This window comes from Hippocampus zosterae, chromosome 4 (assembly GCF_025434085.1).
Source record: "Hippocampus zosterae strain Florida chromosome 4, ASM2543408v3, whole genome shotgun sequence".
NCBI classification, from domain to species: domain Eukaryota; kingdom Metazoa; phylum Chordata; class Actinopteri; order Syngnathiformes; family Syngnathidae; genus Hippocampus; species Hippocampus zosterae.
In genome coordinates, this window is record NC_067454.1 from 3,275,140 (window position 1) to 3,345,166 (window position 70,027).

Below are 70,027 nucleotides of genomic sequence, written 5' to 3' on the forward strand. Positions count from 1 at the left end.
GTGCGAGTATCGTCATCGCTGATTTCCTTTACTCCCCAGATCAAATGTTAAAGTCATCTTGAAAATATGATGAGATTAACAACCGATGCAAGAACCTAGCATACGAATCTTAGGTTTACTCGAGTGCCGATTTTCTTTGACTTGAATGTCCTTCGCGGAAGAACAATTACTGATCGTGATTACCTCACAGTCGTGAAGTTTCCTCTGATATAGCCTGGATCTACTCCGCGTGGGTTTTTCTCCACCGGTGACCAGTCCAGGGTGCACCCCGCCTCCAACCAGACCTGACCTCAAATGGTCAGCTGATCAGCAAGCTCCGCAGGAGCCTAAGAAACAATCCTGATCATCCGACTCAGGTGTGTTGGAAGAGGCGGACATCTAAAAGAGGCTGGAAAGGGGCTCCGGGCGTTCAGGGGCGCAGGGTTCAGTTCACAGCTCGGCAACTATTGACAGTAGAATACCGTCAATGTTTATACAGTAGATGATGTTTCCTGTGGCTCCGGCGTGTTTATTTCGGGCGGTGTGTGTGACCGTACATGCCTCTGACAGGAGTCCTAGTAAGGAGTTTTCCTCGGTCGTCGGTCTCTTCTCCTCAGGGTGCATGGCCTGAAAATGTATGTTATGGGTCTGGAGTGCTGAGTGCACTTGTGAGTTTCACAAGAACATCAAAACACAATCAAGTCGCGCGGGTCCCCGAGGCTCGCAGCCGGGAGTCGGCACTTAGGGTAAGAGGGGCTCGAGAAGGGAGGAAAAGGGAGGGAAAGAAGTTGAAGGTATTTGGGCAAACAGGGAGGGGGAATGAATTTTGAAAAGGAATGAATGAAAAATGCAGTGCGAGAGAGATGGCTTTGTTGCGCCGTTTCAAAAATACATCAAAAAAGTCACTTTGCTGTTTGTTTTACCTCAACGGTCACCTTGCAACGTTTTTTTTTTTCCTTTTGACCCCGAAATGTTGACTCGGCTGCTTGTATTTTCCAATTTGACAACGGGCCTGATTCTTGGGGGCGCAAATGTTCATCTTCTGTACCGCTTGATCCTCACTAGGGTCGCGGGGGGTGCTGGAGCCCATCCCAGCCGTCTCCGGGCAGTAGGCGGGGTACACCCTGAATCGGTTGCCAACCAATCGCAGGGCACACATAGACGAACAACCATCCACGCTCACACTCACACCTAGGGACAATTTAGAGTGTTCAATCAGCCTGCCATGCATATTTTTGGAATGTGGGAGGAAACCGGAGCACCCGGAGAAAACCCACGCAGGCCCGGGGAGAACATGCAAACTCCACACAGGGAGGCCGGAGCCGGAATCGAACCCGGTATCTCTGCACTGTGAAGCCGACGTGCTAACCACTGGACTACCGGGCCGCCCGCAAATGTTCATCTGACATGAATTATTGGAAAACATCTGGGTGTTCACAACTAAGCGAATAACTAGCCAGTAGGAATCTATATTTTAATAAAACCTTTTTTTAAAATCATTAATTATTGTTTTAACTTTTCAGAGCTAGTACTTTCAAAATTACGCAATTAATTGTGGAGTGGGGGGGGGGGGATACAACTTGCATCCTTTAAAGGCCAAGTGTGACGTAAACTTGGCCAACCATGTTTTTAAGTAATATCAATGGCTGAGCAATTGTAAGCATTTATAGAACAGCAAATTACCCATGTCACACGTTTCACCGTTTTTCTTTTTTAGAGTGAGACCAAGACTGAGACTAAACTGACTCCTAAAAACACCTTTCCGTATGATGCGTCAGGGAAACAAAATGGCAGCGCGAAACTTGAGTGTTAGTGTTTCTGATTCTGGGAAAGTTTCGAGATGAGATGAGATGAGATGAGATGAGATGAGATGAGATGAGATGAGATGAGATGAGATGAGATGAGATGAGATGAGATGAGATGAGATGAGATGAGATGAGATGAGATGAGATGAGATGAGATGAGATGAGATGAGATGAGATGAGATGAGATGAGATGAGATGAGATGAGATGAGATGAGATGAGATGAGATGAGATGAGATGAGATGAGATGAGATGAGATGAGATGAGATGAGATGAGATGAGATGAGATGAGATGAGATGAGATGAGATGAGATGAGATGAGATGAGATGAGATGAGATGAGATGAGATGAGATGAGATGAGATGAGATGAGATGAGATGAGATGAGATGAGATGAGATGAGATGAGATGAGATGAGATGAGATGAGATGAGATGAGATGAGATGAGATGAGATGAGATGAGATGAGATGAGATGAGATGAGATGAGATGAGATGAGATGAGATGAGATGAGATGAGATGAGATGAGATGAGATGAGATGAGATGAGATGAGATGAGATGAGATGAGATGAGATGAGATGAGATGAGATGAGATGAGATGAGATGAGATGAGATGAGATGAGATGAGATGAGATGAGATTGAGATTGAGATTGAGATTGAGATTGAGATGAGAATGAGATGAGAATGAGATGAGAATGAGATGAGATGAGATGAGATATCCTTTATTTGTCCCACACTGGGGAAATTTACATCCGGCCCATATGAGATTTCTTGAGTTTGGAGATGGCCACGCTTGTCATTAGAGAGCGCTGCATGGGGGGCTGGGGGGTGATGTCTTAGTCGAAAATGTGCCGCATAGCCCGGGTAAGACTTAAAGACATTAATGGGCAGAGAAAAGCCAGGAAACATCAACGTCAGCCTCTCGGCGAGGCCCAGGCGAGATCAGAGACTTTGTCGGAGCCAGACAGGGAGGGCTAGAGGTGCTCGGAGATACAGACAGAAGAAGGAAAAAGGGAAAAAGTTACCTAGTGACAAGCAGACAGAGGGGAAGGGAAAGCACAGAAGGGGCCAGGGAGAAAACACTGACAGGGAGGGAGGATAAAGAGAAGACATGTTCCTTCTGCCACTTGCCTTTGCTGACTCCAGATTATGCGCTTCATTGGCCGCGTGTCACCTTGTGTACGCCTTGTGAGAAACATAGCAAGAGCCGAGCCGGTGAATGCATATGGCCACAGCACGCTGACAACTCAGTCGGACAAAACTTTCTATAGAGTATATTTAGGGTTGTTCGACTGTGGAAAGAGAAAGCGAAATGGATGACGGATGCCATCAACTTGAGCTGTAACCGTAAAGGCCGGAAAAGACTGGCGGTCGTGCGAATAAAGGCCATGCGACGTGACGGAGGGACTACGTGGCTCTCTAGATGCCTGGTGGAATGAGTTGAAAGCAAAAGGTTTCAAGTTTCAAAAGAGAATTCCTTCCTGGAACTGCTTCGGATTGCGATTGAAGTCACCGAGAAGCTAAATGGCGCTTATGTTGAATTAGGAAGCTTGCTCTGTCGTCGCATTTCCCTGACGGTGTTTTTGCCACGCGTCATTTAGTACAAAAAGCCCCCCCCCCAGCATATAATCTGACACTGTCAGAGAAGGAATCATTGTAGAAATAATGGATTCCTAATGGAATTTTGGAGCGTCCAAAAGACATCCGTTTATTTATTTGAATGGTGTTCACACATTTTTTTGTGTAATAGTTCAAGATCTCATCTGCGTCGCAAATGGTCTCGTGTCGTCCAAATCTAATGACAGCTGTATGAGAACACATTAAACTGAAAGGCTCCTCCAATTTTTAAAATTTTTTTTTGGTTCCCTCCTCATTATTTTTTGGTTGTTTGTTTTGCACGGCGGGTGAATTCAAGTTAAATTGCACCATGCACATGCTTGAAGCCCCTGATGAAATCCTTTGTTGCTTTGGCAATGTCCATCCATCCATTTTCTCGACCGCTTATTGTTAGCAAGGGTCGCAGGTAACCTGGAGTCTAGCCCCGTTGACTCGGCATCAAAAAAATATATATATATATATATGTATATATATATTCGAGGGCGGCCCGGTAGTCCAGTGGTTAGCACGTCGGCTTCACAGTGCAGAGGTACTGGGTTCGATTCCAGCTGCGGCCTCCCTGTGTGGAGTTTGCATGTTCTCCCCGGGCCTGCGTGGGTTTTCTCCGGGTGCTCCGGTTTCCTCCCGCATTCCAAAACTAGCATGGCAGGCTGATTGAACACTCAAAATTGTCCCTAGATGTCAGCGTGGATGTTTGTTCATCTCTGTGTGCCCCGCGATAGGCTTGCAACCGGTTTGCATGTTCTCCCCGGGCCTGCGTGGGTTTTCTCCGGGTGCTCCGGTTTCCTCCCACATTCCAAAAACATGCGTGGCAGGCTGATTGGACGCTCTAAATTGTCCCTAGGTGTGAGTGTGAGTGCGAATGGTTGTTCGTTTCTGTGTGCCCTGCGATTGGCTGGCAACCGATTCAGGGTGTCCCCCGCCTACTGCCCGGAGACAGCTGGGATAGGCTCCAGCACCCCCCGCGACCCTAGTGAGGATCAAGCGGCTCGGAAGATGATGAATGAATATATATATTCGCAACACACCTCCTTTTTTTTTTACGTTTCCAGAGACTTTCATACTTAGAAATTGTAAAGTTGTGTATTCAGTCCAGATGTAACCGACTGATAATAGAAATTCAAAATGCCGACATCACATCTCGGCTCCATCTTTTGACGTCAAACGAAAATACTTTCAGCCTAACATGAAAATAAAAGGATTGGCCAAATTGATCGCGCAGTTTAGAGAGGGGTGTGCATGCGTGCGGGGGTGTGAAATCGCGCCAAAAGAATGTATTTATTTTTTCTAAATTGCGTGTACCTATTTATGGGTTCAGGCTAAATGATCAATAAAACATTACATATAGCATATAGAATCAATTAGGGAAGGGAAACGGTGCTTATTTCAGCAACTACATCCCACCCTAACATTTAACTTTCAACTGAAAGTTGCCGTCTATAAACGAGTCCCTTTTGACTTTCTTTCCGCCTTTTCCCTTTGGGGCTAAGAATCTATTATTCATCCTTTCTCTTCACACCAGGAGGGCCCAGTCCAAGACTGTTTGAAGCTTGCAAGGATGACATAAATGAAATAAAAAGTCAGATGCAAGAACTCCATCATCTGACATCTTTTTTTTTTTTTGGCGGGGGATGCATACGTTATTTGTAGGTCAAACTACACTGGAGCTAATGTCTTACAAACATGACTCCTTATGGGGGTCCAGAAATTGTTCAAAAGGACTTCAAAAGTACCTTTATATTGCCGACTATTTCAGTGATATAAAAGGAAAATGGCCGAAACTCACACAAGGCACACTTAATAATCTGGTTCCCATTTTTACAATATGTATTTGACATCATTAGGGGTGGCCTTTGGTTCTAAGTGGCCATTATTAAGTTTTGAGATCGTCACAAGTCAAGCGCCCAGCCTTCCTGCTTGCAATGAAAACGACATTAAATGTGAACTTTCATTTCGGACTCGTGTTATTCTTACAAAAACTTTGAGAATTGGAAATCAAGGTGTGAGGCCATACAAGATTTACATCATTTTTCAGTGGGTAGGGAGGAGGTCCCAAGAAAAGCAAAAAAAAAATAACCTAGCAGTCAATATATGTGTCATGTTCTGTCTTGAGTGAAGGGCGTTTCCCTCCAGCAGGCGCACCCGCGTTTTTTTTTTTTAAGACCTCTCATTTTGTTCATACATCCTCATTTGTCAGTATTTTTGGTTTTCAATTATTGCTCTTGATCATGGTTTTTGTGTTATTAAATTTTGCCTTTGCAAGCGCTTTTTGCTTCATACATTGTTTTTCCACTACTCCTTGTGACCGGCAATTTCAGTTTTCACTTTGTTAGCGAGATTTTCTTTCATAAATTCATTCATTCATCTTCCGTACCGCTTCATCCTCACTAGGGTCGCGGGGGGTGCTGGAGCCCATCCCAGCCGTCTCCGGGCAGTAGGCGGGGGACACCCTGAATCGGTTGCCAGCCAATCGCAGGGCACACAGAGACAAACAACCATTCGCACTCACACTCACACCTAGGGACAATTTAGAGTGTTCAATCAGCCTGCCACGCATGTTTTTGGAATGTGGGAGGAAAACGGAGCACCCGGAGAAAACCCAAGCAGGCCCGGGGAGAACACGCAAACTCCACACAGGGAGGCCGGAGCTGGAATCGAACCCGGTACCTCTGCACTGTGAAGCCGACGCGCTAACCACTGGACTACCGGGCCGCCTTCTTTCATAAATATTTTTCTTCATTTTTTTTAATCACGGTTTGTCTGATGCTGCCTTTTTGGAATCCCAAATCATTTTTCGGTTCAGTCTGAACCTGGCAACGCGTGCCCCTTGTCGGACTCAAAGGTAATGAAAAAGCTCTGTTTGTGCGCTTGTGTTTTCACTTCACTTCAACAAATATCAACAGAAAACAACTCACCTGATTACGGGGGGGGGGGGGGGTTACTGTAGTGTCGTACTTGACATTATGTGCTCACAGATTTATGTTGTACTGAGAGAGAGAGAGAGAAAGAGAAAACGCATCCATAAAAGCTGCATGAGAAGACAAAGCGCAGACTCTGCAGACTAAAGGTAGGACAGATTACCTCGGTCCAGACTTCCATCCATCTACTGAGGTATCAAAATTGATTGGGGGGGGGGTAGGGGGGTAATCATACTAAGCTCTTCCGCAGCAAGTAAAAAAAAAAAAAAGGAATTTCCCTGGATTCTTTTTCAGTGCAGATTGAAGAGCAGGCGGCCATCTTCTCCCTACAATGAAATGCAAAGTGGAGCAGAGGAGGAGGAAAAGTAGGCCTGAATTATGCTAATTAAGGAGGCAGGCTCACACTCGAAAGCACTCCAGCGATTCTGTGTTGATTCTGATTGAAACATTTTGCTGGTCAGGATCCTTTTTTTTTGGGGGGTTTTTTTTCCTTGGTGTGAGTCTGTTCAACTTATAAACAAAGAAAAGTCACGGTGGCCGTTCGACATAAACGAGACGGGCAAAATGAAGAATCTATTTTGTGCACTCGTGTGCGTGCGTGCGTGCGCGTCTCGGATGTGACAGACACCAACCGAGGGGGGGGGGGGGGGGTTTGTCTGTTCAGTTCCTAGAACTTGAAGTTGCATCAGTAACTTTCTCGCTCCTCGCCATTAATTTTCCTCTGGCGTTGCCTGTCAGCGCTGACGTTGACGTTACCTGATGTCTCAATAATAAAACACAAGAGGAATGTTTGCTTCCAAGGGAAGAAGAGAGCAAAACAGTGCTCGGTGTTGTCCTGAAACCGAAACCCTATTGTGCCCCCCCCCACCCCCCCAGCACTAAATTAAAAATGATCCAGCATCCTCGGATGTGATGGTGTCACACCGCTAATTCATCATATGTCTGTCTAAGCTTGTGGCGTTCGTATGACGGTAACCCCCCCCCCCCCCTCCCAAGGTGGTCTTTGACGACGAAATGGCACGGAAAGCTAAAGCGTCCTTTATTGGCAATTAACATGGCCTCATGAATAACTCTGCTCGGTGTTTTTACAGTCAGAAATCAAATGCGGCGCGAATCGAGTCCTATCGTTATTGATTCTTTGCTGTTTTCTCCCCTCCGAGGTTCGCCGTGTAAGAATCAATCACCGGAAGCGAGCTCCGTCTCTCACACCCACTGATGGAATATTGACAAATGACGACATTTGAAAAGAATGATGGGTGCCCTGAAATGTTGTAAATCTATGAGGCCACTTGTTAACTGTCCAGCACATCCACTGACTCCAATACTTAAGAGTCAAGCATTACTCACTGACTGAGGGGAGTGGAGGGAGGGAGGGGGTCGGAGGGGTGGGGGGCTTTGGGATTGACAGACAAACAACAACGCTTTTGAAACTTTATCACCCATATCGTGTTCGTCGCAGAGACAAGTATAAACCGTGAACCGGAGCCCAAGTGTGTCTGATCAGCTTGCGTCACTCGTTAACTTCCGTTTGATTTCTTTTAATTTCCCTGTGTGGAGTTTGCATGTTCTCCCCGGGCCTGCGTGGGTTTTCTCCGGGTGCTCCGGTTTCCTCCCACATTCCAAAAACATGCACGGTCAGTTTAGGGAACACTCGAAATTGTCCCGAGGTTTGATTGTGAGTGTGAGTATGAATTTTTGTTCATATAAGTGTGCCCTGGGGCGGCCCGTTAGTCCAGTGGTTAGCACGTGGGCTTCACAGTGCGGAGGTACCGGGTTCGATTCCAGCTCCGGCCTCCCTGTGTGGAGTTTGCATGTTCTCCCCGGGCCTGCGTGGGCTTTCTCCGGGTGCTCCGGTTTCCTCCCACGTTCCAAAAAAATATGCATGGCAGGCTGATTGAACACTCTAAATTGTCCCTAGGTGTGAGTGTGAGTGCGAATGGTTGTTCCGTCTCTGTGTGCCCTGCGATTGGTTGGCAACCGATTCAGGGTGTCCCCCGCCTACTGCCCGAAAACAGCTGGGATAGGCTCCAGCAACCCCCGCGACCTTTGTGAGGATCAAGCGGCTCGGAAGATGAATGAATGAATAATACAAAATATATATATATTTTTTTCCTGGACGGGATCCACACCAACGCTCAACCTCCCTTTCAAATCATCCAAAGTATGTCAAGGAAATGGTTAGAAAAAGAAAGTATAACCGTAGGCTTATATAATAACACACAAGCAAAAAAAAAAAAACAATCTGAAGGAATAAGAGCAATACAAATTAACTTCATCTGCAGCGTTCAATTGATTGTGAGCAGCGTTCTCCTGAACCCAAACTACATTTCCTGCTCTAATTTCCCCTCCTCCTCTCGTTATTGTCGATGACTAGGGTGTTAATGATTGCATCTGGCGGTGCCACAAATTAATTCCTGCCTCTCTGGCAAAAAGCTGTTCCCCACCTGATTATGCAAAGCAGGCCTATATTCTCTCGCTTTGAAGTGGAGGAAAAGCTGCTTAGAGATTCCCCCTCGAGGAACCGCGGCAACATGGGGAACATCAACAAAACCCGAGTTCACGCAGAGGTCAGCAAGATGGCTGAACTCTTTTGTACCCTCGCTTTTCGCCTCAGATCATCTCCGCATCTTTTGCCTTTGCGTCGATAAGATCCGGCGGTTGCATTTCAACGGGTGTCAGCAAAAACGACCAATAAAAATAACCATGGAAACGTACTCAGTGGTGTGCGTTCACCCATTGAAGGGAGCTGGAACAGGTGCGGGGGATATTGTAGCCGCCATGTTTCCTTAGTCGGCTCTGCTTTATCTCCAGGGTCCAAAAATGCAATAAAGTAAATGGCTGGGGCACCATCCACTTAGGTAGGCGACATAACAGGAGGCGGGGAGGGGGGGGGGGGGGACCACTGCCCAGACAACTCAAATCAACCAAACTTGAAAAAGCTAACCTGGGAAAGCAAGTCGCTAATGCTAATTAGTATCCTAGTAAACACTGGAACTTCTTCCTGTATTTTTTTTTCTCACCAAGTCCAATTAGTTTAGTTGCCAGGCAGATTTTATAGTGGGGGGGGGGGGGGGGGGGGAACACTGCCCAGACAACTCAAATCAACCAAACTTGAAAAAGCTAACCTGGGAAAGCAAGTCGCTAATGCTAATTAGCCTCCTAGTAAACACTGCAACTTCTTCCTATATTTTTTTTCTCACCAAGTCCAATTAGTTTAGTTGCCAGGCCGATTTTATAGTGGGAGGAGGGGGAGGGGGGGGCAACACTGCCCAGACAACTCAAATCAACCAAACTTGAAAAAGCTAACCTGGGAAAACAAGTCGCTAATGCTAATTAGCATCCTAGTAAACACTGCAACTTCTTCCTGTATTTTTTTTCTCACCAAGTCCAATTAGTTTAGTTGCCAGGCAGATTTTATAGTGGGAGGAGGGGGAGGGGGGGCAACACTGCCCAGACAACTCAAATCAACCAAACTTGAAAAAGCTAACCTGGGAAAGCGAGTCGCTAATGCTAATTAGCATCCTAGTAAACACTGCAACTTCTTCCTGTATTTTTTTTTCTCACCAAGTCCAATTAGTTTAGTTGCCAGGCAGATTTTATAGTGGGAGGAGGGGGATCGTGGTGGTGGGGGGGGGGGGGGGGGGTATGCCAGCCATGCTCGGCTGCTCAGATTGGGGATTCCAGATAACCGCCACGTTTTCCCAAACTCATTCTCAATCCCTCTGGGCTATCGTGCGTGAAATCTGAACGGCGTGACTCAACCACACGCAGGGGGGGTGCGCATCCATCAACACGTCGTATTGGTCGCGTATCCAAAGTGGGACCGCTTGGCCTCGTCCACGCTGCTCGGCGCCACTTTAGTGTTGAGAAGATAAAAACGCCGGCGGTTGTACGGCCGCATTCAAGGACATTTAAGGTCTGAGCATTTTCATCCGGCTAAAGAGTTGTACTGACCGCTCTGGCATGACAGCATTCAGGTAATGAGCTTCTGGGGGATGATAGAACTTGATGACTTGTTGAAGGGTGTATAATTTGATGTAGTGGTACTTAAAAAGTGCCGCTAATTTCGTGTAGGACAGCGCAGGGGAGCTTTAATTTCATGACATGATTACCGCTCTTACATTTCCTCCTTAGAATGAAAGGACATGTTGAGAGAAAAAAAAAAAAACACGAACAGCTTCACATATTTGCCAAAGTACCGTTTCCACTTTATTTGGGTAAAAGTGGACCTCAGTTTGCTGCCTGAGGGCTCACCCCCCCCCAAGAATGATCACCTAAATTTAGTTAAATGAGCCGTGAACAAAAAGAAACTGCAATTGAGGCTCACCTGTAATTGAGAGTCGAGGGAATACTTGCAACAGCGTCCCGATATGAGTGATTTCCCGTCAAATTTTGATGCACTGCAATGTGTGTGGGGAGGGGGGGGGGATTGGAACTCTGTTAAAGGTCAATGAGTGAACTTTCGAATTACAAGTCGGATGTCAGTGTTTTGCTTTTCGAAAAGCAGGCAAAAAAATAATAAAAATAATGTCATCAGGGCGGTCCGGTAGTCCAGTGGTTAGCACGTCGGCTTCACAGTGCAGAGGTACCGGGTTCGATACCAGCTCTGGCCTCCCTGTGTGGAGTTTGCATGTTCTCCCCGGGCCTGCGTGGGTTTTCTCCGGGTGCTCCGGTTTCCTCCCACATTCCAAAAATATGCATGGCAGGCTGATTGAACACTCTAAATTGTCCCTAGGTGTGAGTGTGGGCGTGGATGGTTGTTTGTTTCTGTGTGCCCTGCGATTGGCTGGCAACCGATTCAGGGTGTCCCCCGCCTACTGCCCGGAGACAGCTGGGATAGGCTCCAGCACCCCCCGCGACCCTAGTGAGGATCAAGCGGTTAGGAAGATGAATGAATGAATGAATGTCATCAGATAAGGCCCTCTCTCTGCAAAAGACACATTATTTCCTCTTCCTAAGCCGAGCCAAAAACATCGGCCCCCAGGTTTTACAAGGCTGGGGAACCACTAGCATGCCCAGACGGCGGTCATATGAGGACACGGATCGAGTGTTAGGTACCAGTCCACGGTGAGCGGGGCTAAATGTGAAGTAGCTCGATAAGGGAAGAGCAATCTCCTCCCAGAGGTCCTCGGGTTCAGCTTCGGGGCAGTCTTTGAGCACGGCCTCAACCACGTTAAAGTTCTCCCAGCTGGACATGGTGCATGTTGAATAGACCACGATGCCCCCCGGACGCACCGCCGACAGCGCAGAGCTGCGGGGGAGAAGATCGACGGCGCACTTTAAGACAAATAGTCTTGACGGCAAACTTTTTTTTTTGATAACATTTTTATCCGACGCTTAAAAACCGTAGCGTCACGTGCGTCTCGCGGGAGGGCGATACGAGTGATTTTCTCTCATTGCGGTTTGTTGCGGTGCGATTGCCACGCATCATGGCTGAGAGCGGTTTTGGAATATTCTCACTCGTGCGGATGAATATTTTAAAAACCCCTCAGCATGATGCAGTGCCGCCAAATTCAACTTCGATAATAAACACATTACGTTTAAATTATTACCTCTCTGACGTGTTTCTAATTATTTTGATTAACCTCGTGGCCGGTGATTACAATTGAGTGGCTCGAATGTGATTTCACTCAGTTACTCACCCCCCCCCCCCCTCACCCAAAAAAATAAATAAAAGCGTCCTCCCTTCCTATGGGATTCCCATGCGCACAGGAAAATGATTTAGCATTCGGACCGAAACAAACCAAGTAGTTGGAAAAGTACAACCCTTGTCTGGGAAATCAAACGTTAGAAGACTCGGGAGACGTCGCCAACTTGCCGTAGAAGTTGAACCTGGATCCGCGGCAGGCTGCCTCTCGCTTTTAACCTCCGTTCCACCTGCTGGCCAGCAGACGAGAACAGCCAGCTCCTGTCATTGGAGCAAGGAGCGTCAACCAGGACCTGTCACACACACGGCGACATATGCAAGTGAGATGTTGTTCATGCTCTGCTGCTAATCCTTGCTTTTTCCATTGCTGGAAAAAGGCGATGGAAAAGCCGCGCTGCGCTTCCAGACATGGAAAACGGATGACACCTCGTACCCGATCGGAACCCACCCAGCGCATTTGGTCCCGTCGCCTTTTTTTTTTTTTTTAACTCAGATCTGTATCCTCAGTAAATGCAATCGCATGCAACATTTTGATGATACAAGACCTCTGCAATCAATATACCTGCGAAATAGAATATGGTCCAATCCAGGAACCCCAAAAAAATAAATAAGATATCCTTTATTCGTCCCACACTGGGGAAATTTACAGCCTCCAGCAGCAAGAATGTATGTAGAAAGAAGAAAGAGAAAAAAAAAACAACAAACATCTTTCAATTAAATGCAATATGAACACAAAATGGATAAATCGCAGTGCTATTTACAATTTTCATTCACATCATTTAATTATTCATTCATTCATTCATCTTCCTAACTGCTTGATCCTCACTAGGGTCGCGGGGGGTGCTGGAGCCTATCCCAGCTGTCTCCGGGCAGTAGGCGGGGGACACCCTGAATCGGTTGCCAGCCAATCGCAGGGCACACAGAGACGAACAACCATTCGCACTCACACTCACACCTAGGGAAAATTTAGAGCGTCCAATCAGCCTGCCACGCATGTTTTTGGAATGTGGGAGGAAACCGGAGCACCCGGAGAAAACCCACGCAGGCCCGGGGAGAACATGCAAACTCCACACAGGGAGGCCGGAGCTGGAATCGAACCCGGTACCTCTGCACTGTGAAGCCCACGTGCTAACCACTGGACTACCGGGCCGCCCTTCATTTAATTATTATTATTATTATTATTATGATTATTATTCAGCATGACAGCAGTTAAAATAAAGCAAAGTAGTTTCCGGTGACACTTTTGAGAGAGGTAATCAATTCACAATTTGTATTACTGCCGTTGTACTTTGTGCGGGTTTAAAAGTGGAAATTATTGTTGAAGAACGTCTCCCGAGTTCAAAACAAAATTAAAATGAAGCTGATTAAGGTCGTGAAAACATCAGAATACAATAACACGAATGCTTTCTTTTGCATGTTAGGTCTGATCCTCCGTGTTGCCGTGGAGCAAAAATATGCAGCTGAGTAAAAATTGAATTCTGAATTGAGCTTGACAAGACACATGAGCACTATATCAAATGAAAAAAAAACAAATATAGTAAACGCTAAAAGACTACATCTGATCTTAATTATTAGTCTCAGCGTACAAATCGTTTTCATTTCAAATTGCTAACTAAGCTAAAAGCTATGATGGCCAGTCCCTCCCACCCCCTCCAGCCCGCCCTGACAGCACTTGGTAGCTCCTTCAGCCAGAGACTGTTACATCCGCGCTGCAAGAAGGAGAGATACCGACGCTCGTTCCTACCGACTGCTGTCAGGCTGATGAATAAAAAATAACAATCATAATAATAATTAAATGATGTGAAGGAAAATTGTAAATAGTACTGCGATTTATCCATTTTGTGTTCATATTGCATTTAATTGAAAGATGTTTGTTGTTTTTTTTCTCTTTCTCCTTTCTACATACATTCTTGCTGCTGGAGGCTGTAAATTTCCCCAGTGTGGGACGAATAAAGGATATCTTATCTTATCTTATTTGTTCAACTGACTTTAACGTTGGTGGCTATTATTTGTGCAATCACAACGGTAGCGCTTTGCTTACTTTGTCATACATCCCCGCCTCACTTTGCCCAAAGGACCGTCCATCTTGGGCCGAGACAACCACCCGGCTGCTCACCGAGCGCGGCAGGAAAGACTCCAAGGTTTTAGTCAGCCGGTCGCGTCTATGACGATCGGGTTCATTGCAGCAAAGGAAGGCTGGGAAGCAATTAGAGGGGAAAAAAAAAAGATGAATGTGGAAATTTGGTGGGAATTTTTTTTTTTTCACTTTTTAAATGAAGCTACTTCGTTGCTGCAAGATTCTCATTTTCTGAGGCACAGCACAACTGTATATATTTCATCTTCATCTTCTTCTTCATCTTCCGTACCGCTTGATCCTCACTAGGGTCGCGGGGGGTGCTGGAGCCCATTCCAGCCGTCTCCGGGCAGTAAGCGGGGGACACCCTGAATCGGTTGCCAGCCAATCACAGGGCACACATAGACGAACAAGCATCCACGCTCACACTCACACCTAGGGACAATTTAGAGTGTTCAATCAGCCTGCCACGCATATTTTTGGAATGTGGGAGGAAACCGGAGCACCCGGAGAAAACCCACCCAGGCCCGGGGAGAACATGCAAACTCCACACAGGGAGGCCGGAGCTGGAATCGAACCCGGTCCCTCTGCACTGTGAAGCCCACGTGCTAACCACTGGACTACCGGGCCGCCCTGTATATATTTCACGTTATAGAAAATGTAACCCTCACATTTCTTATGTTTTTTTTTTTCCCTGAGGTGGGCCTTTCCTTAAGTGAACCAACTGTGCTGCACTAGAGTCGCGCGGCTCCGTTTGAGGATTAATTCTTTAAAAGGCTGCTTAAGTAAAAGCAGAGTCACCTGGGGTAGCGCACTGCATTATAGCAAAAGCTTTGCCCCCGGGAGCAGCGCAAAGATCCAAAACCTTCTCTCCATCTTGGACCTGCAGAGCGAGCACCGGGAGCAAGGAAGCGGCGTTGAGGAGGTAGTACTGCTTCAGCTGGCCGGCCCTGTGAGCCTGCGATGGGAAACGCAGCGGAAAGGGGTGGACGTAACACTGCAGTGGCGAGGGGGGCGGACCCGAGCGAGCTTCTGATTGAGCCTGCTGAATGGGAGCTGGAGAACCGTTGTCAAGTCGGAGATGCGAGTTATCGCTTGGACACTTGGAGAGAGACCCTTTGGATGTTTGGCAGTCGGCATCGAACACGGTGCGCAACGCACCAGGCAATGTCAGGGCTTCTTTCTGAGGCAGTAGAGTGGAAAAGCCTTTTGACAAGAGGACACGCTTGACGTCTGTCGCGACGGTAAAGCGGTTGAGCAAAATCCCGTACTGCCAAGAGGGAGGGTCGAGCAGCACAGATCTGTCAAACAGAAACCGAAGCAGTAAGCAAACGTTGAGGGCAATAAAAACAGCGCACTAATATCGACAACTATACTAACCTCACAGATGGCCACAAGTCCCCGAGCTCTTCGCTGTACTGATGGTCAAAATGCTCCAAAATGAGCTGGCATGGGGATCGCTCTTTTTTACTTGTTCTGATTACCTGTTGCAAAGAGAACGCCAAGAGTTTCTTATTTAGATGCACTCGACAAGCAGCATTTTACAAGGAAAGCACTCCGGATGTTTGTACAGGGATGAGTCATCCATCCTCGGAACCTGATTTGATTCCCAAACGGGAGGAGACAAATCAATATTTTGACATTCTCAAGCACAGTAAATTTTTTATTGGGATTTAATTTCTTTGCCTAAACTGATCTCAAAGTTTGGAACCACTAGTGGTCAGCGGGCGCCCTCTAGCGGTATGTAATAGATTCTCTGCCGAAGTAGTATCAGCATTTAATCTTGATAATTATTAAAACGTCATCTATCTATTTTATAATCCACTTATCCTCACCAGCTGCCTTCGTGCAGGAGAGGGGGGTCGGGGGGGGGGGGGGGGGGGGATTCACCCTAAACTGCTTGCCAGCCAATCGCAAGGCACGCTTAGAGGAGCAACCATTTGTGCTTTCAGTCACACCGAAGGAAAATTTAAGGTTTTCCATTAACTGTGGATACTGTTACAGCGGCTTACAGTTACATCATTATGTACTTTTTAGAAATAAAGCCTTTTATGCTTTTTTTAAATGAAGACGTTGGTCTCCAACGCCATATTTTAATGTTGATCATGATAGAGGCTGTCAAATAGTTTGTGTAAAATGTTTGAGAACCACAGACCTAAAGAACTTATGAAATGACTTTTGTCAAAAATGTCTGCAACGATAGAAATATTTGTAACTGTATTGTGTGTGATAGAGTGCACTCCCAACAAAAACAAATAAAAACGTGTGCCATGTGTAAAACATGATACGATTAAGTACTTGATGGATTAGCAGGTGTGACAATCACCAGCAATCATTTTCTGTCTTATTTATCTGGGTATTTATTGATTTTGTTTACTCCACTTTGAATATTTCTCAATTATTAACCGGGCTATTGCTTACGTCAGTTCGTTTTACGTTTACAGTTGTCAAGGTGTAATGCAGTGGCGACATCTGCGGGACAAAGTTTGAAACAAAGGATTGCAGAAACTGCATGCGTTTTGAAAACCTATTTTGTGATCACGCTTACGCGCTTTAAATTAACAAATGTGTTCTTCTCTGTTGTATAAATGGCGTGATAAATGAGTAGCGAGTACCAACCGTCGGTTTGTCAAATAATAACAGCGACACGTGTAGAGAGACGATAAGCATCTCCAGGAACAGACGAGAAGTGATGGTGATTTGTTTACCTGTGGGCTAGAGGCTTGTTTCTTCTTACTGTGTTTTCGAACAACATCGTGGTCAGCTGACGAACACAGAAGCCTGGGCGTTAGAATCCAACTTGTGTCTTGTAATATCCTCCGTAGGTACGCTGGATACGGAAACATTTGATTCCTCCATGAAGACCCCAGAAACTCTCAGGGTGAATTTAAACAAGACAGTTTTATATTAACCACCGGAAATGTCACCGTTTCTTATTCTACACCAAAAGTTGACTGTCAGTGTGCCCTTTTACAGTAGACAGCGTCACCACGTGGACGGGATAATAAAGTGGCGCAACTCACATTGTCGCAACCAAGTATAACAGTACGTTACAAGTACACGCACACACACATACACACATACACACACACACGCACTAAAATATAAGAAAAAGTGGTCCACATTCGGCCGAAAATCCATGACCCTAACGAGGGCAGCCAGTCAAGAAAATGGTTGGATGAAATTGTTTGATGAATTACAATTATGCATGAATACAGCACTACGATTCAAAATTTGATTTATCAATACACTATCAATATTCATGTGATGTCTGCCTCATTAATTCGGCCGTTTGTTATATATTTGGTTCATTTAATTGCATTTATTATTTTTTATTATTTTATCTTATTTTATCAATTGGTTTATTGATGTTTTTGTAAATGAAATCATAAAAAGTCAAATAAACAAGTTGCATATTTACCCATTGTTAATTTATTGTATTAAATGCTTGATTGGACTTCAATATACAGTATGTAACCCAATTAAAATGAGAATACGTTATTTCATCAAAATTATTTTATTATTGTGCATATTCTACTGAGCCCCAACCGTGTCGAAATCGGCGACGATTTCGATGTTTTATGATGATTTTATTTGAGCCAAAAACAGGAAATTCCCGGTTCAAGATGGTGGCTAAAGTTGCATGCGCTCAACCTGCCGTGATATTCACTTGTGGTTTCTCAATGGGTTGTCAACCGCTTCCTGAAGAGGGCTTGTTGACACGCATGCGCACACGCAAGAGAACGCCAATAACACCGAAAGTAGATAATATGGCTTTTTGTTATTATTAGTTATTTTTATTATTATTTGTATTAATTATTATTATTATTATTGGTTGCGTGTATTTTGATACTATTGACAGATTATTAAATAAAGAATTACTGTATTAAACACGCGCACACGCTCACAAACCGGAAGTCAACCCAACACAGGGACATTGCGCATGTGCAGTCCTCTCGTGCTTTCGACCTCCACTCGTCACTGGTAAGGGCTAATCTCTCCTGTCACACCGCGTTTTATATTACTCTTTAAAAAGTACGTGTCGCCTCTGCGCTATGTATTAATTTCAAACAAGCGACATTGTTCAGTTGTGTTCCACTAGCTTGTTTGTTGGCAGCCACACCTTTCCGATTGCACCCTACGCTGACCTTACTCGTGTGTGGCCGCTCTGCACTTATATTCATATCCCGTTGCAAGTTACCTTCGCCGTCCCAAGAATGTGCACCTTGAGATGTTTTCAATGGATTTCGTTTGTCTTTGCGCAGATCTTAATCACCTCCGGCTCCAGTGCTTGACCCGACGAGGACGTCCTGTCGTGATGTATGCCTGTGCTAAATTCGTCTCAATGCCCTCTCTGGTGAGACTCGACAAAGTGGATGGGAATGACAACCTGTACGCGTGAATGTGGCATTTTTTTGGGAGCCAATCCATTAGTTTGATGTATTTAGCACTTGCTCTAACAACTTGCTAGGGTCTGTCAATGACCCTTGGCAAAAATGGACGAGGAAGACTGACCAGCTATCAAAACAAATTTCGGCAAACATTTTTGCTCAAGGGGGCGTATTTGATTTTTAAAATGGGGAGTCTAAAACGTTTTATGGAAGAAAAAACATATTTACATCACTTCAGACCCGAAAACCCTGATCAGTCATCACTAAAATTCACGTGCACGTCACTACTTTAGTCAGACTTGTTGCGCAACTCGGGTTTAATGTATAGACAATTATGAAGGCTTCTATTAGATGAGTCATGATTTTACTTTGACACTAATTTAATAAACCATACCATTCTCTCTCCCCCTTTATGTAGGTCCGTGCAGGATCCCAGGCTCTGTACAGGCCACTGTCAGCAGCTGTAGTGTCAGATGCCAAGAGGGCAGAGGTGAGCAGCAGCCAATACGGAAAGTTTGTTGTGTTCATGTCATGTCTATCAGATGGAATTTGGTGTACAAAATTCAATGTAACAGCATTGGTGTAATTTCCAAGACTGAACCCTGGTAACAACATAACATTGTGTGCGTGTGTGCGTGCGTGTCTTCGAATTATGGAAAAGCTAACAGGATAAGAATGGATTTTAGCCAACACAAATGACACTAGTTTTGTATTTTTGAAAGCTTTACATTTATCTTATCTTATTATCTATTATCTTCAAGACCGCCGCACTCCTCCTACCCCGGGGAAACGTCGCTTCCCAGCAGCAGGTGGCACTGCGTGGATTTCAGACCAGCACGGTGAGCCGTGACATCGACACTGCTGCCAAGTTCATTGGAGCTGGAGCTGCCACTGTGGGAGTGGCGGGATCTGGAGCCGGGATTGGGACAGTGTTCGGTAGCCTCATTATTGGCTATGCCAGGTAAACCGTCTTCATTTGTAGGTTGGTGTGTAAATAAAAACGCGGGATGCTTTCCCCCCCCCCCCCCCCTTATCCTTCATACACGAATGCTGTTTACTTTTTTTTCGGCAGAAACCCTTCTCTGAAGCAGCAGCTGTTCTCCTACGCCATCCTGGGCTTTGCTCTTTCCGAAGCCATGGGTCTCTTCTGTCTGATGGTTGCGTTTCTCATTCTGTTTGCCATGTAACCCATTTTAAGCAATTTACAACCGGGGACGTGTCGCAATGTTACCAAGAATGAGCAGTCTGCACTTCCAGTAATGGTACAAGAACACAATCATGGTGCTTAGTCCTCATTGGCTGTAATTATTGTGAGCAATTGGCAAAGCAACCGTTTGTAATGGTGTTTGCTATTACATTGTATATTTAGTCAAATTTTTTTTTGTTAAATATCTCATAAAAGAATCTGTTAACTCTGTGTGGGCATTTTAATTGCTGTGTTGTGAGAAATTTCAAGAACTGAGAATAGATGTCACCCTCAACTTGGAAATCCTGTAGTTTTTAGGGGGGGGGGGTTCAACGAGCAGGCAATACTAAGTGCATTAAATAAACCCTCAAGAGACTAGATGAAAACTAAGGCGGAGAGAGACAAAGAATGACACAAAAGAAAGTCATACCTCGGTTTTCGACAATAATCCGTTCCTGGAGGCTGGTCGAAAAGCGATTTGTTCGAAATCCAAAAATGTTTTTTGATTAGGGGCGAATACACTAAGCAGAAATAACGTAAAAACAGTGAGATTTGCGTAAATCACAAGATGCACGTCTGCTCACAATGAACGCTACGCTACACGAGGACGCGTCACTTTCTCATGTGAGGAAGGCGAGAGGAGTCAAGTGGCGTTTTCGGGTTTGCATAATTTGGGCGAAACCGGTTTTCGGTCGTAATCAGAGGAATTTTGTGGTCTGAAACCGATTTGTTGGAGAACAGAGAAGTTCTAAAACCGAGATATGACTGACAAAGCATGTGTAGGGTTCGGATTCTAACTCAGTAATTTTTTTTTCAAGCTAATTGATGCATTTAAAATCTTTTCTTTTCACAATGTCAATGAAGTTATTCTTTGCTGTAAAGAGAACGATACTTCATTCTTTTTTCTTTTTTTAATGCTAATAAGGATACACTCTAATGCAGACGTGTTCTTATAACCATTTTTATCGATAAATGATAATTGTCGTGGCGACAGAGAGTGATGGAAGGGGCACGAATTGTTTTCTTCTTGTTGGAGCGGCGGAATAGAAAATAATTGAGAAGCACTGAGGGAAAGAAGGGTTTTAATGTCAGTGTAATTCTAGATTGGCCTTCGCTCCTTCTGAAAAACGTATCTACCATAAACTTACTTATCAGTTTATGGTAGGTCATGGCAGCAACGCGGGGTGAATCTGATTATACAGTGTAGCTGCTATCTTCTTTGCTGTGTGCGTGATCTATCTTCACCAAAAATCTACATTTAAATTAGTTCGAGATGTGCTCTATTATTCTCACTTAATTCCATTGTGTTTAAAAAAAAAGTCTCCTGTAGTGCACCATGCTTCCACAAGAGGGAGGCAACGGCTCACCCACGATAGCAAGCTATTCTCCATCCACCGCTCAGTGCTCTGATGTTAGTTGTAGAAAACGATGGCGTATCTTACTGGCCAAGACGTGCGGTAAACCAAATGGAGCTCCCTCAAATGTTATGTCTTCGATTTCACGATGCCCGCTTTTTCTTGGCATCGCCAGGAATTGCACTCGTCTTGGATTACTGATGAACAGATTTTGACCCTCCTCACGCAATAAACGAATGTGTTCATACAGCTGTTAGTGTCGATCTAAACTCATTGATATTTTTTTGGGAAGATATAGTCTTTTGATTGCAGTATTTTATGCCGCTGTACCTAACGTCGTTGTCGTTGCGATGGAATGAGACTCGCCGGCCTGACGTAACATTTGGCAAAAAAAAAAAACGGCAGATGTTACGATTTGCCGCTGTCTTCGGGTATACGTTGCACAGTCATTCTATTCTCGACCAGAGCCAATAAAGCTCCGATTTTGTTGTCATTGTACATGCGCTGACGGTGCGCGTGGATGTTTTATGGATCTTTCGATGCGAGGAGATGCCGCTCGGCCTCTCGCAAATGTACCCCGCGAATTAAATATTTATATCCTCTTGCTTTTAGTGGGCTTTCCCTCTCGCAAATACCCTCGTAGGAGTTGGATGCTCCATTTGGCTTGTCGGAAGGGAAATTCCTCCGCTCTTCCAGTCACCCCCCCCCCACCCCGCCCCCCTCCGCTCTGTGATGCTGCCATGACGCACCACTATAATAAGCATGGGCAGCGATTCCCTCTGACGTCACACTCGCTTCTGTATAAATGCAGTGAGCGGTGGCCACTGAGAGAAAGACACAACAGCAGGATTACTCGACCTAGACGCCGTCGGATTTATTGGCACCACCTCGTAAGTGATTTGATACACTTTTTTTAGTGTCGCTGTTTTTAATATGAGATACAATTTCGACGCTTGTGCAAACGTAGCGGATGACTCCAATAAGACTCGGTCCGTGTGTCTACAGGTCCTCGGTGTATTGAGAGCAATGACTTTGAACAAGAGCGACAAATTGCGGAGCATGGACAAGAGGAGATGTAGCACCCCCTTCCCCGTGAACATGACCCACCTGCACCGGAGAAGCATGCCCGTGGACGACAGGGACCTGCGCGCCACCACCGCCGTCCACGCGAACGGACAAAGCGAGGAGCTGTCCAAGCTGCTGCGCTGCACCTCGCACTCCCAGAGCGACCAACACCGGGGCAGCTGCGCCTCCGATTCCTCCGACTCGGTCATTTCCACTGGCAGTGAGACCGACTCGCAGGTGCACAAGGTGGTTCTCCTCGGGGAGCACGGCGTGGGCAAGTCGAGCCTGGCGCGCGTCTTTGGCGGAGTTGAGGATGCTGGTCACGACTGCGATGAAGCAGGTAAATGATGGCGGCGCGGAGGATGACTCACCATCCATTCCACAGCGTGTTTATTGTGCCCTTTGACCTCACCAGAGGTCACTTCATATACTGACCAATCCAGCGTTTAGTCGTACCGCTGCTGTTCTTCATTTTTGCTTTGGATTTGTGACATGAGAAAGAGCCCATATCCATTTAAAGACAGATTACACTTTCCGATAGATACAAGTTGTACTGGTTGCAGGGAGTGTGGGTGCAGCTTACACTTTAGTGAAAGTGTGATTTAAGGTTTTGTCTTTTGACAGAACAGGGGGTTGGGGGGGGGGGTGCAGTTAATTTTGTTGTATAGTATCAGAGTTCAAAAAAATAATTCAACGAGCGATCATTTTATCAATTGGAACATTTGCATAAAAAGAAAATTGGTTTTAAAAAAAAAATAGTTCTCAATTTTTCCCCCAATATGCCCCGTCTGATTGGCCGCTGCCTTTCAGCTGAAATCAACTCCTCGCTCTCCTTTAAACAAGACAAGCGATAGAGAAAATGGCCGCCTAGAGGCATCTATCAATCGTGCGAGTGCGTGATGGCAAATTTGCTCTGATGGATTGGTTTCTTATTTCTGCACGCAATAGTGGACACTTATCGATTTATTGCTATTTCCATCTGCAGCCAGGCACCAGAGCTGCACTCAGATGTCACAAATATATGACAGTAGTGGACAACAAACCAGCAAAAATGAGTTGTCGAATGACAGCCCATACACAACCAGCTGGTCTAACACATGATTTCTCCTCTTTTTCAGGAAACACTTATGACAGATGTATTGTGGTGGATGAAGAAGAATCAGCCATTGTGCTCTATGACATGTGGGAACAGGTGAGGTTCATGAAAATTCCACCCCGATCACAAATTCATATCCATCGCCAACGTGTAAGGCTGAAAAGTGCAACTTTGTTTTCCACGATGAAGGACAACAGCCAGTGGCTCAAGGAGCAGTGCATGAGGATGGGCGACGCCTACATCATCGTGTACTCGGTGACGGACAAATCCAGCTTCGAGAAGGCGTCGGAGCTGCGGATTCAGCTGCGCAGGGCCAGACAGTCTGAAGATATTCCCATCATCCTCGTGGGCAATAAGAGTGACCTGGTGAGGTCCAGAGAAGTCTCAGTCGATGGTGAGTCGCTAACATTAACCCGAGAGCAAAACGGATAGGGTGTCAAAGTCGAGGCCCGGGGGCCAGATCTGGCCCAGCGTATCGTTTTGTTTGGCCCGTGAGAGCAAATCAAGCATGTCAACTTTTCAATGATGTTTGCTAAATTCTGAACCAAAATGTAAAATTGTCATATGCAATTTATCATTCCATGGAGATATTGCCGCAAGCATGATGTTATTACATCAACGGCAACCATTATTTTTGATTTCTGCTTTCAAAACTAGTTATCCACCTATTTGTGGTGCACTGTATCTGTAATAGGGCGGCCCGGTAGTCCAATGGTTCGCACGTGGGCTTCACAGTGCAGAGGTACCGGGTTCGATTCCAGCTCCGGCCTCCCTGTGTGGAGTTTGCATGTTCTCCCCGGGCCTGCGTGGGTTTTCTCCGGGTGCTCCGGTTTCCTCCCACATTCCAAAAACATGCGTGGCAGGCTGATTGAACACTCTAAATTGTCCCTAGGTGTGAGTGTGAGCGCGAATGGTTGTTCGTTTCTGTGTGCCCTGCAATTGGCTGGCAACCGATTCAGGGTGTCCCCCGCCTACTGCCCGAAGACAGCTGGGATAGGCTCCAGCACCCCCCGCGACCCTAGTGACCTCTGCACTGTGAAGCCAACGTGCTAACCACTGGACTACCGGGCCGCCCAGTATATATATATTCATTCATTCATCTTCCGAGCCGCTTGATCCTCACTAGGGTCGCGGGGGGTGCTGGAGCCTACCCCAGCTGTCTTCGGGCAGTAGGCGGGGGACACCCTGAATCGGTCGCCAGCCAATCGCAGGGCACACAGAAACGAACAACCATTCGCACTCACACTCACACCTAGGGACAATTTAGAGTGTTCAACCAGCCTGCCACGCATGTTTTTGGAATGTGGGAGGAAACCGGAGCACCCGGAGAAAACCCACGCAGGCCGGGGGAGAACATGCAAACTCCACACAGGGAGGCCGGAGCTGGAATCGAACCCGGTACCCCTGCACTGTGAAGCCGACGTGCTAACCACTGGACTACCGGGCCGCCTAGTATATATATAATTTTTGTATATATTTTTTTCCAGTCCCTGTGAATCCTTTGAGCCGTATGATCAAATCTCACTGCACAATTGCATTGCGGGGTTTAGACAGATGGTTCCATTTAAAGCCATGGCCATGTTTACACTTAAAAGAAAAGTTACAAAACCACCGCCGCTAATAGAAACTCGTCTCCTTCTTGTCATGGGACTCAATGTTTATCTTCTCAAGGAAGTCATGTTTTCCCCCTCCGTTCTTATTCCAGAGGGAAGCGCTTGCGCGGTGGTGTTTGACTGCAAGTTCATCGAGACGTCGGCCTCCCTCCACCACAACGTGCAGGACCTCTTCGAGGGCATCGTGCGGCAAATCCGCCTGAGGAAGGACAGCAAAGAGGAGAACGCTCGACGCATGGCCAACTGCAGGCGCAGGGAGAGCATCGGCAAGAAAGCCAAAAGATTCCTGGGCCGCATCGTTGCGCGCAAGAACAAGAAGATGGCTTTCAGGCAGAAGTCCAAATCCTGCCACGACCTCACGGTTCTCTGAGAACCAAATTGGACACGTGGACTTTTCTTTGGCCTCTGAAGACCCAACGCTGTGTGTGTTTTTTTTTTTTTTTTATTTGAACACTAACTCAAACGGACTAATTGAGCTGTACAGAAATATATTTTCGATATTTTTTTTTTCCAAGACACCAAAAGCTAAGTCTTGATTAAAAGAAGACTTGTCATATCATGTCGATGGTGTTCACGTGCATGAGGCTTAGCATATCCAAAAATCTCATCATCCGTTAAGATAAAAGATAAAAGATATCTTATCTTATCTTATCTTATAAGATAAGATAAGATAAGATAAGATAAGATAAAAGATCAAAGATATCTTATCTTATCTTATCTTATCTGATCAGCATGGGTTGAGAAACCCACCCGGGCCTCTCTTTTCCTTAACGGATGATGAGATCAGATAAGATAAGATAAGATAAGATATCTTTTATCTTTTATCTTATCTTATCTGATCAGCATGGGTTGATAAAAGATAAAAGATATCTCATCTTATCTTATCTTATCTTATCTTATCTGATCAGCATGGGTTGAGAAACTCACCCGGGCCTTCTCAAGGCCAATCTTAAGATAAGATAAGATAAGATATCCTTTATCTTATCTTATCTGATCAGCATGGGTTAAAAAAAAACCCACCCGGGCCTCTCTTTTCCTTAACGGATTGCGAAAATGGCCGTTCCGATTTTGCCGGAAGGCAGCCACTCGTGCGGAAATTCTACCGCGAAGGATATGCTGAATGCAACATGCGTTACATCTCATTATGCTCAAAAATTAATATTTTGGATTTTTTTTCATCAAGCGTCACACATAGTCTGGAGTGAAATTGACTTGAAGGTCGCTACGCAGGTTCGTGCCTCGGACAAGTTGAACGAAGCTGCAGAGAAAAATGACGACGGTCCGACTTTAACACAGAGTTGCGTTTTTGAAGCAATATGTTATTTGTCTTGTAGACATTCAGGTTTTCTTTTTCGATATTGACTTTTGTTTTTCAATAAATTGACATATTAAATCTCTTGTGTTTGTTTTTTTGTGTTTGTTTTTTCAGCAACACAAGAAATGCTTTGGTTCACTGAAACTGACTACAATAATTTACATTCTCTTGAATATTCATTTGAGACCGTCGGCGCAATGAGGCTCCTCCGTCTTTAGTTTCCCAGGAAGGAAACATGGTAGTTGAGCACGCTTATTTGAAGGTGTTAACCATTAATCCACGGGAAGGAGAACAAGACTTTTTTGTTTTTCCAGCCAATTTAAACTCTGCTCACACCTCACAAGGGGGGCACACTCGTTTGAAGAAGGTAGGAGTCAACAAAACTTTCCTCGAAGATTTTCTTGAATAACCCTTCAGACATGTTTGGGATTTATTTCGCCTTGCCGAGCTTTTCGTCTTTTGTTTTTTTTTTAATATGGCTTTCTTTTAACTTTTGATAGGTGACAGATGAACAATATCACGCGTGTGATTCAGTAACAGCAAAGAGTTGTTGGTACCTGTCGCAAGCCACGTGGGTCTAAATGCTTTAACGTTCACAGGGAGTCATGGATGACCGCAGAAGTGGACTTCAACTCATTTTTGCAGTCGCAGTAAGATCCTTTGAGATATCGTTGATTAAAAAAAAAAGCCACATGGAATTAAAAAGACTAAGTGGAGGACAAAAAAAAAATAAGATAAGATAAGATAAGATATCCTTTCTTCGTCCCACAATGGGGAAATTTACAGCCTCCAGCAGCAAGAATGTATGTAGAAAGAAGAAAGGAGAAAGAGAAAAAAAATACATCTTTCAATTAAATACAATATGAACACAAACGGATAAAAAAAATTATTATTATTATTATTGTCCCCCATCTTGTTGCTTTGCAGGTGCTGATCGAGATCTTTGGATCCTGCTTGAGTGCAAATGTTAAAATCGGCGTGCCGGAGAACTATGATGGCATTTTCCCCTGGTATTTATCCAAGGTAAGACCGTTTTGGAATCTTCTTCACGAGTTCTGGAAGAACAAAAAACTGTAAAACTGGGCATGCGATGCGAAAGGATGAAGAAAGACGCATGCAGTTATTCTCGTTTTTTTAACGTCAGAGATGTGCGATGTCTATTATCAAGTAAACCTTGAACTAGCGAGTTCAATTTTATTGCATCATATAAACTCACACAAGGATACACAAGGACCACATCAGCATCAGTCACCGTCATAAAAAAAAAAAGTGTCTATGCTCACAGAATGAAATCTATTCAACAGGGAAGCACCCCCCCCCCCCCCAAAGTCCTTGTGAGATGACATGGCTCACAACAAATCAAACAGTGCAAGGCACAAAGGCATCTTGCCTCTTTTGTTCTCGCTCCGCACTCGAGGTTGAAGATTAGTGCGGATGCTGGCGTCATCACCTGGCTGCCTCTCGCTTTGAAGACTTTGCGCTGAGCTTTTTTTCAATTCGGTGCAGCTGCTCCAAGCTTGATTGTGTTGGCCTTCGCGTCACTCGCATCGCGTGCGACGTTATTGTGATGGTGGCACTTGGATTTTGTTTGCTTTGTGTCATCGCCTCCATCTCGCATCAACACTTGTGTCACTTTGTGGAAAGAATTGAACGTCTCAAATAGAACAGAAGAGGATGAGGAATCCGCTTGGTGTACTATAAATGGAGCAGATAGTAATAATTATGCTGCATTTAAACATTCCTGAAAGTGGTCTGCACTTATGTTCTCCTTTTATGGATATCATCTTTTTACTTGGGGGCGGCCCGGTAGCCAAGTGGTTAGCACGTCGGCTTCACAGTGCAGAGGTACCGGGTTCGATTCCAGCTCCGGCCTCCCTGTGTGGAGTTTGCATGTTCTCCTCGGGCCTGCGTGGGTTTTCTCCGGGTGCTCCGGTTTCCTCCCACATTCCAAAAATATGCATGGCAGGCTGATTGAACACTCTAAATTGTCCCTAGGTGTGAGTGTGAGTGCGAATGGTTGTTCGCTTCTGTGTGCCCTGCGATTGGCTGGCAACCGATTCAGGGTGTCCCCCGCCTACTGCCCGGAGACAGCTGGGATAGGCTCCAGCACCCCCCGCGACCCTAGTGAGGATCAAGCGGCTCGGAAGATGAATGAATGAATGAATGAATCTTTTTACTTGGGAATAAGCGAGCAAAAATTGTATATCTACGCTTCGAGTATTTAAAAAAAAAACAATTTAAATGGATCTGTTTGGGTTCCTATACAGAGAACAAAGTATTTTATATTCTGCTTGGGTTAACGTGATGATAGTGAATGCCCATCTAATGTGGCATCCGTTTTTTTTTTTATTTTATTTTTTAAAATTAATTTGTGATTGCTCATCAGGCTAACGTTGTGTGCTCCTCAGCTCCACAGCCTTCCGGGCAATTACAGTGACTTGTCGGTGACAGGAGATGATGAAGGCATATTTGGAGTGGACTCGCAATTTCTTTATGCTCTAAAACCACTGGATCGAGAAAAGCAGCCATCCTACTCACTGCAGGTACTGTATCAAATTTTATTTTTTTTTAACTTCTTGAAAATGTACACTCGACTTCCGGTGACTTTCCTTGTTTTTTTTAAATTGTATTGTATTTGACAAATAGTGTCAATAAATAATCAATGTGTCAAATCAGATTTAATGTTTTTTAAAAAAATCCAGAACTTCCTCGCAATCACCAGAAACCAATTAAATATGCCCCAAAGATTATTCATTCATCATCTTCCGAGCCGCTTGATCCTCACTAGGGTCGCGGGGGGTGCTGGAGCCTATCCCAGCTGTCTTCGGGCAGTAGGCGGGGGACACCCTGAATCGGTTGCCAGCCAATCGCAGGGCACACAGAAACGAACAACCATTCGCACTCACACTCACACCTAGGAACAATTTAGAGTGTTCAATCAGCCTGTCACGCATGTTTTTGGAATGTGGGAGGAAACCGGAGCACCCGGAGAAAACCCACGCAGGCCCGGGGAGAACATGCAAACTCCACACAGGGAGGCCGGAGCCGGAACCGAACCCGGTACCTCTGCACTTTGAAGCCGACGTGCTAACCACTGGACTACCGGGCCGCCCCCCAAAGATTATATCCGAGCAATATGATAGATTGTCAATGGTGTGATTTTTTTTTAAAGGATGTAAAAGCAATTCCTCACTCAGTCTCGCTCACTCAGTTCAATATGGTGTGTGCGCTTCCTTAGAGGGAAAAAAAATAGTCTGAAAGTCAGCTTTTCTGTTTCTGGCTCTTACAAGGTGTCCTTCAGAATGTCAGGGCAGCGCCAAAGCTTCACGGTGGAAGTGTGCGTCATCGACAAGAACGACAACGTGCCCGCGTTCATTCAGGAGAGCATGCGGGGCAGCGTGCAACTGGGCCTTCTCAAAGGTAAACGCCAGCCCCGCCCACATGACTCATCTCCATCATGGGAGAAAGAAAATGATGCCCCCCCCCCCCCCGACCCCCCATGATTGTCTTTCAAAGCCTTTCGATAATCAATGTTTCCAAAATGTTCTTGCGGCCGTATATTCTTTTCAGTAATTTTAGTAAAATATTTTTTTTCTTTACCTAAAAATGTTTTAAATTCTTGTATTTTTTTAAATCATTTTTGTTTTTGAGTGTCTTGAATGAGGGTGGCCCGGTAGTCCAGTGGTTAGCACGTCGGCTTCACAGTGCAGAGGTACCGGGTTCGATTCCAGCTCCGGCCTCCCTGTGTGGAGTTTGCGTGTTCTCCCCGGGCCTGCGTGGGTTTTCTCCGGGTACTCCGGTTTCCTCCCACATTCCAAAAACATGCACGGCAGGCTGATTGAACACTCTAAATTGTCCCTAGGTGTGAGTGTGAGTGTGAATGGTTGTTCGTTCCTGTCTGCCCTGCGATTGGCTGGCAACCGATTCAGGGTGTCCCCCGCCTACTGCCCGGAGACGGCTGGGATGGGCTCCAACACACCCCGCGACCCTAGTGAGGATCAAGCGGCTCGGAAGATGAATGAATGAATGAATGTCTTGAATGACTTTGTTAGAAAAGAGCATTTGAATTTGGCATTTTTAACAATTTGAAGTACATTGGTATGCAATGCGCTATTGTACGTCAATAAAGGTGACTTGCCCTGTTTTTTTTTATTGACATTGTATCTGCCACTCTCAGGGATACCCTTCATGCAGGTTGAGGCGCTCGATCGGGATGACCGCAACACCGCCCACGCCGAGCTACGTTTCCGCCTAATGGAGCAGACGCCCAGAATCCCCTCCCCGCAGATGTTCTTCATTGACTCCATCACCGGAGAGGTTTCCCTCACTGAGGACGGTCAGTCCTTCGAGGTCACAGCTGACACACCACATCATTTTCCGTGTGTGTGTATATATATAATATATATATAAAAAATAAAAACATATATTATATAATAATATAATATATTATTATATAAATATATATAAATATATAATTTATATATATTTATATAATAATATATTATATAATATATATATATATATATAATTTTTTTCAACTCTATTCATCGTCTATGGCACTTAAAACAAAAACAGCCACGGTAAGATGATGATTCACCGTAACACATGACATGATGTTTAAATGCGTTTCATTTGACATGCGTGCTATTAGAAACATCAGTGACATCAGCATCATGTTGTACTGAATTACGCTCACATCATGACCAGGAGCTTCAACACTGGACCCCGAGATGTGCGGCAGATATAAACTATCAGTGATGGTAAAGGACATGGCTGGGAAATCGAACGCTTTCTTCACCACTGGCATCGTCACCGTTGAAGTGACGGGCAATACTTGGGCATCACCGGATCCCGTACGATTGCAGGAGAACCTCCCGGGCCCATATCCCATCGCCATTTCCCAGGTACAGCAGCCACATCAGCTTGTATTCTAGCATAGAGGTCCCCAACCCGGTGCCAATCCGCGGATTCCTCAGCCCATTCGAGAAACTGCGAGCTGAGAGCAAGTTGACTCTATCAAACATGGCGGAAATCTGCGCGACTGGAGCTAATCGGAGTCCCCCTTCTAACATTGTTTTGCAAGTTGAAATAAAAATAATCCGCCCATAAATGAAAGAGGAAGCAGTAAAGGGAAAGTAATGCAGTCGTAACAAATCGACCAAATGTACAGCGAAACACGCAGCTGTTGGGCGGAGACGATTTCTGAAGATAAAGCAGTTTGGACAAGAGAAAATCCTCCGCGTGCGACGCGGAGGAGGAAGTCGTGGTGAGTCCTATGTCGTCAAAAACAAGGCGACACAAATAATAAACCCTGTTGGATTATTTGAACAAGGAGCACCCAAGTGATTAAGTGGGAAACATGAAAACGCGAGCAGAGTTTGCACTGCCTGCCCACGCAAACATGAGCGGTTTAGTGCCTAATCACGAGCCGGCAGCCATCGAATGAAAGCGGCAAGCAATGGTGTCCTCTTTTGCGACTAGCAATGATGCTAACGCCGTACGTAGGCTCGTAACTCTAAAATTATACTCAGCGTAATTATTGTTCCTTATTAGTCTATTTCTTAGTAGTTCACTGTGTTATTCCATTTTATTCTACATTTGCTGTACAGTAGAATAACACCGTTTGAAATGAATGTTTTAAAAGTAGCAATGGAAAAAAAAGGTTGCCGCTCCGTGAACAACAAAACGTACTTGTCCAAGGTTGGGGACCACTGCCAGGTACAAATGAAACAACACCGCGACATTCAAGCTATTTTTAACTTCCTAATTTGATCACCAGCCACGCAATCTACTCGTCGCGACAGAGTCGAGTTTTGTGCAATTGCATCTGTGGAATCGTAGTACAATGAAATCAGCTGTCAATAACCTGAACGGAGAAGACTTGCATCGCGTTGCCCGTTGCTTCTTTTTTTTAGAGCTTCTCGGGTATTCCCGAATGCCCAAATGCTGAATTATTGATGTTGTTCAAAGGTCATTGATCCTTTTGGGTTACATCCTGAGATGAGAAGAGTCACTTGAACTCAGAATAATCACACTTGCCTACCACAGGGGGGGGGGGGGGGGTTCTCCTTGCATGAAAAATAATAAAGCAGTGTTTCAATTGAATTTCCCCTCAATGTATCTAAATGACGACAATCACTCCATGAAATTCAGGCTCATCACATTCTGATCTGTACAGCAAAAAAAAAAGTCATTTGATCGAGTCAAGGGGTAAAAGGTAAAAGAATGAATAATAATACATTCATTTTTTTAATTTATGAATTTAATATTTTATATCGACACTGGCTTTGAGTTGCCTGGATGGAATGTGTCGTGTTGGTTCCAAGAGGCCCGAACATCACAACAGCCCCCTTCCTCCTCCTGCTTTTCTGTCTCCAACCCCCACACTCGCCCTCCGCCTTTCATCACTCCTGTTCAACAGCCCAGTCCACCCACGATCACTCGTGTAGGCATGTTTTAATTTTCGTAGGCACAATTAATGTGGAAAAAAAAAATACAAATCCCAGAGAAGTCAGAAAATACCCCAAAAATCACTTACCCCGGTGTTGTATTGATAACGTTTAGTTTAGAATAAATGGAGTACAAAATGGACCATTTCATCAGACTCACACCTCGGCATTCAAAAATCACAAACGTGTGACGCTTACTCAGGGGAAACCTCAGTTCGCCCACGATAAATAATTCCTCAATGGTGTGAAGTAGGCGGCAGGACTCAAACCTAAAAGCAAAAATGACGGTAGACGCGTTCAAGGAGACTTACGCTCGGGCTGCGGTCACCAGCTCGGTGCCCGCGGGAACCAGGTAGCCCCCAAGCACCACATGAGTAGCCTGCCCGCCTGTTCTAAAAATAGATCGCCGGTGATGGGACATCGTGATTTCCCGGGAATGTTGCAGAGGTGAACATTTGACAATGTAAACACTTGCGGAAATTGACTGAAATAATATGGAGAAGTGTTGCATTTTGACCTTTGTGGGTTTATGACCTGGTTAAATTGTTGTCGATAATTAGTCGTCGGGGCGGCCCGGTAGTCCAGTGGTTAGCACGTCGGCTTCACAGTGCAGAGGTACCGGGTTCGATTCCAGCTCCGGCCTCCCTGTGTGGAGTTTGCATGTTCTCCCCGGGCCTGCGTGGGTTTTCTCCGGGTGCTGCGGTTTCCTCCCACATTCCAAAAACATGCGTGGCAGGCTGATTGGACGCTCTAAATTGTCCATAGGTGTGAGTGTGAGCGCCAGTGATTGTTTGTCTTTGTGTGCCCTGCGATTGGCTGGCAACCGGTTCAGGGTGTCCCCCGCCTACTGCCCGGAGACAGCTGGGATAGGCTCCAGCACCCCCCGCGACCCTAGTGAGGCTCAAGCGGCTCGCAAGATGAATGAATGAATGAATGAATTAGTCATCGTTGTGGGAAATCACTACGATCAGATAAACGTCATTAATATGAATCATACATAATTCAAGGTGATTTAATCACATTTCAGAAGTGTGCATTCAACTTGGCATTCATCAGTACTGAAAAAGAAGCTTTCAGTGTCCAAAATGTCGGCGACTGGCGCTCTAAATGGATTCTTCTGGCTCTAATATTTCTGTAGCTACTCCACAACATCTTTAGCAAATTGCTTTTTGCGCCGCTGACGATTGCCTGTTTCAAACGTGCTGAAATTGAATCGACACATAATGATCGCTATCAAAGTAGCGTACATGTATTATTTTTTTCATACCCGGACTGTTGGGATCTATATTTGGAGATGCGGTGGTTTATTTCATTTTATTATTTGTTACATGCCTCTAATTTCCTGCCTGCAAACGTGCAATTGTGGAAAAGCAATCAGTAAAAGCACTCGGACTTGGTAATGCAATCTAGTGAAACTTTGGAGTGGAAGAGAGGCGTCGCTCTGTGTGAATGGTTTAGTCAAGGCTCTTTGCTGCATTAAATCACTTTCGCCGCAAATCTTTTGGAAGCAAAATTGACGTGCGCCTCTCGACATTTGTCATCGCCACTTAAACTGAGATCAAATGCCAAATGAGATTCATATCCACATGCAGCGGAAGCTATCTGCGTCTCGCGGGGTTGAGAGTCGCGTTATGAAACCGGGTTTTTCTCGATCTGAATTACAAAAGCCATTGGGGAAAGCGCTCCGGGGCTAAATGACGAAAATAGGCACGGGAAAAACTTTGGCGGTCAGTCGTTGTAATTTAAAAAAATATATATCTAGCAAAAGGAAAAACAGAAATGATTAGACCAAGAAGGAGCACTTTCATGTCCGTGGGAATCCCATTTAAGATGAATTATCAAGATTTTGGTTCCATCAGCGACAACGGTGTCGCTTCGTTCAGGTTCTAATGCTGAACTCTTTTTATTCATTTTTTTTTAAGTCAGTTATTTGTTATGTGGGTGGCCCGGTAGTCTAGTGGTTAGCACGTGGGCTTCACAGTGCAGAGGTACCGGGTTCGATTCCAGCTCCGGCCTCCCTGTGTGGGGTTTGCATGTTCTCCACGGGCCTGCGTGGGTTTTCTCCGGGTGCTCCGGTTTCCTCCCACATTCCAAAAATATGCATGGCAGGCTGATTGAACACTCTAAATTGTCCCTAGGTGTGAGTGTGAGCGTGGATGGTGTTCGTCTATGTGTGCCCTGCGATTGGCTGGCAACTGATTCAGGGCCTGCGTGGGTTTTCTCCGGGTGCTCCGGTTTCCTCCCACATTCCAAAAACATGCATGGCAGGCAGATTGGATGCTCTAAATTGTCCATAGGTGTCTTAGTGTACCCTGCGATTGTCTGGCAACTGATTCAGGGTCTGCGTGGGTTTTCTCCGGGTGCTCCGGTTTCCTCCCACATTCCAAAAACATGCATGGCAGGCTGATTGGACGCTCTAAATTGTCCATAGGTGTCTCTGTGTGCCTTGCGATTGGCTGGCAACCGATTCAGGGTGTCCCCCGCCTACTGCCCGGAGACGGCTGGGATGGGCTCCAGCACCCCCCGCGACCCTAGTGAGGATCAAGCGGTATGGAAGATGAATGAATGAATGAATATTTGTTATGTCTCATCATTGTAAAGTATGTTTGATTTGCTTCCACGCCATTCTATTCAATGGTTAACTGGCAGGAGTCGTGCGGCCTCCCGAAGCAGAAGGCAAATTGATTGACATAATATTCGTTTCGATTTTGGCGCTATCGAGTCAATTGTAGGTTCAATGAGTGATTAGATCGAAAGCAAAACTGCACCGCTTGCCCTGTGCTCATGTTGGGACATTTAGCAGATGAATGAAGGTCGTGTTCTCATCCATGTGTGGCTCAAAGAACCAACTTTTTTTTTTGTTTTTTTTTTTTTTTTGGAACGAGAGGACATCCATTTGTGTTTTGCTTGTCTCGTCCTCAAGAAAACCATGATCGGATCTTGACCCCCAAAGCATTTCCTTGCACACTGCATGACATTGCTTCAAGTTGGCCTACGTGCGCAAACGAAGAGTGTTATAAATTCAATGCCAAACGCAAATCCTGTTAATTCAGCTCTTATGAAGCCAGAACTCATCCTTTATTTGCTTACCTCATTTAGTTACACGTAGGGCATTTCTACTGTCTGCATAAAATGATGCAAGCCGCACGTAAATCTTCGAAGGGTGGTGGGGTGGGACAGAAGGAACCCTATCAACACAAATCCAATGACTCTTTATTATCCGGAGGCCCAGAAACAGACGAACAACAAGAGGCAGCCAGCTGGGTAACGTTTTGATATGTATACAAAAGTGGAACATTTGGCCACTCATCTCCAGAGGCAGCGCGACAGTGCGCGGAGGACAGACACACGTGCCGTGTATGCATTGGCTGCACTCGCCTCCGCTCCTTGTTGGGTGCTGTTGGATTGCGTCCGAGTTTCTTTTAGCTGCGCCGCGCAGCACTCCGTCAAGGGCTGCACCGAAGAATGGAAAATCCCCTGAAGTCTGCGCCGTTAGTTTTGGCCGCGCTCTCTGTTTCACATCACGGTCGGCGCATTCGGCGAGCCCCCTTATCACGTAAACAACGTCTTGCTTGGGTTCACGTCGACGGGGCCGCTTGAATTGACAACGTTGACAATAAAAAAAAAAAAAAAAAAGAAAAGAAAACCTTTATTAGTCTCGCAATGGAGAAATTCCAGATTCACAGCAGCAAAGTTATGAAAGGAAGAAGTAGAACAACAAAATATAGGAGCTGCTGGAAAGGCAGCCACTCTCGCGGCGCCATTTTGAAGTCAAAATAACAAAAATAACACAAGACAACACATAGGACAGAGACAGTCGTGCAATCTTCACCACTTTTCTGCATACACTTTGTTGTCTGAAGCAGTTATAGATGAAAGAGGAGAGGATCAAAGTGTCCTTTCACCAGTGGATCAGAGACATCATGCTGAAAAATGTGCACACGTCTGCTACAAGCAAAGTTTTGAAAGCAAATACGAAGCTGTAGCGTCCATTGACGAAAAGAGATTAGTTCACTTCTCCTGTCCCACATAATCCGCTTCAAACTCCAAGCCGCGACTCCCAGCTCCAAATCCGCATCGGCACTCCGCGCCAACGCTCCTTTCTTCTCATCGTCGGCTCCTCAAGACCTCCATCCATCCAGCCTCCATCCATCCAACAGCACAGATCTCTCCGCTGAACAAAGCGGGGCTGTGAAAAATGCTGCCCATTACAGGCGCAAGACACAAGCGCCCCGGGACTGTCCAGCAACGACAGTCAAATGGCGCCGACATTCCTCCAGTCAAAAACAGTGCTGGTATACCCATGCTGCCGAGAAGGCGCAACCACCAAGCACAGAGTCTCCTCCTTGATGAATGTCATGGCCAAAAAATGCTGAAAAAGGTCCACATCAAGTCCACACGACGTAACAACAAACACAAAGTGACAAAAGAAACACAAAACAACAAAAAAAGCAAGGCTCATGAGAGCACTTGCTGACGGCTGCCTACTCGGGCGCCATCTTGACTTCAAACATCACTTTCTATCGCACATGCAAAAGCAAGGCCTTGTGCTCACGTGCTTTTATGACACAATTCCCGTCTTTGGCTTTATGTCACGTCGAGTGCCCGTGTGCGTGTTTGTCAAGGTGAAATGGAGTGGAAGTCAAGCAGAGTACAGTCTCGAGGGGGAATTTCCAGAAATGCTCTTCACCATCAGCCGAGAAGGAATCATTTATCTCAACGCGCCGCTGGACAGAGAAACGCAAGACCAGGTCTGTAAACTCGCAAGCTAAAAACATCTCCCGCAGCAAATAACGAACGCGGTGCTTTTTAGTCGTGTTTAAAATATGGAGACACCCGAGTGTCGCTACAAGCCTCTGTTTACATCAATAATGAGTTGTCTGCGCCGCCCCCTGCTGTCCAATGAATCTGTCATCAGAGCTCACCTGCTCATCAGCTCACCTGTTTTCCGGCTTTGGTCAGTCATTTCAAAAAAAAGAAAAAGAAACATTAAATTGATTTTCAAACGTGCACATTTCTCACGTTTCGCATCATCAGCCAGTCACAAGAAGGAGTCATGCCATATCACCTGTGACAAAACTCCCGTCACCTCTGCATTTCTATGCAGCGGGGTCAAAACCAGCAGAGCTGCCTGAAACACAAGGCCCTTTTTTAAAAACACATCCAACAAATTTAAATGTGTTGCCAACGTCACATGCAATTTATGACAGTCATTCATTCATTCATTCATCTTCCGAGCCGCTTGATCCTCACTAGGGTCGCGGGGGGTGCTGGAGCCTATCCCAGCTGTCTTCGGGCAGTAGGCGGGGGACACCCTGAATCGGTTGCCAGCCAATCGCAGGGCACACACAAACGAACAACCATTCGGGAGTGTTCAATCAGCCTGCCACGCATGTTTTTGGAATGTGGGAGGAAACCAGAGCACCCGGGGAAAACCCACGCAGGCCCGGGGAGAACATGCAAACTCCACACAGGGAGGCCGGAGCTGGAATCGAACCCGGTACCTCCGCACTGTGAAGCCCACGTGCTAACCACTGGACTACCGGGCCACATGACAGTCATTTAATATGAAATTTAGTGGCTGCCGTTTGGGATTCTAGTGAAAGATCACAAACGCGCGAAACGCACCGCTGATAATCTTTTAGATTGGGTCGAAAATTCTGCCACTTGCATTTAAAAGAATGCCAATATTTTATAAAATAACAGTCAGTGTCACAGAACATTTCCATACATTGGAACGTTTTAAAATGAATCCACGTGATAACAGGAGCCCGGAAGCAAATTCAGTTGATTTGATGGAATGTGAAGCTGCTGTTTTCTTCATTTTATGAATCACATAATACATCCAACCTCAAGCCTTTAATCAGTTGTATCTCGTTTGAAAGTATTACGTCCAAAATTATTCTTGAATAAGTTTCAAGAATTTACATTTTGAAAACAAGCCTTCTGTGTGCTGGGAGTCAGTTCCTCATCAGCATCGTGGTGGAGCGTCCGGACGGCCAAGAGATCGCCAAGCCGGTGGAGTTAAGAGTCATGGTGGGTGACGCCAACGACAACCGACCCACGTTTCCTCAGGCGCAGTACCACACCGTGGTCAAGGAACTGGCTGCTCGAGGTGGGTGACCAAATGTACAAAAAAAAAAATACACAAAAAAAACAATCAGGCCATCAGAAGTTGAGGCCCTTTAATGCCCATTTGCATGCCATTGTGAACATATTTCACCTCAAGAAATTAATGTTTCAAAGACAAATCTGTGACAGAGTGGCACTGCAATAGGTGCTTGGGATGACTGTGCCCTATTCTAATTAAAGACATGGCGATGTAATAAAAATAAACGAAATGATGGCATTTGACTGGATTGCAGCTTGAAAGTTTTGCAAAGAGCATAGAGGAAACCTTTGTTAAAAAAAAAGTGTACTATTGCGTTGTTGCTATGTTGCTCTCCTTTATACTCATTCATTCATTCATTCATTCATTCATCTTCCGAGCCACTTGATCCTCACTAGGGTCGCCGGGGGTGCTGGAGCCTATCCCAGCTGTCTTCGGGCAGTAGGCGGGGGGGCACCCTGAATCGGTTGCCAGCCAATCGCAGGGCACACAGAAACGAACAACCATTCGCACTCACACTCACACTCACACCTAGGGACAATTTAGAGTGTTCAATCAGCCTGCCATGCATGTTTTTGGAATGTGGGAGGAAACCGGAGCACCCGGAGAAAACCCACGCAGGCCCGGGGAGAACATGCAAACTCCACACAGGGAGGCCGGAGCTGGAATCGAACCCGGTACCTCTGCACTGTGAAGCCGACGTGCTAACCACTGGACTACCGGGCCGCCTCTCCTTTATACTGCATAGTCATAAAACAAAAGCTTGTGGTGCATTCAAGTGCGTCCTTAGTGGAAAGTGTGTGTGTGTGTGTGTGTGTGTGTGTTTTTTTTGTAGCAGTATATGTAGTACTGTATATGTAGTATATAAATAGTTATAAAATATCCAGCAGTAATTTACTAATTGCGGAATTGAGTAAATGTTTCATCTTTTGTTTAAAAAGAGAATCCAAATATGTTCCAAAAAACAAGAGAAAGGTACAACAGTACAGAAAAAACGTTTCTCCCAAGTATAAACCTCATAAAACACACACACACACACACACACGCAGGTTTGTGATGAAACATGAGGCCCTGTGCTAAAAGCCTTTTTGGCATTTGCATGTATTATTTCAAGCAAAAGGTAATCTCCTAAACCTGTTGCAAAGACCTCAAAGGCTCCAAACCGGCTGCCGCATGTTTGACTTTCTCCCCAGGAACGGAGATTTTGACCGTTCAGGCAGCTGATAATGACGATCCCAAGACGGATAACGTGCGGATCTTCTACCGCTTGGTTGGCCAAATCCCAGAGAGTCCCCGCGCTCTGTTCAGAGTGGACCGGGACTCGGGTGTCATTTCAGTCCAAGCAGACAGCATGGAGGGAACCGCGCCGCAGTACACGCTCACCATCACTGCTGAAGACGCAAAAGGTGACTCGATAGTTGACACATGTAGCCAGATACTACACTGATACTCACAGGCATATATTCTTTATCCTCTCTGAATCCTTAGTTGTGACGGCCACATTTTTTTTTGTTTGTTTTTGCTGCTGCTGCTATTCTGATGTCTCCGTGTACTGTCCATCTGTATGTCTCTTATTATACTGCCCCAAAGTGTCCAACGCACACACGCAAGAAGGCACAGCACAGTACCTGCCGAATTTAATTGAATTGGATTGAGATCAAATTATTTTGAGTGGTCAGAGAACAAATTAAACTCTACAATCACAATGATAACCTTTCTTTGCTCACCGATGGGCGGAGGGGGCATCGCATTGTTCGGGCCGCCTCTGAACGCAGCCTGCGGCGTTCATGCTGTAACCCGTCGCTTTTCCCGAAAAGAAGAAAAGCCATCAATAAATATTGTAACACTGTGTTTGGGTGCGAAGACTCAATTAGTTGCCATCGTATTGATTTGGGCGGCCCGGTAGTCCAGTGGTTAGCACGTCGGCTTCACAGTGCGGAGGTACCGGGTTCAATTCCAGCTCCGGCCTCCCTGTGTGGAGTTTGCATGTTCTCCCCGGGCCTGCGTGGGTTTTCTCCGGGTGCTCCGGTTTCCTCCCACTTTCCAAAAATATGCATGGCAGGCTGATTGAGCACTCTAAATTGTCCCTAGGTGTGAGTGTGAGTGCGAATGGTTGTTCGTCTCTGTGTGCCCTGCGATTGGCTGGCAACCGATTCAGGGTGTCCCCCGCCTACTGCCCGAAGACAGCTGAGATAGGCTCCAGCACCCCCCGCGACCCTAGTGAGGATCAAGCGGCTCGGCAGATGAATGAATGAATGAATGTATTGATTTGGAAAAGACAAATACATTGAATATCAACTGCCATTGCTGTGCATCAACAACGGCGGTAACCTAGTTAGCGCCCGAAGGTCAATAAACAGGAAGTAGAAGCATCTGCTGCATGAGTCATGCATGAGGATGAGATGGAGGCGAGATTGAGGTACTTGCTGTTCCTTCCTCATCTTTTATTGGCATTCTGGCCTGACCCTGAGTCACCAATAAAAGGTGTAATAATGTGCCTGGCAGGTCTGAACAGTTCCTGTACTGTGGTGGTGACAGTGCAAGACGAAAACAACAACGCACCCGTCTTCTCCCAACACGAGGTAAGATAGAACTTGCTGAAATGAACATGCTCATCTGTACTTTTGGCAATAACAGCCCCTCCCCCACCCAATCACCAAAAAAAAAAAAAAGACGAATATAAGCGGCTATTTGACTGCAGATCATGACTCTGCAGGTCACTGATCTAATTTTCCTGGCGGCCAACTAAATAAAGCGCTACCCCCTTAATCCGAGGCTCAGCGAGACGGCAACGTGTTATCTGAGTTTTATTCTGTTCTTCGTATTCTACGTAGACACTGCTCTTAATCACATTAGCTTGCTTTGGAAAGAAAGTTTCCACTGGTGTAATTTTAGAGCAGCCCCCAGTCATCCCCGCAGCAAATGTAGGCTGAGAGGGTGAAAATGACATCAGAAATGATTTCATAATCTCCCACCGTCAATCAAGATTTACAATCACTGTTATTTTTTCCCCCCCCCAAGGATCCCAATTGCTTGTATGGAAACGCAATTTTACCGAGCAGGAAGTGTTACAATATGTGGTAGTCTTGGCTCGGACTGACTGATCTGTATAAGGTTACCCCCCCCCCCCCCCACCCCCGCCTCTTATCCAATCTCAGCAGAGATATACAGTAGGTTCCTATGACCCTGCACAAGATGGATGACATTGGTGATGGATGGCCCGAAGGCCGTTAGACCGAGCCCACACGCTCCCCGCCCACATGTGACATATAACAGAAAATAGTCATGACGGCTGAGGGTTGTGTGGGAGAGCCATCGTGCTGTGTTAAGTCATTCTGTTTTGCTTTGTCCTCCTGGAGTGACTCTGACAGGCTGTGCAAGCATTAGGGGCGATGAAAGAATGTGCTTCAAAGCTTCAAGCAAATTCTTTTTTTTTTTTGCCTCGGGCAGAAAGAAAAATTAGAACAACAGCACAGCGTGCAAGTGGTTAGCAAGACTCCCTCACAGTTGACTTTGGACTGATTTGGTGTTGGTCTACGCACGCCAGGCAACCAGTTCAGGCTGAACCGCGCATCTCGCTGGGGGTCAGCTGAAATTTTCTGCTCCTCACTTGCAAACCCTAAGGAAGACAACCTATGGATGGATGACAATTATTACTACCAAAGTTCATCTGTGCATAAACACTTTCATTCATTCATTCATTCATCTTCCGAGCCGCTTGATCCTCACTAGGGTTGCGGGAGTGCTGGAGCCTATCCCAGCTGTCTCCGGGCAGTAGGCGGGGGACACCCTGAATCGGTTGCCAGCCAATCGCAGGGCACAAAAAAACGAACAACCATTCGCACTCACACTCACCACCGAGGGACAATTTGGGTTCAATTAGCCTGCCATGCATGTTTTTGGAATGTGGGAGGAAACCGGAGCACCCAGAGAAAACCCACGCAGGCCCGGGGAGAACATGCAAACTCCACACAGGGAGGCCGGAGCTGGAATCGAACCCGGCACCTCTGCACTGTGAAGCCGATGTGCCAACCACTGGACTACCGGGCCGCCCGCATAAACACTTGAACAGATCAAATTGTTATTACCCGATATTTACTCATAAAGACCTTACACTTCATACTTGCTCATGTGATCACCACTGCAGATACACCCACACAAACAGTGAGGTGGAAAATGCTCTTGAGCAGGTCACGCCTGAGCAGTGCAGCATTTTCCATCACCCTGCGAAGGCGACGGCGACGAGGCCGACGTGGGAGGTGAGTGGTGACAGGTCTGGGTTCAGCGACCCTGCAGCTGGGGCAGCCAGATCAGAGGCATGCTGCTTCACTAGAGGACATTAGTGAGTGGCAGATTGCGAGGCTGTATAAACGGGCGTTAATAAAGGCTAACCAACACCGGGAGGGCAACAGGCCGCAATACAGGGTGGGCCAAAAGTAGGTCTAAGCACTTGTCTGGGATTCATGAAGACCGCGGATTCCCAAGGCGTACTCGATAGGTGGAGAAGGATGGGAGGCAGAAACATTTCTTTTCAACAAAGGAAAGAAGAAAGCACAATGAAATTAAAAGTAGTTCTGAGGGCAGACAGGAAAAGGGGGAACAAAGGAAGTTCGGATGGAAGGAAGGATCATGTCGTGAATGTCATCGGTAAAATGTCAGACTGAGGTGCAAGGAAGGAAGGCGGGTGGTAAGGATGCATGAATAAAGACTAGGTGGCATGGAAGGAAGGAAAGAGGGAATGTCAGACGAAAGGTCGGAAAGAAGGGAGGATGTCGGGATGCGTCAATGAAAAGTCGGCGTGAAGACAGGAGGGAACAAAAGAAACCAGAAAGGAATGAGGAAAGGGAGGAACAGGCGGAGAAGCAACTCTGAGGTTAGGAAGAAAAACATTCGAGTGGGGGTGGTGGGGTAGGTACTAAATGTGGACAAAAGTAGAGTTGCACCTACAGTACATGACGTGAACATGGACAATTGAGTTGATCCCTTTTGTGGCTTCAACTGGCAAGACTTATTACAGGATTTTACAATACAATACAATACAATACATGCTGATTTATATAGCGCTTTCACAACAGCGGCAGCTGTAACAAAGCGCTTTACAAAACAGTTAACATAAAGTAAAATAATAAACACAACACATAACATAAAACACGAACAGTCGTGCAGTCCTAACCACTTTTCCGTCACACGCTTTGTTGTTTGAAGCAGTTTGAGATGAAAGAGGAGAGAATCAAAGTGTCCTCTAACCAGTGGATCAGAGACGTCATGCTCAAAATGTGCACACGTCGGCTACAAGCTAAGTTTCAAAGTCAACAAGAAGCTGTAGCATCCATTGACGAAAAAAGAGATTGGTTCACTTCTCCTGTCCCATGTAAATCCGCTTCAATTCCAAGCGGCGACTCACGGTTCCAAATACGCATCGGCGCTCTTCGCCAACGCTCCTCTCTCCGCATCCTCAACTTCAGCGGCCATCCATCCAGCCGCACCAACGCCGACTGTCCAACAGCTGAGCATTTTTTAACATTCCTCCAGAAGAGTAAGTCTTGATTGATGTGGGACCTGAAAGAGGGCTCAGGTAATCACCAAAGATTATTACAGGGTCTAAACTCCTCCCACAATAGCTGGAAGCAATTGTTGATTCCGGGCTCCTTTGAAATTGTGTTGGGTAAAATGTCAGTGAATAATCGTTTGTCCGGTAATCCCAGCTGCATGCGCAATAATACATTTTCTGTCACTTCCCGGGCCAGTATGGACCTTTCCACATCTCTGAGGATGCTCCAGTAGGCACCACGGTGACAGCTGTGCTGGCAAGCGATGCTGATGTTCGAGGAGGTGACAGCTGGCAAGTGAATTATCATTTGGAATCTGGAAACGAGGAAGAGGTCTTCTCATTACTGATGGACAGGCAGACCAACGAGGTTTCACTTGTCCTTTCAAAGGTAAACAGCCCCCCCCCCCGCCTCCCCGCTAAAAAATCCTCTACTTGAACTCTATTGCTTCATTGAAGTGCATTAGTATTGATGTTAACATTGGAAATGGATTCAAATTCAAAATTATTGTCCGTGGAATATTATTAACACTTGATTTATTCATGATTCTTTTGAAGACAAGAAGAGTGTCTAAAATGTCTACTGCTAGTTTCATTGTTTCATAGTACTGGCAAGAGCAATAATTTGCAAAGTGATACAAATTTCTCAATGTTAGCGCGCTAGCAAGCTAGTTAGCTACTTTATAGGTAGCTAATTAGCGACATCATCTATCATGTGAGGCCGGCCCGGTAGTCCAGTGGTTAGCACGTCGGCTTCACAGTGCAGAGGTACCGGGTTCGATTGCATGTTCTCCCCGGGCCTGCGCGGGTTTTCTCCGGGTGCTCCGGTTTCCTCCCACATTCCAAAAACATGCGTGGCAGGCTGATTGAACATTCTAAATTGTCCCTAGGTGTTAGTGCGAATGGTTGTTCGTTTCTGTGTGCCCTGCGATTGGCTGGCAACCGATTCAGGGTGTCCCCCGCCTACTGCCCGAAGACAGCTGGGATAGGCTCCAGCACCCCCCGCGACCCTCGTGAGGATCAAGCGGCTCGGAAGATGAATGAATGAATCTATCATGTGTTCATTTACAGACTAGCATTAAGGAAAAGTAACAAAAGAAATGAAACAAGCTAGGCTAACTGTTAGCTTACCTAACAAAAACATTGCGGATGCAAACATTTCTCCTTGTCATTTCTATGATGACGAATTACTTCTGACGTGTTACACAAACAAAGTTGCTCCTGTCTTCGTATCCTGTGGCTATAATTCCATTTCATGTGACAATCATCGAGTTAGTGGAATTGCCAAACTCGTTGATGACCACACACGTAGTACTATTGAATTTGTTGAACATTTACATTTTTTACAAGCCGATTTGTGGGTGAAATTGAATCTCAACAAACCTCCCGCCACAGTATGTTCACAGAGGATAGTCTTTCACAGATACATCAAATTTGGTCCGATTATCAATATGCATATACCCTGCTTAAAATGAATGCTAGTGTATTGTATTGGCTCACGTAAGCCAGCAGGTTATTTTGGGCTTTCAGCCTTCCTGCGAGACCTGTTAAACTCTAAACGACGGCAGTCAATGTCTGAAAGACAAACTTTCATTTCACGTGATTATTGATTGTTCTTAGCGTGGTGATATCAAATAGCTCTGATTTGTTTTGTTTAAAGGGCTACGGTTGGTTTTGGCATATCCGATTGTTTCTAGGTATTTTAACCATGAGGTGGATCGTGACATTTTAAAGTGCAATTTGTTTCTTGTCATTCACAAAAAATGCTGACATACTTCACAAATAGAGCCCCAGTGAAAAATCATGCGCTCTTGGAATTAATGTATTTTTTTGGCGTCACCATGTGAGGTCCTTGCCGGAAGGCAGACGTGTTTCATTACTAGAAGCCACACTCTGTTCACAGCCAGAGAGAATAATTCGATTACATGTGCTGAGACCAGTGGCAGTTAAGCACACAGGCTATGCGCCGGACTAAAAACTTCAATAACTCCGCTGACATGGAAATGGATACGATACTTCAGATGACTCATAATAATGAAATGTACAATGAAAAGTTGAACTGAAAGGGCTGACAAAAGAAGACAGACATTCACACTTGCATTCACACTGTTTTCCACATTTCAGACTTGCAACAAGCCAAACATCCATAGATTTTTCACTGGTGGCAGGAAGATGGAGTTGGAGAGAACCAAGCGTGAAATCTCATGCACGGGACGACATCTCTTTTAATGATGACGACGCAAAAAAAAAAAAAGAAAGAAAAAAAAGGCTGGATGAACTCTTTCTTTCATTCATTCATTCATTCATTCATCTTCCGAGCCGCTTGATCTTCACTAGGGTCGCGGGTGGTGCTGGAGCCTATCCCAGCTGTCTCCGGGCAGTAGGCGGGGCCTGAATTGGTTGCCAGCCAATCGCAGGGCACACAGAAACGAACAACTATTCGCACTCACACTCACACCTAGGGACAATTTAGAGTGTTCAAAGCCTGCCACGCATGTTTTTGGAATGTGGGAGGAAACCGGAGCACCCGGAGAAAACCCACGCAGGCCCGGGGAGAACATGCAAACTCCACACAGGGAGGCCGGAGCTGGAATCGAACCCGGTACCTCTGCACTGTGAAGCCGACGTGCTAACCACTGAATGAAAACAGTTTGAAAATAGGACATTCATTGAAGGTGCGCCTTATACTCCAAAGTGCCTTATAGTGCGGAAAATACGGTAATCCAGTCATGATTATGTGAGTACTCACAAAATAAGAACAGACAGACCTCTCATTCTTCATGAAGATCAGCCCTAATCGGTACACCTTCCCATATGTGCATTGTGGTGTCAAATATCTTGAGTTGTTCCAAACCTGCCCGTGTCATGATTTTTAAAAAATATTTTCCTTTGCTCAAGGTAACTCTTCCTTATCCGCCTCGACTTTGGTCACGGTGCAAATTCTGGATGTGAATGACAACAGTCCAGTGTTGGTGGGTGACTATTCGTGGAAGTACTTATGTACCCCTCGCTGGGAAGAGCAAGCGCTGGTGCTGGCCTCGCGTGACAGCGACGGGCCGCAGCACGGAGGAAGACTCAACTTCTCGCTAAGGAGCGACGCGACAGTACGACGCAACTGGAAGCTCACGCCCATCAATGGTGAGCACGACTGGACATCACCGTGGCATCCCCTTGATTACCTTACAGCCAGAGCACAATGTCAACGTTTAGGAAAAAAAACATGCACTATACCATCACAATCCCAGGGACATTCACTAAAGGACAAATGGAAATTATGGGTCTGACCTTTCTGTATGAAGCTTTCACGTAATCTCTGTGCTTGCGTGGGTTTTCTCCAGGCGGTCAAAACATGCGTGCTAAGGTAATTAGGGACTGACAACGTTTTCCTTTATCCAAAACCCCAAGTCAGAGTTTTATTTAGATCACATTGTATGACAGCTTTTGTATGACATCGAGAGGAGCCAGATGAGGTGGCTTGGGCATCTGATTCGGATGCCTCCTGAGCGCCTCCCCGGTGAGGTGTTCCGGTCATGTCCCACCGGGAGGAGACCTCGAGGAAGACCCAGGACACGCTGGAGAGACTATGTCACCCAGCTTGCCTGGGAACGACTCGGGATCCCCCGGGGAGAGCTGGAAGAAGTAGCTAGGGAGAGGGAAGTCTGGGCTTCCCTGCTAAAGCTGTTGCCCCCGCGACCCGGCCCCGGATAAGCGGTAGATGATGGATGGATGGATGGATGGATGTATGACAGCAAGAATACTTTTGATTTTAACTGCGGAACAACTCTTTCTGTCCTCTAGGTCCTTATATTTTGTATCCTTCCAGGTAAAAAAAAGCTACCTTTAACAAACCAAGCTAGCCATTCGGGCAGCAAAATGTTGCATTCTGTTTCTGTGCGAATGCTTTGAAGTGCACCTTTTCCGAAGAAGCGCGACCAGTACAATCTCTGCCCTTTCTATTCCACAAAACTATTAAAATGACGATGATAGCAATGAAAAAGTTTTCTGAATAACAGCCAGGCAATGCTCATACATCCGTAGTCAAGAAAACCGTCACCTCGCCTTGTTGCTCTACCTGCATGGAAGCTTGTTTCTGTTAGCTTGAGAATCCGATGGATTCTTTTCACAAAAGACACGACGGTCGCCGGTTCAATTCCCCTCACTGGTATCAGTAGTATCCATCGACCCACCTCACGGCAAAAGCGACTAAACGAGGCAATCCCCACTGATCCATTGTACTGGATTTTATTTAGGGGGTATACTGAAAATTGATATTTTTCCTGAAGTGGTTGTAAAAAAGAAATTCCTCTGGATCAGATCAAGTATTAGTTCTTGAAAAATGGATCTGGATGCAGATGATTTGATTTCACTCAGCTAATTTGACACCCCATTTTTTTCGTTGCGCACAGGCCATGTCGAAGCGCACCACACGGTTTGCCAAGTTATAACTTGAATGAATGCCGTTCTCTCTAGCTCACGGAGGCTAAAATAGAAAATCGCCCAGAAAAGTGCCGTCATTAATGGCTGCTCTTTTTGTGCCCCATCGATGCAAATGAGGCCCCACTTATGTCAAATTTTTCCTCGCAGTAAGTGGTCATGACTCATCCGGTCTGTATTTGATGCGTTTCATGTGATCAACCTTTGTCATTTTAAAAGCCTACAAAAGGCAACCTGCATGGTGTCAAGCCACGTATGAAATAGCGCACGGAGGAGAAAAATAAAAGAGGTTGCAAATGTGACGCAGCTCTTGCTGTTTCGGCTGACAAATGGCGTTGAACCATAAGGCGCGGCTTGGGGGGGGGGCGGGGGGGGGGGGGGGTATGGTGATGGTAAGGTGCAAGTGTAAGCGGCTCCGATAAGGGTTCAAACAAGTTGATAAGCGCTTCTGTTTGCAGGGTCAGTCTCACGTCATACAACCTTGTCGTGTATTTTAAACTGATTTGCACCGATAAGATAACGAGTCCCTCTCCAGCACACTCCACAAAAGTGTGTGGGTGTTATGCCGCTGGGAAATGGGTTTGCAAGCGAGACGGATCGGAGTTTGATGTGTGTGTGTGTGTGTGTGTGTGCTCATGCATGTGCAAACCTAAAATCTGTTGTCCATTCATCCACACTGTAAAATTACAAGGCAGCAAACTTTGCTACAATTTTAAGTTGAGCAATTCAACAAAATATTTTCACGTTTGCGACTGTGAAATGTGGCTTTCCCAGATTTTCAACAACAAAATGGGAGTCTACGGAGCTTATTGTCCCTTATATTGTCCGCCAAGTTAAAAATAAGTCAAAAATCTGTTTTGCTAACTGAGATTGTTGCCGTAAATGTCAATCATTTATATTTTAAAGTTGTTCCTACTTAAATTGTTTGTTTTTTATGACAGTGCAGAACATTTGTGAGGTCATAAATACATTTGAGATAGACTCATAAGGCTTTATGTTTCTAGATGGCTCAGCTGCACGTAAACACCTCTCGGTTTTCATGCCAATACAAGATTAGTTTCACCAATTATGTTGAAGTATTGGGCGGCCCGGTAGTCCAGTGGTTAGCACGTGGGTTTCACAGTGCAGAGGTACCGGGTTCGATTCCAGCTCCGGCCTCCCTGTGTGGGGTTTGCATGTTCTCCCCGGGCCTGCGTGGGTTTTCTCCGGGTACTCCGGACTCCTCCCACATTCCAAAAAACGTGCACAACAGGCCGATTGAACACTCCAAATTGTCCCTCGGTGTGAGTGTGAGCGCGGACGGTTGTTCGTCTATGTGTGCCCTGCGATTGGCTGGCAACCGATTCAGGGTGTCCCCCGCCTACTGCCCGGAGACGGCTGGGATGGGCTCCAGCAACCCCCGCGACCCTAGTGAGGATCAAGCGGTACGGAAGATGAATGAATGAATGAATGAATGAATGAATGTTGAAGTATTGGTGCAGATAGTGGAAAACGATTTGGACCAATTTGATCATTTAACTGCGCCGGCTCTCAAGTCTTTGCAAAAAATACAAAAACTCGGTCTACACACCTCTGTGCAGATCCAGGCTAACCCGCAATCTCCGCTGTGGTTCAAGGTGTTGGGAGGCTTTGAGCTCAGGTCTCTGAAGTTCTTCCAAACCAGACCCATACCAACTCTCACGTGTTGGCTTTTACCTGTCACTCAGTTCCACGTGGCTGAATGTTGTCAAGTCAGGACAAACCAGCCTTGTCACGCTTAGAATTGTCATTATCAGCAACGGAGCAAATCACCATGCAAATGAGTGTGTTTTGTTTTTGTTTTTCCTCCTCAGATACTCACACGAACCTGTCGTTGAACACGCCATATCTGGCCCCCGAGGTTTATACCGTGCCCTTCACCATCTCTGACAGTAGCTCTCCTCCAAGGAGCACCTTCATAAACTTACCAGGTAATAGCCAGACTCCTGCTCCTGTACAAATTTGATGAAGCGTATAAGTGAGGGATTTGGATTGCCTGTCAACTCTGACTTTATTTCACATACTCCCGCAGTTGTTTGCTCAATAAATTATTGCAGGTGGAAACGTTTAAATATCGAAAGAATGGCCGTCAAATCCCGAGCCTGTCCCTGACTTGACCTGGTTGTTGTGCTACGTAGTGTGATGACAGAGCCTTTCTGTCTTCTTCTTTGTAGTGACAGTGTGTCCTTGCAACATCAGGGGAAGCTGCAAAATGGCAGCCAAGCAGCTGGAGGGCATGCCGACCATCCAGTCTGCGGTGGGCACCCTGCTCGGCACATTTGCGGTCATCGGTTAGTATTCGTTTCATAACATCACATTTATTGTCAAATACAGATGCTGTTGATGGATTATTAGGTTGTTTTTTTTTGGTTTTGTTATTGGACTGATTAATTTCTTCTTCAATCAGGAACCATCCTCGTTGTCGTATTTGTGCGACTGTCATACCAGAACCCCAAACAGCCGGGTAACACGAACCAGGAAAGAGTTCCCTTGAAAATGTCCATCTGAACGTGTCCAATGCGCTGATGGAACCACTCTGCTTTACTGAAAGTCATGCTCCAGTTCTAGTTCTGCTGTTGTGTAGAGGATTTGCTACGTCACAACTAGGTTTAGCTTTTAGGTGGTCTGGTGTTTGAGCTATGATGCTATTTTTTTTGCTGTATTTCATGTCATTTTAGGTGTCGTTGTTTGCACTTGTGCCTTCTTTACACTGCAAATATGTCATATGTAGGAATAGCCACGGTTTCTTTTCCCTTTAGTCCTTGCCTTGTGACATGAATAGATTGTTGTAAAACCATAATCAGATTAACAGAGAATAAGATTCAACACAAGTTTGTTTGTCTTTTGGGTTGTTTTTTTTTGCTTGTTTATTTGATACCCTTAAAAATAAATAATCAATTAAATACAATACAATACAATACAATACAATACAATACAATACAATACATGCTGATTTATATAGCGCTTTCACAACAGCGGCAGCTGTAACAAAGCACATCTCTACACACCTCTACACATCAGTATTCCTTCATTTACCCCACAGCAATGCCAAAGTGCGCATAGGCCACATAAATTAGACGTACATTTGTGTTTGAGTTCATTGTTCAATGTGGTTATGGGTAAGATGGAAACCGTTATAATAGACCCGAATCACTTTCCATACGGGAAAAGTTCAAAAAGGTGGTGAGTAGTGTGGAAAGGGCGCTTAGGGTTCTTGTGTGACTTGTGTTGGCAGCAAGCGGTGCAGATGTCCTTCATGAGGTCGTTGATGGTTTTTTTTTTTTTGCAGTTTTCATAATTCTCTGCAGAGCCTTTTTCTCTACTCCTGAGCGACTCCCGTGTACCACATCAAGAGGCCAGTCAGAACACTCCCAAACGTGTGGCGGTATTAGATGATGGCTTTAGTGGCAGTCAGAATAAAGGAAGGTACTTAGCACGCAGCCTTGTGGGCCACCTCAGAACAGTATCAGGGTGGAGGAGTGGTGAGTGCCCATGCAAAATAACGAAGGCCTATTCATCAAAAAGTCTACCTGTTGTGCTATTGTGCAATTGGATATTTTGGATGCTCCTGAAAACGGAGCTCCATCCATCCATCCATCCATCTTCTACTGCTTATCCGGGGCCGGGTCGCGGGGGCAACAGCTTTAGCAGGGAAGCCCAGACTTCCCTCTCCCTAGCTACTTCTTCCAGCTCTCCATGGGGGATCCCGAGGCGTTCCCAGGCGAGCTGGGTGACATAGTCTCTCCAGCGTGTCCTGGGTCTTCCTCGGGGTCTCCTCCCGGTGGGACATGCCCGGAACACCTCACCAGGGAGGCGTTCAGGAGGCATCCGAATCAGATGCCCAAGCCACCTCATCTGGCTCCTCTCGATGTGGAGGAGAAGCGGCTCGACTCGGAGCCCCTCCCAGATGACCGAGCTTCTCACCTTATCTCTAAGGGAGAGCCCGGACACCCTGCGGAGAAAACTCATTTCGGCCGCTTGTATCCGGGATCTCGTTCTTTCGGACATGAAAACGGAGCTGTCATCCACAAAAAGCCCCGCATAGGTCCCAGGTGACTCCCAAGTGGTGCTGTACAGTGTGAAGGCATCATCACTTAAACTATTGCTCTTCTATGCCTACTGGAGAAGGTCCAGGGTGGGTGGAAGACCCACGAGGCACTTGATGATTGCAGGTGTGAATGCCACCAGCCTGTAATCGCTCAGCCCAGTCACCGAAACCTGCTTTGGAAACTGGCACTCTGGTGGATGTTTTCAGACACGTGGGGACAGAGCGCTGCAACGGGGATAGAAGCAAATACCTCAACAGCACGTTGTGGGTGTTGATGCTCTGAAGAGCACATCTCACGTTGGCAGTTTGCAGAATGAGTGGCTGGCTGTTGATGGCTAAAGCTGGAGCGACAGTTGCCGCCGCAGCCGCCTCAAAACGCCCGGCGAAATGGTGAAGTTGTTTCTTTCTGCCAAGGAGTCGCTCCTCCTGCTGCTGCTGGTCCAGGCTGCCGATTTGACGCAGATCACGAGTCCGAGCTTTTGAGGTGTTTATCAGTTTCGCCTTCGCTTTGTGCAACAAACAGCTGCTCTAAGCCTTCCTCTTCATCCAATGCATCTTCTGTGTCTCGTACTTGTTGGATAATGCTAACTTTATGTTCCCACATTTCCATCCATCCATCCATCCATCATCTACCGCTTATCCGGGGCCGGGTCGCGGGGGCAACAGCTTTAACAGGGAAGCCCAGACTTCCCTCTCCCTAGCTACTTCTTCCAGCTCTCCCCGGGGGATCCCGAGACGTCCCCAGGCCAGCTGGGTGACATAGTCTCTCCAGCGTGTGCTGGGTCTTCCTCGGGGTCTCCTCCCGGTGGGACATGACGGAACACCTCACCGGGGAGGCGTTCAGGAGACATCCGAATCAGATGCCCAAGCCACCTCATCTGGCTCCTCTCGGTGTGGAGGAGAAACGCTCCAGTGAGAGTTGGAGAGCCCCGTTTGAAGGAGCCAACAGCACCACATCATCTGCAAAAAGCAGGGATGCAATACTGAGGCCCCCAAAACGGACCCCCTCAACGCTTCGGCTGCACCTAGAAATTCTGTCCATAAAGGTTATGAACAGAATCGGCGACAAAGGGCAGCCTTGGCGGAGTCCTACCCCCACTGGAAACGATTCCGACTTACTGCCGGCAATGCGAACCAAACTCTGACATCGGTGGTATAGTGACCGAACAGCCCGTATCAGGGGGTTTGGTACCCCATACCCACGAAGCACCCCCCACAGAACTCCCCGAGGGACACGGTCAAACGCCTTCTCCAAGTCCACAAACACATGTAGACTGGTTGGGCGAATTGTTCCCACATTTTCCCCCGTTAACGCAATAGGAACTGGACACTTTCGATGTATAATCACGACTCACCAAATATCCTGACAAAGCTGCTGTTGCCCCGCATAGTCATCACTTTTTTTTTAATAATCGACTATTTATATCCGTAGAGGAAAAGAACCTTGAGTGAGATGAGAGGGCAGAGGGGAATTGGACAGTTTGTGGCACGGGATCAAGTTCTAGGAGGCAATGAGCCATGCCGCAGAGAGAAAACGGGCTGAAGGTTGCAATCATATCACGCAGCTTGGAAAAAGAGCTCATCCATCCCATTAGGGATGAACACTGACGGACAGAAGCAGTGTTCATGTTTCCCCAAGTGACCGCTCTATTTTCCATGACTGATTAACAAATATAATCACCCCCACCCTCTGTTCCCGTCACAGCTGTGGTTATTTTAAACTTTGGTTTCACTTTTTTCCTTTTTTTTTTTTAATTCACACTCCCATGACCCACATCTGAACTGGGCCACATGACAGCAAAAAATAAATAAAATGAAAATCGAATTCGGAATCTTGCAGTCTATAAAATAGATTGATGGGTTGCTGGTTGTACATGTAAGTAAATGGACATTTATTTTGGGAGGAGGCAATTTATGGGCATAAACAATTTGAGAGTAGCCAAATATATTGGGGAAATGTGTTTATAAAGAAACATACTCATCATTATCACTGTTTTTATAGAAATACAAACATTTTGATGTCCGTTCTCAGCTCCAGCCTTCCTCGCTGGCAGATGTGTCAAACTCATTTTTGTCACGGGCCACTTTGGAGTGACGTCTTCCCCCCGGAGGGCCATTATGACAGTGAAACCACAAAAACGTTTTTAATCGTCTTACCGCATTATTACTTGTACACAACAAATTGATGGATTACTAGTTTTGAAATCACTCAGGTCAACTCAAATAGTTTGTTAAAATCTTGTTCCAATGAGCGTAATCTGGTTTAGAATATTTTTTGCAAAATCTCAATGTTATTTTTGACACATGACAATTGAGTTTGACACCAGTGCTCTATGGAGTCATTCATTCATTCATTCATCTTCCTAACCGCTTGATCCTCACTAGGGTCGCGGGGGGTACTGGAGCCTATCCCAGCTGTCTCCGGGCAGTAGGCGGGGGACACCCTGAATCGGTTGCCAGCCAATCGCAGGGCACACATAGACGAACAACCATCCACACTCACACCCAGGGACAATTTAGAGTGTTCAATCAGCCTGCCACACAATATTTTTGGAATGTGGGAGGAAACCGGAGCACCCGGAGAAAACCCACGCAGGCCCGGGGAGAACATGCAAACTCCACACAGGGAGGCCGGAGCTGGAATCGAACCCGGTACCTCTGCACTGTGAAGCCGACGTGCTAACCACTGGACTACCGGGCCGCCCGCTCTATGGAGTCCCCCACCAAAAATAAATAAATAAAAATAAAAAGCATGTTGGGGCCATCAAATACTTGAAGTGATCAGAATCAGAATCTGATTGGCTTTATTTACATTGTAAACATGTCACAACCAATTTTGGAGTGCTTCTCCCCTGAAGTGCATCCAAAAAACTGGAAATATTATCCACGTGTGTGAATGTGAGCGTGAACAGCTGTCTTTTTGTGCCCTGCTATTTAGGCGGTGACCAATCTAGTCAGCCGAAATAGGTTCTCGCTCACCGGCAGCATAACGATCGGTACGGAAAATGCGATACAATCAAATTTTGGCAAACGAACAAAAATGGCAAAAATTAAAATTCAGTCTGAGAAATGTTTATTCATTCCTTGCTGAGACATCTGCAGTCTGGACCTTGAGGTTGCCAAGCAACCACTGTGAACCATATTCAATTCAGAGAAATTCTCATCTATTGTTAATTGGACTTGGTTTCACGAGAAATTTGTTTTTGTGACATCACTTCTGTTTGCGTTTTGATTGCAATTGATTGTGTCATCACATATGATTGTCTTTAATTAATACCGCACATGCTTCCCTGGTCTGCCGTCGAACAGAAGCAGCTATCATGAGAAATGATGAAAGTATTTTTTTTTTTTTTCATAAAACTGAGCCCACCAAAACTTTTTCACTTAAAAGGTTCAAAACATTAACATTAGCCCTTGGAACATTCTCAGTTGTTTCGCCGGCGCTTGCTCTTTTGGTCACTTTGACTAAATGGCCTGGCATTTGAGGAGGTCCGAAGGTTTTATGTGTGAAATGAGTGGCAGGAGTAAGGTTGCAAAACCACATCGCACTTGCGGAAATTTTCTGAATGACTGAAGTCTTCATCAGCTGTCGCTCAACAAATTTGTCCAGGCTTTAGGAAATATAGCGTTAAGAAAGGATATCCAATCTATGGCTTTAAAGCCCCTAAATAAACCTATTATACATTCATTCATTCATTCATCTTCCGAGCCGCTTGATCCTCACTAGGGTCGCGGGGGTGCTGGAGCCTATCCCAGCTGTCTTCGGGCAGTAGGCGGGGGACACCCTGAATCGGTTGACAGCCAATCGCAGGGCACACAGAAACGAACAACCATTCGCACTCACACTCACACTCACACCTAGGGACAATTTAGAGCGTCCAATCAGCCTGCCACGCATGTTTTTGGAATGTGGGAGGAAACCGGAGCACCCGGAGAAAACCCACGCAGACCCGGGGAGAACATGCAAACTCCACACAGGGAGGCCGGAGCTGGAATCGAACCCGGTACCTCTGCACTGTGAAGCCGACGTGCTAACCACTGGACTACCGGGCCGCCACCTATTATACAGTCCCTTGAAAAAAATAAATACTGGTACTTGGAAATCAGGAGAGAGAAAACAAAAGTAGCCATTAATACGCTTCCCCTGTGTGATGGCGTGATTTTGCTGAAAGTGGTTTTGAATTGCTTGACGAAAGAAATGCATTGACACATGCTGTAACATGCGTCACCGCTGCTATTTCAGGCACTTTGGACGCTGCAATCACTCTTTCACGTCAGTCCACAAGACAGGCGGCTGAGAATCGACCATTTCAAATCGAGACGCAGTAGGAATCAATGCATGCTAATGCCAAGTGGTTCAGTGACTCTTGTTTGCTTCTCACCTCCAAATCGGCGGCGGATCAAATTGTGAATTGAAATGACCTGCTTAATGTTTTATTACATTTATTTGAAGCAAGGTCGTCGTCAGCGCGGCAACACGGGACGGTAAAAACCAAACAGTCCTTCATAAAAATAAATAACATGACCTGTAAAATTGTCCGAATCACCCATTACCCGCCAAAAATTAATCTAACTCAAAAATGATTTTTGGGGGAGTAATAAATCAGTTGTTATCTGTGCAATTAAAAAAAAAAATCAATCTTGCAGTTTACTTTGTACTGTAGGCTAACACTGCAATTTGCAACGCATCACAATGAAATGTCATGTCAAGTATTGCTGAAAAAATATTTTGATCAAAAATAAGATATGAAGCCATATTTAGAAGCAATATTGCACTCATACAAATCAATTGCAGGTGCTTCACATTTTGGCACGCTCCAGTGCAGCGGTGTCGAACAAATTTTTGTCGTGGGCCGCATTTTAGTTACCGTTTCCCTTGGAGTGCCATTATGGCTGAAATCACATATAAAAGTCAATAATTACGATTTATTCAACTATTGTTTAAGTTGCTGTAACGAGGGGTTTGGGAACAAAATTGAGCATCATGGAAGGGTGTTTTATTTGCCTTCGCGGGCCACATAAAATGATGTGGCGGGCCAGATCTGGCCCTCGGGCCTTGAGTTTGACACCTATGCTCTCGTGGGTGAGAATATGGCCTGTGAGCAAAAGGACAAGGTTTGATTCCCCCGACGGGTTTATTGAATGATTATTGATGGCGAAGGCTTGCCCCAACCGCTGTCCACTCTTCTGTGTGTCTTTGGTGTAATGATGCAATTTCAATTTACAACACGTTAAACTTTAGTGTAACTCCTTCAAGAAGACCGTTTGTTTCCATTTTTGTTGCACTACTCAGACAAGCAGACCACACACACAGTGGGACTCGCGGCGAAAATGTCACAGTAATGGCTTCTTTGTTTAATTTCGAACTTTTTAAAACAAACTGGATTATCCCTTGAAATTAAAAATAGTTTGGAGAATAGTAGAGCGCGCCGGATAATAGCCGGCCAGTGTCTATTTGGAAGGCTCCAACCATTCCATCCGTTTCCGACCACCATTATGAACACGCGACGAATGACACATTCTCATCTTGACTCCGGCACGCGTACGACTGGGGCGTTTGGATTTCAGAGCAAAGGATTGTGAAGAGCAACCGTGACTCATTTTCCCACTCAGACATAAAAAGTAACGGCTACAATGAGACGCGGCCGCTCCGGCGTTTGTTGTAAGAGTGGCTTAGTCTTAAGATGAAATGGTAACACCACTGACACCCCTGACCGACCCCCCCCCACCCCCCCGCGCACCCGCCACCTCCCCCAACACCCATCTCTCACACACGGTCCGCCGCCATTCCCTCAGAGAACACAAAATGAGACAAGCGGCCTCTGGCATCAGTCATGAGCTCATCCTTGAGCGGGTGTCCTCGACTTGGCAAATTGGCTGTGAAATAACGAAGGCCGGAGAAAGAAATTAGCTTGAGGACGTCAAGTCACTGTGCATTATGACTCACTACCGCAAATACAAAGTCGCTGTAGCGTCATGGAGAGGGATGCCCGATACCAGTTTTTCATTTTATTTATTTATTTTTTTACCAGATCGATATTCACTCTTGATTGCTCACCGATACGACTAGAATGTATGATATTAATTTTTAAAAATGACAGATAATTGTGAACGAAGACCTTTAAGATGAGGCGGCCCGGTAGTCCAGTGGTTAGCACGTGGGCTTCACAGTGCAGAGGTACCGGGTTCGATTCCAGCTCCGGGCTCCCTGTGTGGAGTTTGCATGTTTTCCCCGGGCCTGCGTGGGTTTTCTCCGGGTGCTCCGGTTTCCCCCCACATTCCAAAAACATGCATGGCAGGCTAATTGAACAATCCAAATTGTCCCTCGGTGGTGAGTGTGAGTGCGAATGGTTGTTCGTCTCTGTGTGCCCTGCGATTGGCTGCAACCGATTCAGGGTGTCCCCCGCCTACTGCCCGGAGACAGCTGGGATAGGCTCCAGCACCCCCCGCGACCCTAGTGAGGATCAAGCGGCTCGGAAGATGAATGAATGAATGACCTTTAAGATGATTCGCCGCAGTGCCGCACCAACTATGGGCAAGCAAAACGTATTCAATGTCAGATTTTTTTTTTTTTTGGCCTTAAGTATCCGTGGCTGGTATCAGCAACCTTCACCAGTACCCGATACCTTGAAATTATGCCGGTATCGGCGTGATTCCGTTACCTGGCCTGGTCGCAGGTCACTCACAGGTCACATATGGTAACATCGTAATCTAAATCCAACAACTGTATGAATGTCGGATTGTCCTCAAATTTATCACATGATGATTCGTAATTGAATAATTTTACATACGACGTGCCTATCCAAAACCCTGATGGGATGGCACCAGAAGAAAGTTTTGACGAAACAGTTTGAAAAACTGAAATGTATAATGATGCGCTGCGTTGATATTATTTTAAAAGAAGAATTGGGGGCGAGGGTTTGTTGTCGTGATTCTTTTTTTAAGCACGTAAGACCATGTTTTTCCCGTTGCCAAGCTTCACGTGATTAAAAAGTCAACATAACCAAGGACGGCGAAGCAGACACAATGACCCAATGATCAAATAAAGACCCAGTTGTTCGTTTTTCTATTTTTAACAAAAGCTTCGCAACCGCGGAATAGTCAGTCATCATAAAGCCAATCATCGATTCATTGAACCAAGCGAACGCTGATCTCTCTGCATCCCGCAGCTCCATCAACACTAATTGGACGGAAAGAATCCGAAGGGGAAGATTCAGCAGGCTGTAAATTCGGCAGCTGTTATGCTCTTTTGTTTTTTCAAAGTGATGCAAACTGAGGCCCTCCGATGACCGTTTTCTTTTTTTTTCTTTTTACCGAACGCAGGGCCAAGGGTTGGTCACACACGTGACCTAATGAACAGTGACTGGAAAGCCTTGCAAGTGGCGCTGTCAACACCGGGACATAAATAAAGCTAAAGATAGGGCAACGCGGCTTCGGCCCGGCCTTCTGGTCAGACGGGGGGCTTTTTATAGAACGACTCTGATTTATAAAAGGCGAACGGGGACTATTTTTACCCGGTGGGCTTGTGTGGGCTGATGGGGGGCGGGGGGGCGGATAGTGATCTTGGAAACTTGTGATGCGTTTGTGAGCGTGACTGACCCCTTTGACTTGAGCGTGTTGGTGTGGTGGGCATGGAGATAAGGGATGAGCCAGAACCTTGTGATGTTCTGGAGGAGGTCCAAGAGAGGGATCGCGTGGGCCTCTCCTTCATGTTAAGGTTGATTTAGGGGGGGGTGGGGGGGTGTCTCAGAATGATTCAGTCATCAATGCTTTTTGTTTTATACTGTTATAAATCTCAAAAGACGAAACCCGCTGCTCTATGGGCTCTTTTTTCATAGACTGCACAGGAGCAGGAGCGCATCTTGATTTTCGCACCTGCGCAGGACCCGTTGAGCCTGTTTGGGAACTTGGTTCATCTCTCAGCCATGCATCGGGAGGGTGGCTTTTTGTTAGCGCGCCTAGTGCATTGGACATTTTGGCGGCAGAAATGTATGTCAACGTGAAAGCAGCTGGGAGGGGGGGGGGGGGGGGTTCCGCAAAACAAAAACTTGGAAACACACGAGCAACAATTAACATCCATTTTTAGATTGAATCAAATTTGCACGCATACACAGATTGGCAACAGCAGTTACCAATATACAGGCAAAAAAAATAATTCAGTAGATACAATGTAAAGAATAACAATAATAACAAAAACATGAATCCTGAATTTATGTTATTCATTCATTCATTCATCTTCCAAACCGCTTGAGCCTCACAAGGGTCGCGGGGGGTGCTGGAGCCCATCCCAGCTGTCTCCGGGCAGTAGGCGGGGGACACCCTGAATCGGTTGCCAGCCAATCGCAGGGCACACGGAATTTATGTTACTTCTCTTTAAAAAAAATCCAACTCATTATCTTGTCTCGTTTCCTTTTAATTTTCTAGGCATCCTTTTGAAAAAGATAAAACAAGTCGTCTATTGTTCCTTCTAGGCTGGCATTGCTTCCAATCACACAATTTGATCAAATCTCCACTTTCAGCAATGAAAATGTCAGGGGCAATAGATTAACGTAGATGAGAAATTTCATGTTTAAACCTTTCAGTTAGATGACACACTATGGGAGTACACTGGCAGACAGAATCTGAGCTGCGAGATTTCATTCATAAATATCAAAGGAGAAATCAATGTATAAAAAAAAAAGATTATTATTATTATCCCCAGGCGGCCCGGTAGTCCAGTGGTTAGCACGTCGGCTTCACAGTGCAGAGGTACCGGGTTCGATTCCAGCTCCGGCCTCCCTGTGTGGAGTTTGCATGTTCTCCCCGGGCCTGCGTGGGTTTTCTCCGGGTGCTCCGGTTTCCTCCCACATTCCAAAAAAAACGTGTGGCAGGCTGATTGAACACTCCAAATTGTCCCTAGGTGTGAGTGTGAGTGCGAATGGTTGTTCGTTTCTGTGAGCCCTGTGATTGGCTGGCAACCGATTCAGGGTGTCCCCCGCCTACTGCCCGGAGACAGCTGGGATGGGCTCCAGCACCTCCCGCGACCATAGTGAGGATCAAGCGGCTCGGAAGATGAATGAATGAATTATTATTATCCTCATTAAATTTTGGAAATCATCTCACTGGCCACGGCGCAGCAGTGGAGAGGGCAGGGCGAGTGGTTAAGTGGGTTGGGAATCACACATGGACACAAACATTGGGGGGTGGAAGGCAGGGTTCAAGTGTCCACTTCAATGAACTATGATCTCCCGAGTCAACTTTTACATCATATTAGTCTGCTTGCAAGTCCTATACAAACATACTTTGCATGCCTCGACTGGCCGCAGGACTCGAACGTATCTGTTTCAACTTCCATGATGTCAAGGAATACAAAGTTTGCTCGTCGCACGCCGCATTTAAGATGGACCACTTCAAGTCCGGTTTTTAAAATCCACCCTGCTGCGCCCGCTTTACGGCAATCTGTAAAAATACCAACGCAAGGTCTAAACCGCCCCTGCGCACACTTTGACTGAACCTCATGCTCGACTCGCGCTGGCCACAAAAATAGAGCTTTGAGTGTTTTAGGAAAAAATGGGCTGGGCGACATCCATCTTGCATGGATGGGTGAAAGGATCGATGGATTGATCGATAGGCTTGAGAATTTTTCCAGTATCTTTCCACCTAAAACAGGGGTGTCCAAACTTTTTGCCAAGGGGGCCAGATTTTATGTGGTAAAATGTCGGGGGGCCGACCTTGGCTGACATTCTTTACATTGAACAACAATATTGTTCAACAAATTTTAGTAAGCCAGTCTGTTTCACATTTTCATTTTTATTTTAATGTCAACAATCTTAAGAATTTCTTTTGGTTCATTTGAAACAGGTATATCACATGCAACTGCTTATTCACTTGACTTTTTCTTAAACAGAAGTCTCCTGAGTGCAAATTGATTGATTTGAAACATAAGATGTATCACCATGACTTTTCAATAGTCACAAAACCTTTGACTCGAACAACAGGGAAATGAACAAGCAATACACATATCCACAACTGCAAGGATCATTTGAAATATGACATATCAGTCAATATAAACACGGAGTGATGTCTTGTTAACTCGTGAGTGATGCCCTCTAGTGTCTAAATGCTATTACTCATTTAGTGAATGCTATTACTCATTTAGCCACTAGAGGGAAGCAGTACTCTATGAAACATCACTCACCATTCTACGAGACCTCAGTCAATGCAACACGTGTTCCATTGCGCCCAACCTGCGGGCCAGACGGCACTGATTTTATGACAGGGGCCGAGGGCCGGATGAAATTCGACCGCGTGCCGGATTTGGCCCGCGGGCCGGACTTTGGACATGCCTGACCTAAAGAGTCTCTGAAGTCACTGTCCACCCATCGAGTGTGAAACTGCACCACCATTTTTATTTTTATTTTTTTAACTGCTTGGAAAATGTGAATTCCCGAGATACCGACTTTTACAGTTGATTTTTTTTTAAGTGCCTCCTGGTGCCAATTCAATGACAGAATCAACCGAGAATGTAAATACCGGTACATCTGACCGTCAATTCTCTCGACGGTGGCTTCATGTATGAAATCTAGAAGCCAAATATCTTTTGACAGTGATTTTAAACAGACGTGTATGAAATGAATATGCCTTGATGCACTTCGGGGTGCGTTGCTATAGCGACCCCGGAGCAAACATGCAAGCTTGGTCTTATCCTTCATGGAAGTCAGTCGAGTTCCCAAAAGACAACGAGGCCCACTACCAACATCATGTGCTTCACGGCAGCGTAAGCGGACCTGCGTCTAGTCACACGTCAAGGATCAGGGTGCACTCGTCATACACTCTCTGAGCCCACAACAGCGTCTCGTCAGTACTCGGAGCGACCAACCGGCCAATAGATCAACCGCAAGGTCACGTTTGACGGCGGATGAGTTGAGAGTCAAGTACGGAATCGCAGATCGTGACCTTGTCTCCGTGAGTCTGGCTCTATTTGCTCGAAATAGACCACCAAGAGACGGACGAGCCCGATGAGACTTATCGATGCGATCTCTGTGATTCATTGTATACAATACGGAGCAGACCAAGGCCCTTGGCTGTCAACTTAACGGCCGTCACTGTTTATACGCAGCCTGCCGTTAATGCGGCGAGTTGTTATCGCCGCAACTTTAACTTGACCCTGAACGTGGCAGAGAACCAAATGTCAGCATCCGCAGAGGAAGAGGGGTTGCACGGAAACCAAAGCTTTGCTTTCCTCAACATCCATCCAAACAAAATAGATTCTAAATAAAGGCATCGTAACGAAAACAGAAACATTTGTCACCAGAAGGATTTTAATGGGTTGGATATTTTTATGAGGTGCTTTTTATTTCCTGACAAGGTGATGCAGATGGATCACGGGCTCAAAGACAAGTAGGGGGGAGATATGACCGGGCCGGAGTTTGTGCTTTGTTGCTCTGTTGTTTGTGTCCACGGCAACTGCACGGTGACTGCTTCGCCGCGCTGCCAGATAGAGTCGCTGTCCTTGCCAATTCTGAGAAACCAAAGGGAGTCAAAGGAACATTTCTTGAAATATTTTGCTGAAAATTCAATGATACGCTTGTGTTTACAGACGCTACCCTCACTTTTGCTGTTTTAAACGTATAATAGTTATATTACTCGTGAGAAAAAACAATTCATAAAAAACTGAAAAATATTTCACCATTTATACGATCTTTGCTATACAACCGAGACAGTAACTTGTCTTCTTCTTACGTTGCCCTTCATTGGAACTTTGAATGTTATTGAACTCAACATACGTGACCAAATATGCTTGCAGGCCTCAATTCATAAAACAGTGTGAGATGAAAAACGACACGCGATTTTTGATGACCCATTCGTCATCAATTTTGCTCGCTAAATTGTCTTTACGTTATTCCAATGATCACATCGTTTTGACCTTAACTATTCGGTCAGAGGTTATAGATAGAAAAGATTGCCCCTACAAGCACAAAGACGGTGCTAAATATACATATGACTGGTGCTATTTCTGAGGTCTGACAGTAATATCTTGTAACATAGCGCATCGATTTAGCCGGCGATGATGAGCGTGGTCGGGTATTCTCAGTGTCAATGAAGCTTCCTGGTGCTATTTCGGTCGGCTTATTTGAGAATGTGTGTTACTTCAAGCACGCCCGCTCTCATTCTTTTATTTATTAGCATGCTAACAGATTTATTTTTATAGCCGTCAGCATTTAGGTGCTAAGGAAACCGATGCAAACAAAAACGCTGATTTGTATAAATGACACGATAAAAGATTCTGATTCAGAAAACTTTATTCATCCCGTGGGGCAATTAAGAGTGGGAAAGTGATCTTGGCAACGTCAAATAATCGCTTTACAATTTCAATAACCAAATGAATCTTTCCTAAATTTGACTCACCGCATCCTTAGAAAGAGGGCGCCATCTACAGGATGGACTCAGGACTGCAGCAATAAACACTGCGACGGAATGGTCAGTGAAATACAATAGTATTTTAATAATTTATAATAAAATGTATTATAATATATATATATATATATATATATATATATATATAATTTATTATTTTTATAAATTATTTATTTACTAATTTATAATTAGTAATTTATTCGATTTTGCGGTTAAAAGGCATATAAATGACAGGTTTTCATAGCCGGTTATTAGAGTGGTTTCTTCTTTGAAGTCGGAATCATCACTTGCACTCGATCATTTGTAAACAAAAGCACAATTCCCATCCTGCAAACTCCCGTGACCTTATTCAGGAACAATCTGGCTACTAATTACTTAGAATGCTGCCTTGGGGGCTTTCTCTGTTCTGCAATTTTTGAGTTTAAATATTTGCTTGTCCTCTAAAAAAATTAAAACAATGTAGATCAAGGTGCAAGTGTTGCAAACCTAATGGCAGATTTTGACACTCGTTTTCACACAGTTGTCAGTGTTTCTGAAGGAGAGGGGGTAACATTTTATTTCACTAAACATGACATATTACATAGGATTTCAGACCACTCATGAAATAAATTATGAGGCCCGTTTTTCTCATGTACTTTAATAAATTTATAAACTATTCGATTGCAGCCAACTGTAAGCATTTGCCCATCTAAGTAAAGACTAATACCGTCGATAACATTGCCATCTGCGTGGCATGACATACATACATAACATGTTTTGCGGATGGAGTATGCAGATTAATTGCCATGCAAATTCCAAGCGAAACAACTCATGCAAGGTATAATGAAAACACGCAGCAAGTCATTTTAGAGTGGTGAGGAAGGATCCAAAAACACACACATGAAATTATTGTCGATCCTGGCGAACGGTAGTAGGCCCAGAGACTAGACAGTCATAGCCAAACAGAGCACTTGAGATAAACAGCACAAATCCAGATCCGGCTGCAGTTGGGATTGTTGTAATGGAAATTATCTATGAGCACACGGACTGGATATTCAGCAGCGACACGCTGGATCAACAAAGCATCATTTGACATCAGGAAGGAGACATTTTACCACCTAAAAAGAACTGGTAGCTTTCTGGACTTCCCTTTTGCTCGACAGTAGCTGTATGACTGGAGTCTAAATCCTACTTTTCAATTCTTCAGGGCTTCTAGTACTTCAAGTAATTCTGTTGTGCAATAAGTCCCTAAAAGTCACGACAATAAGTGTTTCTTTTGGCATTAAAGCTGAGCGGTAGAACAACTCAAGCAATTTCTATGACAGGTTTCCCTGAGTTGCAGGAAAAAATAAATAAATCTGCTCCTGTTATTGCATTCACTGTGTCATCTCCAAATGTTTGCTACGTTGCAAAGATTTGACGTTCCATTAATTGGATGAACGCACTTCCCTGTTCCTCAGGGGTTGCGGAGTCCTGTAGTTGTTTTCCATCTGCATCCTCTGGTCTTCCTCCTCTCCAGTGGCCAGAAGCATTCGGAATTTTCCAAGCTGTGCAATACAATTGAGATGGTTTGAGAAGCCTTTTTTTTTTACGATGAATCGAAGAGCATCGTTTCCCTCAACAAGAAGTTTCATTCAAGTCTCTGAGCTGCTCAGCCGCCTGTGAACTTTGTGATTATTTTCGCTGCTAAAGCGGCCCAATGCTAACCTTATGTCAGAGCAATAAGAGGAAGTATGTTTTGCTGTTCGAATATAGCACCTTGGCAAACCGTCAAGGTCTAGCTAGGCTAGACCCGCAGGGAAAAGCCCTCGTAAATCCTCAAATCTTAGCTGACCGATCCGGTGAATTGTAGTTTGCGGAGGAACCAAATTGGGCCAAAGCAGATTTCACAACAACAGTCAACAGTGGCTCCCATCTAAATGCTCAAATCTCTGAGGTCTTACAGGTAAAATATGAGCATGTTTGTGTCGCTGTCATTTCAACGTAAAAGCCACCGTGTGCACATTATTTCTGTTAAAAGGTGATTTTTAAGATTGCACAATCGGGTACACGCTGAACTGGTTGCCAGCCAATCGCAGGGCACACATTGAGAAACATTCGTACTCACAGTGACACCTTGAGACAATTTGGAGTATTGCATTAACCTGCTATGCATGTTTTTAGAATGTGGGAGGAAACCGGAGTACCCGGAGAAAAGCCACTTAGGCACGGGGAGAACAAGCAAACTCCACACAGGGAGGCCGGAGCTGGAATCGAACCCAGTACCTCTGCACTGTGAAGCCGACGTGCTAACCACTCGACTACCGGGCCGCCACTTTTTTTCTTGCGGGGAGTGCTAGAGCCTATCCCAGCTGTCTTCAGGCAGTAGGCGGGGGACACCCTGAATTGGTTGCCAGCCAATCGCAGGGCACACATTGAGAAACATTCGCACTCACTGTGACACCTTGAGACAATTTGGAGTATTGCATTAACCTGCTATGCATGTTTTTGGAATGTGGGAGGAAACCGGAATACCCGGAGAAAAGCCACTCAGGCACGGGGAGAACAAGCAAACTCCAGAGCTCCAGTCACTACTTGCTGTCGATGTAAATCGATAGTGTGGTCGAAGGTTCACAGACCTGCCTTTCTGAGACCGTGATCGGCTCCTTCAAGACGATCCAGATGACGCTTTCGTGTAGTGGGGGCGTGGTTAGTGATCCAAGGTAGGTCCAGTACTGGAGGGTGCTTGGTAGGAGGCACTTGGGGTTGAAACTTTTGAAATCCGTGGTACTCCCCTACGTGGCCAACACAAAACCGAGCAATGTATTTCTTTTGACACTTTGGAAGTAGAATGAGCCAGAAACAAGCAAACTCACTTTAAACTTGACCATGTAGAGTGCGTCTGTTATCCTGTGGAGCCATCTGTGTTCATCACCAATCTTGCAACATAGGAACACAAAAAATATTTTCATCTGCAGGAAGTATTTCAAAAAGAATGTTTATAGTCACAATTGGGCCCCAGGAAACGGAGGAACTAAAGTGCCTCTCATTTGCATATTTTTTTTAGTGAAGCCAAGTGCATTGAAACTGAAAATCAACACGTCAGTAGCATCTTAAATGGTTTTATTTCAAACCCATGTTGGTGGCGTGAGAGGGCAAACCCCCGCCCCCCCAAAAAATATATCTACCATTGTACAAACCTGAATCCCAATGAAGTTAACTACAAAGACAAAATATTTAATGTTTAACCTGATGACTGTTGTTGCATTTTTGGCAAACAGTCTCTCATTTTGAATTGGATGCCTGCAACAAGGTCCAAAAAAAAAACATTCTACAGGTCAAAGGTCAATTGGTAAACAGGTGAGTATCTTCATTGGAATACCGTATGTTCAATTACACAAGCAATAGCAATTTTTAAAATTTATTTATTTTAAATGTGACTCGAGGCGGCCCGGTAGTCCAGTGGTTAGCGCGTCGGCTTCACAGTGCAGAGGTACCGGGTTCGATTCCAGCTCCGGCCTCCCTGTGTGGAATTTGCATGTTCTCCCCGGGCCTGCGTGGGTTTTCTCCGGGTGCTCCGGTTTCCTCCCACATTCCAAAAACATGCGTGGCAGGCTGATTGAACACTCTAAATTGTCCCTAGGTGTGAGTCTGAGTGCGAATGGTTGTTCGTCTATGTGTGCCCTGCGATTGGCTGGCAACCGATTCAGGGTGTCCCCCGCCTCCTGCCCGGAGACGGCTGGGATGGGCTCCAGCACCCCTCGCGACCCTAGTGAGGATCAAGCGGTACGGAAGATGATAAATGTGACTCTTACTTACTTACTTTCTACTAAAACTTACTTCTAAAAAGATAGCAAGGACAGACAGTAAGTCCATCGGGGGCTGCTGCCGCCTCCCCAAATGTCTGGTACTTGACTGCATTCCAGTGAACCAAATGAAGCTGGAAGAGGTACATCGACAGAATGGGACGTGATTAAGATTTTAGCTTGCCATCATCTTGAAAAATGCAAATCAGAGTGAGGAAGACAGCTGTTCGATCGGATTATGATGACCGTTAAAGGATTGGTTAGACATTCCTACACATGTGTAATTGTTCGTGGCCTACGAAGGATCCTCTCATCTGTACCTTGACGGCATTGCATCATGTAAATATTCCGTTCTGAAAAACTGACCTCCGAAGCGTAGCTGTGGCCTGCAACCGTGTGCTCAGAGCCATGGCAGCCCTTTTCGCCCCAATGGAAGTGAAACTGCTTCAGTCTGTATGGGTTGTCGAGAGGGCCTCCCTGGATCACTGCAGAGATGTCAACACAATGTCAACTCTTCAGATGCTCACGCTTTGTCAAGGCGTAGAGAGTTGTGACAGCCCGTTTGTTTTTCATGGTTTCTCCTCCCCACCCAAAGATTTAGATACAAAAAAAACAAAATGCAGACGTAAGGTCAAAGAGTACCGGTACTGCACAGGGTTAAATGTTCTATTTCCGTCAAAAGGCCAATATGGGCATTAATAAATGGAGATTTCGTGCATATGGCCGTCGCTTTCTGTAGGCATAAAAAGCAGGATTGAAGATTTGACATTCAATCATCTTCAGCTAAATTTTGGGCAGAGCTGAAATGCTTTCTCTTTTTATTCATTCATTCATCTTCCGTGCCGCTTGATCCTCACTAGGGTCGCGGGAGCCTATCCCAGCTGTCTCCGGGCAGTAGGCGGGGGACACCCTGAATCGGTTGCCAGCCAATCGCAGGGCACACAGAGACAAACAACCATCCACGCTCACACTCACACCTAGGGACAATTTAGAGTGTTCAATCAGCCTGCCAGGCATATTTTTGGAATGTGGAAGGAAACCGGAGCACCCGGAGAAAACCCACGCAGGCCCGGGGAGAATATGCAAACTCCACACAGGGAGGCCGGAGCTGGAATCAAACCCGGTACCTCTGCACTGTGAAGCCGACGTGCTAACCACTGGACTACCGGGCCGCCTTCTCTTTTTATTCTTCTTTCAAATTT

The 70,027-nt window shown here is 45.7% G+C and overlaps 5 protein-coding genes and 2 long non-coding RNA genes across 8 annotated transcripts in view; 3 read left to right on the forward strand and 4 right to left on the reverse strand.

Annotated features, from left to right (window-relative positions):
* Positions 1-2,483: 2,483 nt before the first annotated feature.
* On the reverse strand, positions 2,484-6,703 carry LOC127598988 (uncharacterized). The gene is made up of 3 exons (XR_007961981.1): positions 6,481-6,703; positions 6,323-6,386; positions 2,484-2,967 (listed from the first exon to the last, which is right to left on the reverse strand). It is a non-coding gene; the product is annotated as an uncharacterized LOC127598988 (long non-coding RNA).
* Positions 6,704-8,439: 1,736 nt separating this feature from the next.
* On the reverse strand, positions 8,440-9,899 carry LOC127598978 (uncharacterized). Of its 2 annotated transcripts, none has more exons than XR_007961969.1 (2): positions 9,806-9,899; positions 8,440-9,442 (listed from the first exon to the last, which is right to left on the reverse strand). It is a non-coding gene; the product is annotated as an uncharacterized LOC127598978 (long non-coding RNA). The 2 variants fall into 2 exon arrangements; XR_007961968.1 differs by lacking the exon at positions 9,806-9,899 and adding an exon at positions 9,625-9,752.
* A 29-nt stretch (positions 9,900-9,928) lies between these two features.
* On the reverse strand, positions 9,929-16,997 carry nsun3 (NOP2/Sun RNA methyltransferase 3). The gene is made up of 6 exons (XM_052062591.1): positions 16,747-16,997; positions 15,419-15,522; positions 14,840-15,339; positions 14,006-14,160; positions 12,136-12,257; positions 9,929-11,568 (listed from the first exon to the last, which is right to left on the reverse strand). The coding sequence occupies exons 1-6, from the start codon at positions 16,882-16,884 to the stop codon at positions 11,259-11,261; spliced, it is 1,329 nt and encodes a 442-aa protein (XP_051918551.1). The 5' UTR covers positions 16,885-16,997; the 3' UTR covers positions 9,929-11,258.
* An 871-nt stretch (positions 16,998-17,868) lies between these two features.
* LOC127598966 (ATP synthase F(0) complex subunit C3, mitochondrial-like) lies at positions 17,869-19,848 on the forward strand. The gene is made up of 5 exons (XM_052062588.1): positions 17,869-18,022; positions 18,304-18,395; positions 18,848-18,919; positions 19,191-19,390; positions 19,502-19,848. The coding sequence occupies exons 2-5, from the start codon at positions 18,357-18,359 to the stop codon at positions 19,614-19,616; spliced, it is 426 nt and encodes a 141-aa protein (XP_051918548.1). The 5' UTR covers positions 17,869-18,022; positions 18,304-18,356; the 3' UTR covers positions 19,617-19,848.
* Positions 19,849-21,566: 1,718 nt separating this feature from the next.
* Positions 21,567-25,303, forward strand: rrad (Ras-related associated with diabetes). The gene is made up of 5 exons (XM_052062543.1): positions 21,567-21,860; positions 21,976-22,375; positions 23,154-23,227; positions 23,321-23,525; positions 24,837-25,303. The coding sequence occupies exons 1-5, from the start codon at positions 21,621-21,623 to the stop codon at positions 25,112-25,114; spliced, it is 1,197 nt and encodes a 398-aa protein (XP_051918503.1). The 5' UTR covers positions 21,567-21,620; the 3' UTR covers positions 25,115-25,303.
* Positions 25,304-26,364: 1,061 nt separating this feature from the next.
* Positions 26,365-51,448, forward strand: cdh16 (cadherin 16, KSP-cadherin). The gene is made up of 16 exons (XM_052064074.1): positions 26,365-26,426; positions 26,659-26,709; positions 26,987-27,082; positions 28,468-28,602; positions 29,350-29,479; positions 30,237-30,395; positions 30,767-30,963; positions 37,134-37,259; positions 38,473-38,623; positions 39,811-40,023; positions 41,123-41,199; positions 44,365-44,583; positions 47,048-47,303; positions 50,432-50,548; positions 50,792-50,908; positions 51,025-51,448. The coding sequence occupies exons 2-16, from the start codon at positions 26,665-26,667 to the stop codon at positions 51,123-51,125; spliced, it is 2,139 nt and encodes a 712-aa protein (XP_051920034.1). The 5' UTR covers positions 26,365-26,426; positions 26,659-26,664; the 3' UTR covers positions 51,126-51,448.
* Positions 51,449-65,682: 14,234 nt separating this feature from the next.
* ca7 (carbonic anhydrase VII) overlaps positions 65,683-70,027 on the reverse strand; it is a 6,198-nt gene continuing 1,853 nt past the window's right edge. Inside the window, 6 exon segments of the mRNA XM_052062566.1 lie at positions 65,683-66,587; positions 67,659-67,814; positions 67,896-67,958; positions 68,860-68,886; positions 68,888-68,959; positions 69,192-69,310. Of these exon segments, the coding sequence (XP_051918526.1) occupies positions 66,468-66,587; positions 67,659-67,814; positions 67,896-67,958; positions 68,860-68,886; positions 68,888-68,959; positions 69,192-69,310 (557 nt within the window). The 3' untranslated portion in view covers positions 65,683-66,467.

Bases quoted from the DNA above. Each gene is read 5' to 3' on its own strand.
- cdh16 (XM_052064074.1), top strand. From the start codon at position 26,665: ATGGATGACCGCAGAAGTGGACTTCAACTCATTTTTGCAGTCGCA. The intron at 30,964-37,133 runs GTACAGCAGCCA...GTGTTTGTCAAG, and splicing joins ATCCCATCGCCATTTCCCAG to GTGAAATGGAGTGGAAGTCA. The intron at 50,909-51,024 runs GTTAGTATTCGT...TTCTTCAATCAG, and splicing joins CGGCACATTTGCGGTCATCG to GAACCATCCTCGTTGTCGTA.
- nsun3 (XM_052062591.1), bottom strand. From the start codon at position 16,884: ATGTTTCCGTATCCAGCGTACCTACGGAGGATATTACAAGACACAAGT. The intron at 15,523-16,746 runs GTAAACAAATCA...TCTTTGCAACAG, and splicing joins AACAAGCCTCTAGCCCACAG to GTAATCAGAACAAGTAAAAA. The intron at 11,569-12,135 runs GCAAGTTGGCGA...TCTCCCCCGCAG, and splicing joins ATCCAGGTTCAACTTCTACG to CTCTGCGCTGTCGGCGGTGC.
- rrad (XM_052062543.1), top strand. From the start codon at position 21,621: ATGCTCCATTTGGCTTGTCGGAAGGGAAATTCCTCCGCTCTTCCAGTC. The intron at 22,376-23,153 runs GTAAATGATGGC...CCTCTTTTTCAG, and splicing joins TCACGACTGCGATGAAGCAG to GAAACACTTATGACAGATGT. The intron at 23,228-23,320 runs GTGAGGTTCATG...TCCACGATGAAG, and splicing joins TCTATGACATGTGGGAACAG to GACAACAGCCAGTGGCTCAA.
- LOC127598966 (XM_052062588.1), top strand. From the start codon at position 18,357: ATGTATGCCTGTGCTAAATTCGTCTCAATGCCCTCTCTG. The intron at 18,920-19,190 runs GTGAGCAGCAGC...ATTATCTTCAAG, and splicing joins CAGATGCCAAGAGGGCAGAG to ACCGCCGCACTCCTCCTACC. The intron at 19,391-19,501 runs GTAAACCGTCTT...TTTTTTCGGCAG, and splicing joins CTCATTATTGGCTATGCCAG to AAACCCTTCTCTGAAGCAGC.